This window comes from Pezoporus flaviventris, unplaced genomic scaffold (genome assembly GCF_033815535.1).
Source record: "Pezoporus flaviventris isolate CSIRO_AGI_PZ_B2104156 unplaced genomic scaffold, CSIRO_AGI_Pfla_v1 ptg000018l, whole genome shotgun sequence".
Taxonomy (NCBI): domain Eukaryota; kingdom Metazoa; phylum Chordata; class Aves; order Psittaciformes; family Psittacidae; genus Pezoporus; species Pezoporus flaviventris.
In genome coordinates this window covers 103,968-176,056 of record NW_026892566.1, presented here as the reverse complement: position 1 = coordinate 176,056, position 72,089 = coordinate 103,968, and the positions used below count along the sequence as shown (strand labels likewise).

Below are 72,089 nucleotides of genomic sequence, written 5' to 3'. Positions count from 1 at the left end.
TACTGGCCACCAAGGAAAAGGAGAAAAAAAAAAAAAAAAAAGGAAAAAAGAGGCATTTCTTTCTGAAACTCTTAGAGTACAAATTGGGAAAACAAATAGGAATGCATAAAAATTTTATGCATGCTAAATTCTCCGAAATCTTTATTAGGGCAAGAAGCAACATTTAAAGAAGGCAAAATGGAGTTAAAAATCAATTAATTGCAGTTTTGAGTTTATCTTTAATTCAACAGAAAAGCGAACAAGAGGACCTCCCTGAAATAGAAGAAATCCTCAATCCAGGTATATCTGGGAGTATGGGCATCTGAAGTTCCAGGCAAGGCAAAAAATACTTTGCCTGTTAAAGTAGAAAGAAAAAGGGGGGGAGGCTGCCCAATTAGAATAAAACAACATCCCCTAAAATTGCAGGTAAAAGAATTAAAAAAATCATTGATAAATTTTAAAATATAAATTCTTAATTTAATGTGAATTGGAATACAATACTCCTACCTTGCCAGTAAAGAAAAGTTGCAGATTAGTTCAAGATCTCAGGAATCAACAAATTTGTAGAGGATATTCAGTAATAGCTAATCCGTATACCTTATGGACTAAATTGAATCAGAAATGGTTTGCCATCTTGGATTTAAAGGACTCTTTCTTTTGCTTACCATTGGCCAAAGAACCAGAATTTACTTGCTTTCGAATGGGAACATCCTGACACAGTAAAGAAAACTCTATGAACTTGGACAGTATTACCTAAGGGGTTAAAAACAGTCCAATAATTTTTCGAAATCAGTTGGCACTGGAACTAGAATCATGGAAACCACCCACTCAGACGGGGACTCTTACAATATGTGGATGACCTATTAATTGCCAGAGAAACAAAGGAAGAATGTGTCCAGTGAATGGTGGGATTATTGAATTTTCTGGGACTGAATGGTTATTGGGTAACCAGACAAAAGGCCCAACTAATCCAAACCCGAGTTTCCTACCTAGGATATGAAATAACAGGGCAGAGAAAACTTGGAACTGCTATTTGGAAGCCATTTGTCAAACTCCACGACTGTCGACCATCAAGGAGCTCCAGACGTTCCTGGGAATGACTGGATGAGGCAGACTTTGGATGCATGATTATGGTGTTCTGGTAAGACCCCTATATGAACTGTTAAAAGAAACCCCTCTCTCTTTGGAATGGACTGATTCAGCAGAGGAGGGCTTTAGAAATTTAAAAGCAGAGCTAATGAGAGCTGCAGCTCTGACTTCTGGATGTGACTAAATCCTTTTGGCTATATTCCTATGAAAAACAGGGAATAGCTTTGGTGGTCCTTACTCAGAAACTAGGACCCTATAAAAGAGCAGTGGTATATTTTTCAAAACAGCTGAATGAAGTGAGCAAAGGATGGCCCGGATACTTACGGGTTGTGGCAGCAGTTGTCATGTATATTGAAGAGGCTCGCTTATTTACCTTGGGACAAAAATTACTGTACTAGTGTCCCATGTTGTATCAGCATTCCTGGAACAGAAAGAAGCCGACTGGTTATCTCCTTCATGTTTTTTAAAATACCAGGCCACCCTTGTGCAACATGACGATACAGAAATTGTGGTCACTAATGTTGCCAATCCAGCATCCAGCAGGAACAACCAACAGACTATTAACACACGACTGCTTGGCCACTATATGAAACTGTATATTCAAATCAACCAGATTTGAAAGAAACCTCTGGAACGTGCCCTGGAATTGGCTAAAGACAAAAGGATAAATATTTGGACTGATTCTAAATATGCATTTGGTGTGGTCCATGCGCATGGTGCCATCTGGAAAGAGCAAGGACCACTGAACACACAGGAGAAACAGATTAAACATGCTACAGAAATTCTATGACTACTGAAAGCTTAATCCCTGATGGCAAACTAACAATTGAGAAATCTAAACCTAGATATTCAAAGGAGGATAGAAAATTGATTGGAGCTCTCAAAGGAGAGAAGAACAAAGAAGATTGGGTTCAGATACCTGATGGGCAAATTGTAATCCCCTATAACCAACTCTGGAAGCTAGTTCAGGAGAAACATGACAACTCATTGGGATAGCAACTCTTTGTATAAATACTTAGATGAACAAATTAAAGGAAGTTATCTGGGACAACACTGGCAAATAAATTTTTCTGAATTACTGAGACCAGTATTTGTTGGTGTTAATGAATACTTTTTCAGGGTGGCCAGAAGCATTCCCTTGTAGAATAAATAATGCAAGACAAGTAATTGGAACATTGTTAAACAGTGTAATACCTTGTTTTGGAGTACCAGAGGCAATTTCTTCCGACCAAGGCTCCCCCTTTAGTGCAAAATAGTTACAAGAAATTAGCAAAAATTAGAAATTGATTGGCAACTACATGTTCCTTACAGGCCTCAGGCCAGTGGGCAAGTAGAAAAGATGATCAAAAAAACAGATTAGTAAAATATGTCAAGATATTGATACCAAGCTTTACCACTGGCTCTATTGAGAATTTGAACTAAACCTCGGTCGAAAGAAGAGTCTATCCCATGCAAAATTTTATACAGAAGACCATATCAGACCCAGTTTAAAGGAGAAAGTCTTCTGGAAGTGGGAGAAGGTTATCACCTAGAGTTTCTGATCAACCTGGGAAAGCAATTAGAAGAAATAAGAGAATACTGGGGACAAGAGCGAGAGGCATGGATTATCCGACTCACCCTTTTAGATCCAGAGACTGGGTTTATATTAAGAATTTTTCAGGAGATCATCTACAGGAGAAGTGGAGCGGACTGTACCAGGTAATATTGAACACCTTTACAGCAGTGAAGATAAAGGATCAACCTTTCTTCAAAAATGAAGAAAGCACCAGAACCAGAGAAGACATGGAGGATCTATCTTCAGGACCTTCACATATGAAATTGTATCAATCATAATTTGGATTTATGTGATAACTGACATACCAGCTTGGGACCAATACTTCCTGAAATTAATGCAGAATGTTACTAAGGTTGTTAATTGTAGTGACTGTTGGGTGTGTGCACAGTTGCCTAAATCAGGAAAAGATCAGGGCCTTCCATTAATTGCCGTTCCAATTTCCAACACTATCTCATGGGCAAATTTAAGATTTGGAATAGTTAAAGCTAATAGAAGTAAAGAATATTATACTTGTGTACGAAGATGTATTACACCAGGAACCAGAGTATGAGGTTTAAATGCCACAGGTGTAAGTCACTATTCAAATTGCAATCACACTATTAATATAGATGGTATTGTGGTTCAGTGGTGGCCCGTTCCTGAAGGGAAAGGATGGCTTTGGTTATGTGGAGAAAATGCTTATAAGACCCTACCCCCAACTGGAAGGAGGCATGCACCTTGGGTGCTGTGATACCTCACCTCGGAACCTGGGTTAGAAGTTTTGCTAATTTCATAGTTTTGTGAGATGGATAATTCCATCTTTGGGAGTAAGTGAATTAGAGAAGGCAATCATAAAATATCTCAGCAACCATAGAGGAAATAGAAACTAAAACCATTGATATAATCCAAGTGGAACAAGAATCAATGAAAGTTGCTGTTCCTGGAACAGATCTGGAGGAAATCTGGAAACAAACTAAGATATTTCAAGGATGATACCTCCTGGGGGTTTGAAGAAATATGGAAAAAGTTAACCTCATGGTTACCTAATCTCTCCTGGTTAAGGCAACTGGTTGCAGAAATATTGTTTCAATATTGATTACTTGTGGTAAAACAAAATTTTCTTTATGGAATTGTAAACGAACTATGATAAATTATGAAGATTGGAAAAAGAAATTTAACCAAGTAGAAACAGGAAACTATTTCAAAAAGACTAATGATAATGGTAGTATATAAAATGTTGCAAAAGAATTTGCAAAAGGACAGAAAAAGGGGGGATTTGAAACAAGGAGGCACAAAAGTACAAAATGTAACTGGTTCTAAGTATTGTTAAGGATCATCTAAGGATCATCTATTGTTAAGGATCATCTAAGGACGACCTGTATAGCAATTCGGGGACACACGTTAGGAGGAGCTATCCCCCGTGTCTCCCGGCGCCACAATAAAGAATACCTGCTTGTCAACTTGAAACTGCTGACAAGTTTGTTCCTGGAGTTTTCCTGGAGTTTTCTCCGAATCAAACGTCATCTGTATTGTGGTTTGGTTGTGTTTTCCTAAGATAGTGTTTGGGACCTTCCATATAAATAAAAGGAAAGACATCTAGTAAGGTACCTTGGAAACTATTTCACTTGGTATAAATGGCTGAAGTCCTGAATAAAAATTATAGGACACACTTTAAGCTGAATGAAAATAAGTTACCTGCAGAAAATGCGAAGCTGTCATGTGGGCTACATCTGTAAAGCATCATTTTTATTTGCTAAATATGTATAAGAGAGGAAGACAAATAAATTGAAAAAAAAAAAAAAAGCCATCACAGTAGTATTAACTCTGGCAAAAGGTTTGCAAATAATGTAAAATATCTGCCTATCTGAAATGAAATGGTAGCTTTACTTAAAGTTTGTCCAATATATGTACATATATACACTTATATATATCAAAGGTAGATTTTTGCTATGGGAATTGTCAGCAATTATTCTCCCTTTACACTCTGTATTATAATTAGCAATTCCTATTTCATCATGGGATGATGCAATGTAAACGCAGACTTTCTGCTTATCCACTTCTTCCCATTTGTAGCTTTATTCCTCCAGCTGAGCCTGTGCAGCAGATGCCAGTGTTCACTGTAATGAGGGACTGGAGAAGGACCTAAGCTTTACCAGCATTTGAATTGCTCTGAACTGCTCATCACCACTCTAATTCATACCCTTAGAGAGATGGCAACAGGGTGCATGTCTCCCTATGGAAGTGATTTGAAAGCTTGCCAAGAAAGATCCTCAGTCCTTTCCTCCTTATAGTCCTGGCACGTAAAACCACAGAAGAAAACAAAAAGCATTTGTGAGGAGTCATCCAGGAAGAAAGATTAACAATATAAACCATGGAAGAGAGAGAAAAGGCCCTTTCCTCATTGAAAGTGGGTCTGTGCTTATTCTAATGGAACTTTTAGAGACCCTGAATGTCCTCTATGCTGAACGTAATGCTCCTTGCTGTTTCTGCTGCTTCTTTGTTCGACATCCTGCCTGTTCTGCTTGTGGTAGGGCGAGGGGAGGGGAAGCACAGTCACTGGCCAGCTTTGTCTTTGTGTGAGGAACAAATGTTGTTGTCATCCTCAAGGTTGTGGAGCATGTCTGCTCTGCAGAACAAAGGGCTAGGCAGGGCCTTGTTTGTCCACCTTGTTCTCAGTGCACCCTGGACCTGTTGTGAAAAACTAGAAAGGTTTTTTATTTTTTCTTTTCCTGAAACACATCAAAGGCTGTGAGTGGAGCAGGGAGATGCTTCCCCTGCTTCTTATAACCTCACCCTCCCCCCTCCTTCCCCCGGCCATCTTTTTTTGGTTCAGAAAATTCTGTGGCTTTAACCTTGCTGATCTAATATTGTGTGACCTTGAGTTTGTGTGGGTTGGAAGGATTTCAGAGTTGGTTTTATCAGGATTAGCTTTTTATCTGCACAGAAGTATCCAAGGAAGTAAGTCATCTCATCTCCTTTCACCTTAGACTCCTAGCTTTCTCCTCTAGTTCTTAGAACAGTGAAGAGAAAATAGACTGAATTATTATGATGGGTATGGTGATATCAGATTCACTGCAAGGCAAGAAAGATGAAGCCATCAGTCGGTGCTGGGCTCAGGCTCAGTGAGGTAGATTGCATGCAGCTGCCTCGAGCAGGAGTTCAGAGCTCTTCTGACACCATGTACTTCTTTTCATGTGCTCTCTGCACAGGCACCATTGCAGCCTGTGCTTGGAGAAGAGCAGAGGACGGTTGTGAAAACCAAGTATAGAGGATTTATACCCCTACATGTCTGCTTCTCGCAACACAAACTGACTTTGAAAGATTAGTGTAGAAAATGAAAACCTAGGACGTTGTTCTCTGTTACTTTGCTGTGAAATTACTTTCTTGAATGAAAATATTGAATTCCTTTGAAAGCTAGTGCATAACATCTATGGAAATGAAAATCCTGTGGAAATCACAAAGGAAAAAAAGACTGAGAGATATAAAAGCTTTATATCTAAATGTTAGTCAGGCTGAGCTTCTTTTACTTTCTTTTTGTATGTGTTTGTGTGACAACAATCATAAATGCTCTTTCTTATGTTGATTTAGTGAGTGCTGGAATTTCCTTAGTACTTATGTTAGATTTATGTTTTATCTTCAATAAACAGCCAATAATATGACTTTAATTGGAGAGCTTATGAACACTCAGATAATACTGTCCAGTTGTTTAGCAATCCCAACCTGTGGGTTTCATCATACCTTGTGGAAATTACTGACTTTCATAGAAGACTGCCTTATCATTATGAGACAGCATATGAAAGTTACTTACAGTGAGCCAGCTCCTCAATCCCTTAGCCTTGGTGAGTAACACCTGATTCCTCACATGTTCTCATGGTTTCCATGCAACTTCCATCAGAGTAAGGTACTATTCCATATGGGAGATCTGGCAGGGTGTATAAACCTCAGTGAAGACTGATGAAGTATATTGGACAGATTTTTGGATGTAAACTGGGACCTTCCTCCTTATACGTTCCTACTGCATCACCAGGCATTAAGGGATGATGTTGTTGCCCATGATAAAAGTATACAGCCAGAGTCCTAGAAAGCAATAGCAATTTGAGCATCCAAGAGGACACAGGACTGTGGACCTTTGTGACTCTGGCCACCAGCTGTCTCTTCAGTGTTGGACTGAAACCAAGTAGTCTGTTGTTGGAGGCAGCCACACACCTCTTTGTTTGATGCAGTCTCCCTTCCTCACCTTTTCCCCCTCCCCTCAAAGTCTGTATGTGCAATATACAGAGAGCTATGATGTGCTTTACATCAAAATGTCCAAACAACTTCTGGGTATTCTTTAATGGAGTCTCAGAGGGTTTATTTCATGGGAAAGGGAAGTCAAGGGATGCTGTAAGGGAGTGAGGGGTCATGCAAATTTTAATCTAATTTTCTTTACTAAAATACTACCATACTCCAAGAAGTAACAGAAATCCATGTGGAAAAGGGGTTTTTAAGTCTGACTCCCAAACAAACTTTTTGTAAATTTTCAGAGGAAGGTAAGCAGGTTCCACTGTGGAGGGTATGGATTTATTACTTCTGTAATGCATTCTTATTTTACTACTCATTCATATAACTATGTTGGCCTTGCTCATGCTCCTAATTTACATCAGTGACACTAAGAAGAACAAGATACTGATATGTCTTGTTACCACTTTTCCTCCCCACTATCCTCATTCACATTGAGCAAGATTCTGAAAATGTAGAATCTGCCATAACTGTATTTGATGAAATCAGCAGAAGATTCACTAGGTAGAATTAAATCAACATAAAGTAACTTGGAAGTTCTTTCTTTTAGACTTGTAATTCAATGCTCTTTTTAACTGTAGACTGGGAACCTAATTTATGTCCAATTACATATGTTTCTGGCCATTGTCAGAAGCAGGATATTGATGGTCTACCTCATATGGCTGATATTCTTAGATAGGCACATATACCACACATACATGTGGAATGAAGAACTGGTGCTTTCACTTTCCTTGTTGGCTAGCTCTTTTGTGCAGACTGAACTTGCTTGCTATCTCTGTTATGCTGATGACAAAGAGATCAATATTGCTACCCAGACCGACCTATCTTCTTCCTTCTGATCTAGAAACTAAGATTCTTTCTGAAATCCCTGTATCTAGTCCTCAGACCAAGAGTCCTAGATCCCAAGTATCTAGTCATTAGAACAAGGTCTGCATATTCAGAATGGAGTTCTTAAATGTGCATCCACTGCTTTTGCAATGACCTCTTTAGCTGATCACAATGGCGAGTCACCTGTCACACTAGGCACAAAGTGGGCACACAAAGTCTTCAGCTTTTTTCATAAACTTATATTCAGGTTATGACTTAATCTTGCTTATTCTTGTCACATCACATATTGCATGATTTTGTCTTCTCCACCTACATCATCTACAGCTGGTCAGGCTCTCACACTTTCTGCTGTAACACAAACATTCTGGTCTTTGGCAGAGACTACAGTCACCTTGTCTCACTCTTATAAATGTTTCCAACTTGTCATTTTGAATGCAGCTTCCTTCAATTATTATGTCTCCACTTATTTTTCCTCCCTCGATGTTTGGGATATAACCCACTCACCTTCATTTACAAGACCATTCACACCTGTTGTATGTATCACCTCTCATTCACAGGAAGATGCTTCATTAAGATAACATCTCCCTGGGCTGATTAGCACTATCTGCCAGCTTCCACCTTTTGTGTAAATCTCCAAAAGGGAACATTTATGTTTTCCAAGTGCTGCTGCATAAACCTGAAATGAGGTCTCCATTAGCATCAGCCTCATCTCTGCCACAAATCCTTTCTCAAACCCCTTTATCACAGTATCTATGGTCCCTGCTATGAGTTGTCTATGGTCCCTGCTATGAGTTGTTGGTATGTGTGGATAGCTTCCCCTCACAGTGGCAAATGACAGCTCTGCTGTTTCCTTCTCCGCCATCAAAGCTTTCTATCCTGTCTTTGTCCTTCTTCACTGTGGCTGTCTTAATCTGTTTCCTTTCTAAAGCTTTCATATATTTTTATCCTGAGTTTGGACAGAATTTACCACAGTGAATTCTTAGTCTGGACTCTGAAAACTCATCTAGGCTACTGGAATACAAGTAAAGAATATGCATTAAGAGATCATATGTTAGTTTTGGGTCTTGCAATTAGAAAAGATAATACTGTCATAAAGACTTTGAGCAGAAACTCAAGGGGTCTGTACTCAATTTTTAGATGCCACAGCCCTCTTGTATGGCCATTAGAGAGTCACTTAATCTCACTGTTTTTCAACATTCCCCTCAAGACTGATAAACATTCTCTAATATTTAGTTATGTTTTGAAGTTGTAAATTATTGAACTAAGGCTGTAACAGGATTTAGAGAAAAATGTAAGGAAAATTCTTGATTATCTGGATATGCAGTGGAGAAAAAAACTTGTTACAGGTAACAGTATGTCCTTGTAGAATGGTGATCATAGTAAAAAATGTCTTTCCAGTGTCTCAGCAATATTTTCTTTGCATCAAGAAATTAAAGTTGAACTACAAGTATTTTTCTTGCTTTGTGGATGAATATTTCCTCCAAGGTCCCCTGAAATCTGAGATGTGTAATGGCTCGGACATTCCTTTTCCCACAGAAATTATTTTGGTAAGCAAGAAATAAAATTAAACACAGGCATAGTGTATTTTAAAAGGCGAAGGCAGTAGCCTTGAATTATCCATGTTGATTTGACAAAGCCAGGGATGCTGCAGACATAATACGCAGCACTCTTGTCACATCACCAAGTGATATCTTTTTATCCAAAGCGAAAATGAAATGTGAAAGTGAAGAAGTTCTGCAAGTCTTATAGTGCTATTTGCAAGACATGCAAAACTCACTTTTGTGCAGCAGCGTAGGTGTTTGTCAGAACCTTGCTTTAAATTAGAGGTTGTTTGGGTAGCAATGTCTGGTTAAAATTGTCTAGCATTCTTCTTACCTAGGACTTCCCTGTCAGTTGCTTTTAAGCAACCCTTTCCAAGCATCACTTGTTTGGCTTGGAATTTTCAATACTTCATATATTTTCTTCATGTTTTATTTCAAATGAAGTTGTTTGTTTTTTTTTTCATTTAAATTATTTTTAAGAAGTTTGCAAGGGTTTCTGGGAACGTTAGCAGAAGGAATACATCCATAATGTTTTATAATTGCTTTCATGGTATGCCTCATTGTTTTGGAGAGGTCCTTCTCATTGCCAGAGTTGCTTTCCCGTAGTGGGAAGCTGTTGCTACCCATATGACTTCCTCCAAAGTCCAGGCTGCAATGCTTTTCAGTTTCTATGTGCTCAACAGAAACTCTTGACTTAGGATCAGCCTTCTGTGAGATTTTGGCTGCACTGAGATGGCTGCCATTAATGGGGGTGTGTGCAAGCTATTGTCAAGGAGAGGCAAGGTCCAGTCAACATCATTGCTATGCTTTGGTGATCACTACCATAAGCCTCTGAAACTGAAATGGAAAAAACCTAACCAACCAATCAAAACCCCAACAAACTAGATAAAACAGAAAGTTGCCCTTAACTGAGCCAACTTTACAGGAAGAAATGCTGGGGACTCCCTGGTCAAGATGCAGAAAGATGGGACATGTAGAAGAAAATAGGGTTTGATTGTTAAGCTTGATTGTTAATCATAATGGGTGCTCAACAGCTACTAAGATGCTATGTTTTTTGTAAGAGTTGTTTTTTAAGTTGTCTTAACTCTTGTGGGTTTGACCTTGCAATCTTAAACACTTCTATCAACCCAGCTCTTGAAATGGTCACAGAAATCAGCATGTGCAACTTGCAGAAAAAAAATCAGTTTGGTGTTTGTTCTGTTGAGCTTCTATAAACTTGTAGGCTAGCTACACTAAAAAGGAAGACTGAAATATTTCCTAGGCCCATATAACTTCATCAGCATGAGAGAAAAGCACATATATATGTAATATAAATATATTTAAATACATCTATTTTGCCTCTCTATTTCTCACCAGCTTTTCAAAAGCTAAACTGTACGAAGTCATAGTCAGAACATAGTTAGAAAGAAAGACCAGTTAAGAGCAGATTTATGAGGTAGAAAATGTTTGATTGACACCAACGAGTACTTTGGTTTCTTCACTTGTTCTTTTGAAAATCTGCATCTGTTAATTTGCCTGTAACTCTTACAGGAAGAGGGCACAGGATATAAAAGATTTTAGCTTGTTTTCTGCACTTTGTATCAGACAGTTCCTACATGAATGATGTGATCATTCTGCTTGCATTGTTTTTAAGGTCCATCCTGGCATTGTTGTTGCTTCTATTACAGAACTGCCTGAAGTCCAAATGTGTTGCAGGTCATATAAGAGGAGAATATAGTCAATTGCAATTTAGAGGTAAGGAACTGAGATACTGGGACGAGAAAGTGGCTTATCTCAGCTTACATAGCATTCTGCAGTCAAGAGGAGAGTAGAAAGCAATCAGGCAGCTGGTAGTTTCCAAGACAGAGACTTCATTAGGTTGCCTCTGCTTAACATCTTAACTGTTAGCTGTACAAGTGTGTGCTACTGTTTACTGCAGCAAACTGTTCCTGAGCAAGGTAACCTTCTCTAAGAAGGGTGTTGAATATTAAATCCAAGATCCAAAATTCTTACTTAATATTTTCTCGAAGTGTGATTGTCCGAGCTTATTTTATTAAAAATAAATCTTGCCTTAACAAAGCTCATTCTCTTCTTTGTGAAGTCCAATTTACTCCAGCTGCAAGATACAGATGAATCTTATTAGAAATATTGGATTACAGTAGTCATGGCAGATTAAAACAATTGCAGGAAAAAAATGGATGTGCTTACACACCAGAATGTACAAGACTGTATCATGACCAAACCAGCATTACTTCAAGATCATTAACAGAGTGATTGCTGTTAAGAAAAAAAGTCAACATTTAACATATGGTGATATTTGACATCTTTTTTTTTCTGTAAGTTTTGGAGAATAAATTGTGATATTGAGCAACAAGATATACTGAAATGCAAATCTTTTAATAACATAGGATAATACAGATTTTAGAAATTAAGTTCTTTAACTCTTCAGAGACAGAAAAAACCTGCATATGACATACACACAGTACAGCTGTATTAAATTCATTGATCATCAGATAATCAACATCTTATTAAAACCTGGTAAAGTCTGTATCTCTCCTACTGGGTAGGAATTCTAATTAAATATGTTGTAGTCTTCATGATGGCCATAGTAGTTTAAGGTGATAGCAGTAGTTTGGTTTTAACAACAATTTATGATTTTTTTCTGAACCCGTAATAGACACTAATAAGCTTGCCATTTTGCTCATCCTTTCATAACATGTCTTAACAGATGCAACAAAATGTCACACATCTTTGGCCAATTTTTAAAAATATGGTTGCCTCAAAGAAGGAGGTTTAGGAACCAAAATCTTTTTCTGTTCTGAGAAATCTTTCTCTTGCATAAACAAAAATACAAAAATATACTCCACTCATTAACTGAAAGACTCTTTAAGCCACTTCAGCAAGCATTGTTAATACGTGCTTTTAAAGAACCTCTAAGTTTCTGTTTCAGTCAGACTTTGTAAAGTAAACTTCAAAATTGTTTTAGGTAATATTCAAGAAGCACTAAAAAGACAGTGACTGATTACCTGTTTACTTCATTTGAGCTGTATCTGTCTGCTTGCTTTTTACCTGTATCACCTCACATAGACTTGTTTTTGGATGATGAAATAAATAAAATGAAGCAGTGATACAATGTCTGAAAAACTCATTTGTTTGAATGGACATAGTCACGAGCATCTCATACGTCTAGAGGTGCAGAATTGTACTTAGGAGTACTGCAACAAGACAAGATACTGATCAAGGCATATCCAATAAGGTGTTACAAGATTTGTCCATTGTTTCCCGTTCTACTTGGGTGTCTTTCTCCAGGAATCCACCATCTGATAAATAGTGTATTGATGTAGGCATGTCTGTGTTATGCATAAGCAGATATGCAGATATGCATATTCCACCAATAGCTTGACTAACTTTGGTGAATATTCCATTCCATTCCACCAAGTCTAGACTGAACTTTGTGAAACCACCTGTGAGATGAGTTGCTGACAGACATTGATAACAGTATCAGAAGCTGTATCTATAGAATGTGTGATGGAGGCATTTCAACAATGATTACTGCCAGATCCAGCCATTCCGTGTGGAGACCTCTCTCTTTGTGAACACGTCTCTAGGAGAAGATCAGGTAAGATGTTGTGTGGTTGGTCACTGAAATGTGATTTCACCCATTCCTTTGGGCACAATTCAGAGCACAAGTCATTCAACAACTGTGATTAACAGCCTGGGCATAGGTGCTGAGTGTGAACACCTCCATGCTTTGGCAAGGATGGTCTTAGACCTGGCAGTCAGATTTCAGTCTGCATCTTTGGCTGCTCTGTCACTGTGGTTTTAAAATATGGAGTTTGTATTCTAACCTGTCTTTGTCAGTTCTGGGGGACAGACATAGTTGCACAAAAAGAGCCTAATCTGCTAAAGGACATTTATGTTGCCCGCTATGGAGGCTGCAGCCCTTGCAGTTCACCCAGCTCATCATCCCCAGAAAGAAAGCTCATGTTCATTCTCTAGTTTCAATCTGTCACATGGCTGAGTTTAGAGACAGTTTTAAAATCCTGTCTGGCATGTAAAGTTGTTTCCTGTTGTTGGAGGTGGATGGGAAATAAAACTCTCTGGACTCACTAGAATCAGTAAAAACATCATAAGATGGTCACTGAACATTTGAAATATGTGGAAACTCCTGCTGAGACTGAGGAATTGTTGCCACAAAAAACAGCCAGCACTTTTAAAAGTTGATGTACCATGGTATCAGCATCAGGCAGTGTCTCCCCTATTCAGAAAGAGAAACTTTGGGGTTTCCTGTTTACCCCCGGTAACTGCTGGGTACCAGGGGGTCTCTCAGGTCGTGTGTGCTGTCTATAGGGCTGTAGTTTTCAATTGATTCTCTTCCCAAGGCTGGATTAGGGAGGAGAACGCTTCATTGTTCACTTGTTCGCTGTCTGAGATGAGATAATGGGGGAAGGCAATGCTCCTCCCCTGCTATCTCCCCACAGGCTTTGAACAGGTAACTACCTGGAAAAGTCTTTGAATCTCTTAGAGAGAATTCATGGGTCTCCTTTGTCAAGCTGAAAGAAGTGCATTTGCTCTCGCCAATGCTGAATGGTATGACAGCGTGCTACTAAATCTGCTTTTAGCTGCTTCAGAGATACATGAAGCAAGGAAGAAAGCAAAGTACCAGTGGGTGAGCTTTTAATGGGGTGGGAGACAGACTGCTGCTCTTTTCTCCATCATTCTGGAGACCATCATGAAAAATGTTGCTATTTCCTTCTCTCTCCCGAGGTTTGGCACTGTTATTGTACCTTCACTCCAAACTGTCATTCTCCAGGTGTGCCACATTGAGTGATCCCTCAGGTGCCCGTGTGTCTTTGCAAGTAGATGCAATACTGCACCCTTTCATCTCCAGTTTGGTGAGAAAACAGCAAGTGCAGCACTTCAGCAGTCTACAGTAAGTCTGCTGTGTTTTCCACCCTTAGTAATTTTACAGCAGATTTAGAAATATGGTGAGAGGGGGAAAGTAAGAGTCACAAGACATAAATCTGTTGGTTGCAGTTTGGAACTTCTGCTTAAAACAAAGTCGTAATTCAGTCCCATGTTAATATTTGGTGTCCATCACTCCTTTAACATACAATATCTGAATGTGTTTGTCTGGGGCCTCTAAAATCCTGTGGAAGTAAAAAGTTGCCTTCTTTAGGGAGGCTAGTTTAATGTTTACCTGTCTTCTGTACCCAAGTGAGTATTTCAAATAAATCTGTTCAAAAATCCTTCTTGCTATGTGTGTCATGTTGATTATACCTGGTTTAATTTTCCACTGTTTTGGACAGTTCTTCAGTAGTAGTTCTTTCTTTATACTAGATTCCAAATTTTCTATTTTTGTTCTTAAAGAAAATTTTGTTTTTTAAAGTGGTGAAGATTGTACTCCAATTTCAAGACTTAATTTCTTTTGTGGTCGTTAAGACCGATTTATTTACAGCTAGATCACTGCAATATGAAAGAGAGTTGGGCTGTTAGCTTAGTGTTTACCTCTCCACTTTGCACAGACATTTGTGTGGTAGATTTGCAGTAATGGGGAATTGAAAACCGTTCCCCAGCTCTGGCACATTTAGCCTGGATATAAAACTGAGATCAGGGTAAAGTATTCTCCACTTTAGTGAATGGGATGGTGATAGATAAGGAAATGTGATAGCATGTACTGTACTACACAGCTATTTCTTGCCTATAGACATCACATTCCAGGTCAGGAATACACCACTGCTTTACTCTGCATTTTTCTTTAGTCCTCACCAGGACCTTATTTTTTTCCTTCAGTGACATCTTTGCTTTCCATTGGAACTGCTACTGAAAGCAATCCTATAACATAAGGTTTCTGCTAGAGATCATACTTTTGCTTCATTGTACAGCTCCTTGAAGATGCAGAATCTTTTTAGAAATGTTAGCTTGCTCCTCTTTTTAGGTCTTTATGTTCATCAGGCATTCAGTGGATAGAGCTTTGTGGAGTATGGTAGTCATGGAGACTCACAGAATCACAGAATCGTTAGGGTTGGATGGGACCTTTGGAGATCATCCAGTCCAACCCCCCTTCCAAGGCAGGGTCACCAAAAGCAGGTTACACAGGAAAGTGTCCGAGCGGGTTTTGAATACCTCCAGAGAAGGAGACCCTTCTCTCAAGAGAAGACGACCCTGGGCAGCATGTTCCAGTGCCCTGCCACCCTCAACGTAAGGAAGTTCTTCCTCAGGTTGAGGTGAAACTTCTTGTGTTTTAGTTTATTTATGGCCATTGCTCCTCATCCTGTCACTGGGCACCACTGCAAAGAGTCTGGCACCATCCTCCTGACACCTGCCTTTGAGGTGTTTATATGCATTAATGAGATCCTCTCTCAGTCTTATCTTCTCTAGAATAAACAAGTCCAGCTCTTGCAATCTCTCTTCATAAGAGAGGTGCTCCAGACCCCTGATGTTGGTTGTGGCTACCATCTAAACAAAGTAGAGGCTTGATAACTTGGTAGCACAAAATTGAACTGTAGCTTATACTGAATATAATGCATTTGATTTCAGTAAGGTTTCTGTCACAATAAGGATCTACTCAGCATGGTAGCGTCTGCTTTTCTGCCTCGTAAGCTTCCATTCTCACATACAGGCAGCAGCCCTTGCCAGCATAAGGATGAGGAAACAAATTGCTCAACAATCATTGCATTCATAATTGCAAAGAGTAACTTATAATAGAGCTCTGGCCAGACAATTCAATCCCAAGAACAGAAACTGAGTCTTTTGTAGTTTTCAAATCATATTCCAAATGTCTTTTGTACCAGTACTCTTCCTTTTCCATAATACGATGTGAAAGCAACATCAGAGGATGTGTATGTGAGGGTGGAATGTGATCCATGCTTTATAATCTCTTAAAGATTAATTGTTATGGATGGTCAAAAAGGAACTGAATATCACTTCCTCCACCAGTCCATTTTTAAAGAATACATTCTTTTTTTTTGGTCTTTTTTTAGCATTAGGAAAAGTAGACATCAAATACTTGTAAAAATGTGGACACACAGAGTAAGGTCTCCCCAAGAATTTAGGTTGCTGTCTTTCATGGGATGAAGACATGATTAATTCTAATCATCACTGTTATAGAAATACTTTTTTATTAAGAAAAAAGAAAATAAATTGATACAAATATCCATGTCCTTTTACTAATCCTACACTTAATCTGACTAAGCGCTGCTAATTTTGCATATGAGAGATGTCTTTGACAGGGAGTTTGAGAAAGTGACAATTCAACTGGCAATTCCCCTGTTGCTACAGAGATCAAAGGCACACCAAAACTGCTAACCTGGAATATGAAGTGTGCTAAGAAAGTGTGAAAAGAAGCAACAGATACTTAAGGAAAACAGCTACTTTACAGTACTGCTGCAAGAACTGAATTTGTTCACTTGTTTTTGGCGTAGCTCACTGTATCTGAGTCAGTGATACTTTGTTAGCTGCCCTTATGGTATTTTACATACTTGCTCCTAAGAACCAGTTTTGGTAATAATGGCCCAGTAATACCTAGTATTTGTCACATGATCTCTAGTTCTCCCATATTGTATGACTCAGTCATACTGCTTTGACAATGTAAATGGGCCCTAAAATACAGTGCTGGTGCAATATTCTACCTCCTTCAGCCCTCTGATAAAAAATTGGACCAAGTCCCTGAAACTTTACCTGTAATGGGCCACATGTCCTACTGATATAAATGGTACGGTTGCATGGACTTGTATCAATCAGACAATCTTGCCTTTAATTGAGCACTCTGAAAGTGTCTCTCTGTTGTAGAAGAAATATTTGCTCTTGGCTGGCAAGACAAAACTGTAGAAAGAGGAAATGAGTCTGTTCTCCTTATTTAAATGTTTCTCCTTTCTTGAAATCATTAGCTGGTTAGATTTTCATTTCATTATTCATCAGGCCTTGGCTGCATACATGAAGAGCAGCAAGCTAGTTGGGTTTTTCGGAACTGTGGTTTTACCTTGGCAATTCAGACCCATGGAAATGTTTTCACTGACCTAACTAAGGGCAGTCTTGAACCTTTCAGGCTTTGAAGTGTGCTTTGTTCTAGCAGTCAAATGCAGGGCAGCCTGTTTTGCACATGAGCTGAGTTCCATGTGGCTGCTGCTCTTTGCCCAGGACTCCCCCTGCCGCCACTGGATTTGGATTTGCCCAAGGAGGGAATTCAGGCTTTCCCTGCAAAACAAATAATAGAGGAGAAAACAAAACGGATGGGAAGTACAGAATATTCTTCCTTGTGTGAATGACTTCAGTTTTTATTGTGCTTTTTTCAAAGAGAAACTGACCCTGCTTTACAACGAATCAATGAAAGTTTGGTGATACGAACAAATGAACTTTGAATTGTGCTACTGAACCTATCAAACTACAGTATCAGGAACTGTATTGTCTGCATCTCTTTAAAAGTGCAATTTGTTCCTAAGCCACAAATACCTAAAACTTCAGCCATTCTGTGGAAATCAATGAGAATCATGCAGACATATTTCAGAGTATCATTTAAGCCATAAATCATGCAAATGATGAACCCTATCCCATGGTCACAGTAGATAACAGAAGACCACAGAAGTACAGCAACCTTGTTTCTTTTATTTCCATTCCATATGCTACTTCCAGTGATGGTGAACTGGAGTGAAACATCATCTATAAACCTCTTGCCTCTGGAAGACAGGCAACATTCTTAGTGATGTAGTTGAAAAAATGCTTTCAGAGGAATTGTATACAGCATATAATTCAGCATATAATCTACCTTTCAAACACTGTGTCAATTTTTCCATTGAGACAACTCCTTAGGTTTTCCGAAGCTATTCTCTCCTGTGAGGTCTGTTCTCAACAGAGGTCTATAATGCTTCTTGCAGCTGTAAGGAGGTGATTAATCAGTTTAACCTGACAGTTCTTAAGACAAGTCAGCAAACTGGTGACCTCACAAAAAATCCAGCTGACTCCCAATAATCTCTCGATATAATCTTAGTTATCTGGAGTCTAATCTCCCAGTCTAATCTGCACGTCATCCTTGAACAAGAGAATTGCATGATACGGTCCCACACAAGGTAATTAAAACCAAAATCAATTCTATATCTGAACAAGACCAAAACTTGTGCATAAATTCATTTTCAGATGAAGAGGGAAAGAATAAAATTCTTATTATTTTACCTTTGAAAAGGATCAGAGGACACTGGATTAAGCCCCGTGACCTTTTTTTCTTTTTCTTAATTGTTTCATAAAAATTCTTTTACCAGTGTTTTCCTTTCTATTTGAGCCAATTTTAGTGGATTTGTTACTGCCTTACTCTTAAATCCTTCCATATAATGAATGTGCTTCCCTCTGTGTGACCGGTTGTGCTATATATGCTTGTCCATCACCTGATATGGGGCTTCCAGATGGTAGTGATGATTGTTTATGTACAGTGCTCAGTTATAAGATGTCCAATCCTTCTCTGTGCTCATCCTTTCATTTGATATATAGTTCTCATATGACTGGAGGCCTGTATTTTGGTCATGTTATTTTGCAAATCAAGACACATAGCAAAAAGATAATGTCCTCCCTTTGCAGAAGCCTATGAGACCTGTGTGGCCTGGCTCAACACCTATCAATGCAGATGAGACTAGAAAGCTGTGAGAGCACAGTCACCTCCTTTCCTTGTTATGGAGACAAACACAAGTCGTGAGCTTGGGTCGATGAATAAGCTCAGCTATCCCCTGCATTTTTCTGTCATTGTAGTAGCTGATCAGGAAGTAGATGGAAACATGAGTACCAACATCCTGAAGTACAAAACCCAATCAGGCAGATTTGCTGCCGGAAAAAGTGGTAACTTACTGATGAATTCAGGTGAGTGATGTCCTCAAGGAGAAAATAGAAGTTTATCTGAAGCATAGTGTGTTTATGAATGCAGCAGCTTGGAGAAGAAAACTCTTGACAGATTTCCTCCAGAGCAAGAGACCTGGACAGGGTAGTGCTCTTGGCTTGTTGTGTTCATGCCTACTTAGCAAGATCAGCAAGAGACACTGAATGCAAACAACTACACAAAGATGTAGATGAAAGCATTTAAAATAAAAAGAAGAAAGATAAAAATGACCTTACATCAGAGATTTTTCTTCAAAATCTGTCACTGCTTTTCATACTGGAACAAAAAAGAATGGAGTATTTCAAGCATCTTCTTGACAAGTCCTGTAGATAATGTTCACCACACTTTTCTCTCCAAAGAGTAAGAGGCCATAAAAATACAGAGGAAAACATACCCATAACAAATTTTCACAGTCAGCCGCTAACATAGGAAGCATTACTGAAAAAAATGCATCTTACACATATATAAATGAGGTCAGTTTCTTCCTCAGTACTTTTTGATCTTGAATACATATTTGTCATTTTTGCATAAAACCTGTGTAACTGTTGCTGTGACCAGTTGGTTCTTCATTTGAGTTATCCCCTCCCAATACTCAAAACAGATGGTGGCTGTTCTTAATGAAAAGGGCTATTGTTGCACCCTTTTTTGATAGTAATTGTGGTTTTGATGACTTGGGGGAAAATATCAACTTTTGTTTATTAAAAAAGTTTTCAGTTCTCAATTTTCTGCTTTTAACAACAACACAAAAATTACTCACAATTTCAGTTTACCAAAACCTCAGGATTATATTGAAGTTTTGAAAATCTATTTTGGTGTTTTCCAGTGGTTTTCAATGATAACATGTAAAGAGAAAGAAAAATATTTGCTTGTTTGTTTTTAAGCCTTCATTCTAAAGCTTTCTGATGTGAAACCAGCTTTAAACCCCTTTGTAGAAAATACTTTCCATCTTCAACCAGCCCCAGTGTACATTAATGCACAGAAAAGCATATGCTGATATGTAAGTTATGAAACCAGAGTGAGCTAAACTCACGTTGTGTGGTTGCAACTCTGACACACTAATTTTCTTTTTTAGTATTTTGCTTGAATGCCTGCTGAGTTTTACAAAACATCCTCTTACTGCTCCTGAACACTGCTAGGAATAGATTATAACTCTTGGGGAGTCTCCATCACTAGAAGGTCTTATAAAAAGGATTTAATGAGCCACTGACAGGAATAGTTTTGGTTTTCCTGACCCAGTTTTAGGGTAGTGGGGTAGGATAGATAATGGCTTAGTATCCCTGACAGCGCTGTTTTCAAAAAGGATGGTCTTACTGATCATTTGTAGAAGTCAGTAGGCTCCAATAATTAAGGAGCTACGAAACTCCTGAAGCTCAGATGAGGCTGCAAAACAGGCACAACATTCTGGTTAAGCACTTAGAAAGCTAACCCATTCTGACCTTGGAGCTGCTCTGATATGTATAGGTATAAGTATCCCAGCTAGTTACTTTGAAGAGGTTATTGCTTCCTGGATTACCTGGAAGTATAAAGGTTTCTCTGCAAGATGAAGGTATTCTGAACAAAGAAAAGATACAAAGTCAAGATGCAATAGCTTAATACAGAAACAGGTTAGCAGACTAGTCCTCAACGAGCCCACGACAAGAGGAATTAGATGTGTACACATCTATGGGGGTATGATATAACTGGCATCACAGAAACGTGGGATGGCTCCTATGACTGGAGTGTGGAATAGAAGATTACAGGCTCTTTGGAAAAGACAGGCCTGGCAGATGGGGAGGGGGAGTTGCCCTTTATGTTAGGGATAGGCTGCAGAGTATGGAACTCTGTCTGAGGACAGGTGAGCAATCCACAGAGAGTTTGTGGGTCAGGGTTAAAGGGAGAACAGCGATGGGAGACATTACTGTGGGGATCTGTTACAGACCACCTGATCAGGAGGACTCTGTGGATGAAGGACTCCATAGAAAGATAGGAACAGCCTCACATTCACAGGCCCTTGTCCTCATGGGGGACTTCAACCACCCTGACATCTGTTGGAAAGACGGTATGGCCTGGCACAAGCAATCCAGGAGGTTTCTCAGTTGTGTGGAAGACAGGGAAGGGCTGGTTGGAAATGTGACGCGACAGGGCAGCCTTGGCTGTAGCAAACATGAAATAGTGGAATTTGAGATCCTCAGGACAGTGAGAAGAGCGTGCAGCAAGCTCACTGCCCTGGACTTCAAAAGAGCAGACTTCAGGAACCTGCTTAGTAAGGTTCCATGGGAAATAGCCCTGGAGGGAAGGGGAGCCGAAGACTGTTGGTTGATATTCAAGTATTGCCTTCTACAATCTCAAAAGTGCTGTGTACCAGCAGGAAGTGCAGCAGGAGGGCCAGGAGACGTCCTTGGATGAATAAGGAGCTCCTGAGGAAAATTCAACTGAAAAAAGAGGCTTATAAAAGGTGGAAGCAAGGACAGGTGGCATGGGAAGAGTGCAGGGATGTTGTCCGGGAGGCTAGGGACCAGGTTAGGAAAGCTAAGGCTCAGTTAGAATTAAACTTGGCTAGGGATGTGAAAGCTAAGGGATTCTATAGGTATGTAGCAAATGAAAAAAGACTAGGGACAACATGAGCCCTCTCCAGATGCTATCAGGAGAACTGGCTACCCTGGATTTGGAGAAGGCTGAGGTTCTGAATGACTTCTTTGCCTCAGTCTTCACTGGCAAAGGCTCTGAACACACCAACTAAGTCTTGGAATGCAGACACAGGGACTGTGAGAATGAAGACCCTAGTCTCGCTGTAGGAGAGTATCTGGTTCAAGACCACCTTAAGAACCTGAACGTACACAAGTCCATGGGTCCTGATGAAATCCATCTGCAGGTCCTGAAGGAGCTGGCAAATGAAGTTGCTAAGACCCTGGCCATCATATTTGAAAAATCATGGCAGTGCGGTGAAGTTCCTGACGACTGGAAAAAGGGAAATATAACCCCCATTTTCAAGAAGGGGAAAATGGATGACCCAGGGAATTACAGACCAGTCAGTCTCACCTCTGTGCCTGGCAAAATCTTGGAGCAGATTCTCCTGGAAGGCATGCTAAGGCACATGAAAATCAACAAGGTGCTTGGTGACAGCCAGCATGGCTTCACTAAGGGGAAATCCTGCCTGACCAATTTGGTGGCCTTCTATGATGGGGCTACAGAACTGATGGACAGGGGTAGAGCAGTTGATGTCATCTACCTGGACTTGTGCAAAGCGTTCGACACTGTCCCACAAAACATCCTTGTCTCTAAATTGGAGAGACATCAATTTGGGTGGACCACTCGGTGGATAAAGAACTGTCTGGATGGCCGCACACAAAGAGTTGTAATCAATGGCTCAATGTCCGGCTGGAGACCAGTAACGACTGGTGTCCCTCAGGGATCGGTGTTGGGACTGATCTTGTTCAACATCTTTGTCGCTGACATGGACAGTGGGATTGAGTGCGCCCTCAGCAAGTTTGCCGATGACACCAAGCTGTGTGGTTCGGTTGATACGCTGGAGGGAAGGAATGGCATCCAGAGGGACCTTGACACGCTTGTGAGGTGGGCTGATGCCAACCTCATGAGGTTTAACCATGAGAAGTGCAAGGTCCTACACCTGGATTGGAGCAATCCCAGGCACAGCTACAGGTTGGGCAGAGAAGAGATTCAGAGCAGCCCTGTGGAGAAGGACTTGGGGGTGCTGGTCGATCAGAAACTGAACATGAGCCAGCTTCAATGTGCACTCGCAGCCCAGAAAGCCAACCGTATCCTGGGCTGCATCAAAAGGAGTGTGACCAGCAGGTCAAAGGAGGTGATCCTGCCCCTCTACTCTGCTCTTGTGAGACCTCACTTGAAGTATTGTGTGCAGTTCTGGTGTCCTCAACATAAAAAGGACATGGAACTGTTGGAACAAGTCCAGAGGAGGGCCATGAGGATGATCAGGGGACTGGAGCACCTCCTGTATGAAGACAGGCTGAGAAAGTTGGGGCTGTTCAGCCTGGAGAAGAGAAGGCTGTGTGGAGACCTCATAGCAGCCTTCCAGTATCTGAGGGGGGCCTATAGGGATGCTGGGGATGGACTCTTCATTAGAGACTGTAGTGATAGGACAAGGGGTAATGGGTTAAAACTTCAGCAGGGGAGATTTAGATTGGATATAAGGACGAAGTTCTTTCCTGTTAGGGTGGTGAGGCACTGGATTGTGTTGCCCAGGGAGACTGTGAATGCTCCATCCCTGGCAGTGTTCAAGGCCAGGTTGGACAGAGCCTTGGTTCACATGGTTTAGTGCGAGATGTCCCTGCCCATGGCAGGGGGGTGGAACTAGATGATCTTAAGGTCCTTTCCAACCCTAACTATTCTACGAGTCTATGACTCTAAATTCATTACAATCCAACCTTAGGCAATTACAGATTACACTGTGTTCTCCAACTAACAAGCTGTTTTTTCTGAATTTAAATATTGAGATGGAAATACTTGGTACACTTTCCCATAACACACCGAAACTTGGTGTTTGTCACAATCAATCAACCCTACTGAGTCCTTTTAGCCTTTCAAACACAGATTTTAGGCTTTTTGTGTTTATCTGCTGTTGATATATTGACCAGTTCCTTTGGTTTTTTACTTTGATTATTAAATGTTTACTATAAAAACAGAGTTCTGCACAGCAAAATTGAAGTACAAATGCAAAAATCTCTCAATTTCTACTAATTTCTATCAATGCGTGGCAACTTATTTATAGTCCCAAAGAAAAGAAATTGATCAGTAAGCACAGATTTCTTCATTGGCTACTGGGAGAGGAAGAAAATTAAGTCTACTTACATGAGGAAGGCTTGAGAAGTCCAGATGTGCATGTATAGGACAGAGTGATGCTACTTCAGAAATGCATCTTGTTGGGTAGCCATGTCCCCTGCAGATTGAAATATTTGGGGATAAATAATAGCATAGGGTTTCTTGGTGAAGTGTCATCACCTTTTATATACAGCTTTCAACTAAATATCAAGCAGATCATTCTGACCCTAAAACCTTGTAGGACTGCTTTTTTAGCTAGTTCATAAACTACTACTTAGACTAGAAACCACTGAAATGGTATTTTAAATCAGGAATGAGTTGGCTTACTGTTTTAAAAATTCACTTAAGTCAAAATCTAAGGTAGGCAGTTCATTCTTGTATATGCATGGTGGACTATTTCTCAGCAAATGTTTTGGGAGGTACAAACACTTAAAGAGGTACAGCTCAACATTTCTGAAATCATAATAATTTTTCGTTATTTTCATGGCCTGAGCTATAATTTAAAAAGATTCAAAGACCAACCATGATTAATAGTCACCATGTCGAATGTGTTCAGCTCTACAGTTTTGAGCCAAGAATGAGTGGTATGTGCATACCAGAGCAAATGGAGAAAAAGGTCTGTGAGTATTAATTGAAATTCAAAAGACAGTTTTAACACAGTGATGTTCATGGAATGTTCCCATTCACTTCCTACAATCAGATTTTGAGCATTTCTGTAAGAAATCAAGAAGTGGCACAATTTTGCCCTGGGCTTTCTTTGTAAGTTAATTTTAAGCATGGTATTAATAATAATTTCAAGCTGGGTTTGGTTGGTTAGATGATCTCATGATACTCTGCCAGCTCCCTCTTTGATGCTTTTTATGCATGACCAAGTGTCTGCAGATCAAACTAAACAGACAGATCCCCCTACTACATTTTACTCCTGATTTCATGCAATACCCAATGTATAGTAATACAGTAGTAGAGTCTTAGGGCTGGGACACCAAAAGTATGCTAAGGAAACTAGGTAGCCTTAAATTTAAAGAAGTCAGGAATCAAAAGAGTGTATTTGTTCCTAATTTTTTTTTTGCACTGGTTTGATTCAGTAATGATGTCCTTGATATCAGTGGAGTGGCACAGGACTGGGCAAGCAGAGTGTGATTCAGTCTGTCTGCATACATGTACAGGATGCTCCCACGGCATAAAATTCAGATTATTCTATGTCTGAAATGCTTTTTTTTTGTTTGCTTGTTTGTTTTTTTTTAAATATTGCCTCAGCAGAGCCAGGATTTTGCCTTTACCGTTGGCAAACAGGTAAGTGTGGAGCTACCGTGGTGGAAGGAATTGCTGAATTCGTAAGTCACAGTAGTACTTACTGAGCCACAAAAACCCATATAGACCCTATATATCTGTCAAGAACCAAAAGAAGGATGAAGAGAGCTTGGTAGGTGATAATATATGTGACAAATGTTCTTTGGGAGAGAAAAAAATGCTCTATTAAAGAAAAAAGATATCATTTCATAAGGAACAGTGAAGAAATTAATTTTTCAAGGTGTTCATTTAAAGTTTTTGACATGTGAAGGGCTTAGCAGCTCCACGAAACAGCGTAATCTTTTGGTTATACTGCTACTGTCCATGTCAGTCTATTTATATATTTGCCTAGGGTTATGATCAAGGGCATTTTTCAAAAACCTCTTTTAATTCCTGGATTGCAATTCAAGTGAAAATCAAAGATATATAAGAACATTTTGTGACTTGAAAAGTTTTCCCTTCTTGATGTTAAAAATGCGGTTGGAGGTCTCTCTTCCTTATGTTATGGTCAGTGCTACCCAGTGTGATCTGGATTACTCAGTTCTCACTAAGATTTTTTGGTAAAGAAGATCCGTGTTTTTTTTTTTTTTTAATTATATATGAAATTTCAGATGCTTTATTTAATATATTTCTCCTAAGCCTAAGCTCCACTAATGAATTGTAGAGGACAGAGAAATTTAATCATTTGTTTTTTTTTAAAAACAGAAATGCAGAGTAATGAGGTTCAATGACTGAAGTTGCAATTGCTGAGAAGAATACCACTGACAGAACAAATTAAAGAGTCATGAGTATCACATGAGAATTTTACCTACTATAGTCTTTCAGGGTATTCCTCAAGGAATGATCATTTATAACCCTGTGGCATATGGTAAGAATGAAGACTGTGGTTTCTGTGATTGTGTGGCTGTGAGAACAGGGTCTTTCTGCATGTGTAGGAAATATGCATGTGAACATGTGTGCACACTCCCATTCTGCTCCCTGTATAATGGTCTGCTGAAATGTCACCAGCTGATTGCATTTTTTTAGAAGGATATTAAAGCATATTGTACAGCACTATTCTCTGTTAGAGGAGTTATTTGCACATCTTAAAGTTAGATGTGAAATGCATCCTGGAGTCAGTGCATTAAAAAATCCTTTCACTGGAAAAATCTGGGGGAGATCCCTAATGATGATTACAAAAGCTTTCAGTGAGAAAACTGGGCACTTCTTCTCAGCTGTCATCTCAGTTTCTTCTGAGTTGGGAAACTGACTTCACTGTGGTTTTCATATGGTGCACACATGGAAGACATTCCAGGCCCCACAAAAGCTTTGTTGCAATATAGAGAAACAGTGGCAAATATAACAGCAGCTTTAATGGAGGATCCAAACCATAGTTTTATATTAATCCATGACAGTAGACTCATGAAGTCATTCAAACCATGCAAGGCTGCACAAGACTAGGCTAGAAAGCCAAGAGCTGTCTGATCTTTTAGGATTCAGGTGTGCTTAAGGCAACCAACCTGAAACACTCAGAAATATGTGCAAGCCAAACTGTGCCTCACATATCCCCCAGCCAGAGCCCTAATGCATGCCTGTTTGAGAATAGTTTGGCATTTGTACAATATGAAGCAATCAAGCAGGTTATTGGCCAGTCTGTTGGTCAAATTCTCGTCTCAATTCAGTGTCTGCAACCTGTGTCCTTAATGCTGCTGCACAGATATAAGGGAGTAAAGGATTTATCTTTGTGTGTGTTGCATTTTAAACAACAAATGCGTTGAAAACCTAGGAAAAGTTGGAGCTACTGTTTCACAGGAGGTACTAATCAAGTTATAAACTGATGATTTTACTTTATTAGGCTTCCTGATACAAGAGTAAGAAATGAAGGTAGGAATATTTCCACCATGCAGGATACCTACCTTCTGTACTCTTCAATTCTTTTACCTTAATTAATGATGAAGCAAAACCTAAATTTTTCTGCTGTACTTCATAGAAATGAAGTGTCTGTATTATGTAAAAGGATGCTTTAGAGGATGTGGCCTGGAAGGTGCTTCCCGTTTTCTCCACGTTGTTATGTGCTATATCGATGCATGTTGCTATAGATCATTGATTATGGCAACTTCAAATGTGACAGTAAGAGTAAACATTGCCTTCACATGCTCATGCTCAGATAGCTTTTGGTGGTGGCCTTTGTACCATAGGTATCTTCTACATCTAGAAAACATGGTTCGGCATTTCTGGTTCTGCCAGGCAGAGGTGTATCTGCAGACCTCCAGTCTGAACTTCACAGATAGCCCCTATATCCTATGCTGAAGGTCAGCACAATTCTTTTGTGCTTACCTGCTCATAGCAGTCACTTCTACAGATCTTACTTTTTTCCTAATTTTTAATAGCTTAAGTGCAGTTAGATGTATGTTTTTCAAGGAGATTATGCTTTCAGAAATAATATGGCTTTGGAAGCTTTTGATGGTGACACAGACTTTTGTGACACATTTTCTCTGGATCTGCTATTCCCCAACAGTGCCTTAGAAAAAATATCCTGAGCCAGGAGAGTGGGAACAGCTGCCCACTTCTCCCACATCTCTATTTAACCCATAGTAGTTTGGGATACGTAGGACTTGGTGCAGACAGGTACAGCAATAGGAATAGATAATAGGCATGGCTCTTTTGAGGTCAGTGTTCAGTTGGGTCAAAGATCTGTAAAGGTGATGGCATTCAAGTGAAGAAGGTAAATTTACAGGGAGATGTTCCTTATTTTAGCGATGTGTCCTCTTATTTTCCCAATCTCTGCTTCCTTTATAGCTTAATTAGGTCCAAATGCTCCTTGCTTTTTACTTCTCCTGCTCCTCAGGCCTTGAAATACAATGCTGTAAACTGGCAGTTTGTCCTCTCTGTGACCTTTGCACTTCCTGACTGCTGGTGGCTGCTGTTGACTACCTTCAAGTCACAAACAATTGCAACTGTCACATACTCTTGCATTTGACTTTGTCACTCCCTTCACATGTCTGGTGATTTGCTTGCCACATTTCCTGCTGCCCTAACCAGGTGGAAACTTGCTCACGCCTACCAGAGGAGCGATAGAGGAAAGCAGATGATGGCCTTGAGGTAGCAGCCAGTCTTCGTATTTTGGCTCTGGTTGCTCCTTGCTGTGACTGCTATGGGAAATCAGCTTATGTGGAGGTGAGCAAAGACATTGCATTTGCATGTGCAATTTAACACAGCATGGGACAGAAATAAGGGAAAACTTTCCTTTTGATTGGAAGATGGACATTCAGCTCCTGTTTATCTTTTAATGTTGAGAGTTGAACTGGGCAGAGCAACACAGCATCTAAAGGCTTGGCTTTTAGTGACTGGGACAAGGCATTTTAAATCAGCCCATATTGAAGGGTTGGCTTATTAACGTAGCTGCTGTAGGGGAAAGAGGAAGACAGAGGATGCATGGAGCTGTGAGTTAGCTTCACAAACGTTTGTTCAGAAGTTGCAAGCAGCACCTTTCTGGAGTATTTTGTGCTGATGATAGTGTAACCTCTGGGCAGATCCTGTGCCAGTGATTTAGAATTTCTTGAGGAAAAAATGTGTCAAAACAAAACATTTGACCACCTCTGATGCTTAGTTGGTACAATATGAGTGCATGTAGCACCTCTTGTGACATACCACAGAGCTATGCACCTCATTATGCCATTTCACTCTCTTGAATTTAAGATCTCTTAGCAGCCAAAGGAAGATGGTTGGTGTGTTTACCCGTATTATTTTAAGTCATAAACCTGACAGTAAAATAATTCCTCCTTTGCAATTACTATGTTCCCTTAGGAGAGACCATCTGTAATGTTCCTGTGAGCCATTCTGATTCCTGCATAAAAAAATGGGTTAGGAAGCCTGATACGTGGTGCTGTACAGAACATTAATAGAAGTAGTCCTGATGCCATTCCACAGTAACAAGGCCTTGCTCATAGGGTTTTTAAGCAGCTCTAAGGACGTGATACAGACTCTGGTTCTCATTCACATAGGTGTTGTTACCTAACAAGCCTACGCTAAGACCTAAACTAAGACTAAGAACAGCAATCTACCTTGGTTCTTTTAGTGTGATGAGGAAGTATATAACTGCATAATTGTGTGATAATTACGGCACAGCTATTTTCTACTTGCAGAGCACTTCCCTATGGCATTTTTCTGATATGACCATGCTGATGTTCTTGCAAGTAGCACAAAAACAAATGGAAGTTCTGCCTCTCTCTTTCTAGTTTTGATGTACATCTTGCTGTCTTATTCATTTTTGTTTGCATACGCTAATTATCTCTCACTTTTTAAGAGGGCCTTGGCAGAAAAAGATTTTCCTTCCTCCATAGTGTACAGTCTGGACTGCTTCGTATGACCACATAGAGCGTCTTCCTTGACAAATTCCTTATGTGTACATGTATCTAAAATAGTGGCAACATTCCTTTTTTGTCCTTATCTTTCCCTGTGCCAATCTGTAGGTTCTGGACATTTGGGTATTTTGGCTGCCATGGTTTGTTCTGTGATTCCTAGAGCATCCTGGAGCTGCTTTCTTGTAGCGCTTCTGATTAAACAGTGGCCCTTGGGCTGGACTCTCTGAGCTTTGTGGTGCCTTGCCAATTTCATACTCTGCTGATTCAAAAGAAAAATTAGAGCCCAGTGGTGCCCTTGGATACACACGTACATTTCCGCTTGGGTTCAGTGGCCTGCCGGTGTCATTTGCTCATTATGTTGCACTGCGCAGCTGCTCTTGAGTTCAGACAAGACCTATGTGTAAGATCCTTCAGCAGAAGTATTCAGCTTGGTTGAATTACAATTTCATGGTGTTATTTGGGATTTACATGAGTCACTGAGGTCAGAAAGTAACCTGTTGTAGACCCAGCTAAAAATACTAGCTTTTCCTAGTCAGCAGTGTTACTTCCCAGCTGTGTATGAAGAGGGTCTTTGGAGAAAACTTTTTCTCAGCTTGGCTTTTTGTTGAAAACAAGGCAGGCTTTCCAGTCACAACTATTGTTGGCAGGCTCCATCCAGGTGCACTCTCCATTTTTCTGGTTTTGTTTTATGACCCAATGCTAGTCAATGTCTACAAGACACATATATATACAGATACACCAAATTAATTTCAATTGTTCTATGGCTTGGATTCTGATGTGTAATAAAAAAAAATGCTGTCCTTTTAAGTTTATGAACAGCTACTCCCTGATAAGTAAATGCATGCTCTGTTTTAAATGCCTACCATAATGATGAAGCATTCTTTGGTTTGGGTTTGTTGTTTTTTTTTTGTCATAAGCCCACATCACATATTCTTCTTTTGGGCTAGTATCAACACTCAATATAATCATAGCATATAGGTTAAAAGATAACTAGAATTTTATCTGAAGTTGACAATGAAGAAGTGTGTTTCACTTTTGGAAATGACTGAGCTGTTTTGCATTCAGTAAAGAATAAAAATCAAATAAGGCAGATAATCATCAGAGAAAATTATGGAATAAGTTTGGCAAAGTTATAAACAAGAAGATTTAATAACACAAGTCTAATGGTATAGTGTTCTACTAATCATGTCTATTGCCTGTCCACACACACTGCTGAATCATAGAATCATAGAATCGTTACAGTTGGAAAAGAACTTAAGATTATCTAGTTCCAGCCCCCCTGCCATGGGCAGGGACACCTTACGCTAAATCATATCACCCAAGGCCTCGTCCAACCTGGTCTTGAACACTGCCAGGGATGGAGCATTCTCAACCTCCCTGGGCAACCCATTCCAGTGCCTCACCACCCTAACAGGAAAGAATTTCCTCCTTATATCCAACCTAAACTTCCCCTGGTTAAGTTTTAACCCGTTACCCCTTGTCCTGTCACTACAGTCTCTAATGAAGAGTCCCTGTCCAGCACCCCTATAGGCCCCCTTCAGATACTGGAAGGCTGCTATGAGGTCTCCACGCAGCCTTCTCTTCTCCAGGCTGAACAGCCCCAACTTTCTCAGCCTGTCTTCATACAGGAGGTGCTCCAGTCCCCTGCTCATCCTCGTGGCTCTTCTCTGGACTTGTTCCAACAGTTCCATGTCCTTTTTATGTTGAGGACACCAGAACTGCACACAATACTCCAAGTGAGGTCTCACGAGAGCAGAGTAGAGGGGCAGGATCACCTCCTTTGACCTGCTGGTCACGCTTCTTTTGATGTAGTCCAGGATACAGTTGGCTTTCTGAGCTGCAAGCGCACACTGAAGCCAGCACATGTTCATTTTCTCGTCAACCAACACCCCCAAGTCCTTCTCCACAGGGCTGCTCCCAATCTCTTTTCTGCCCAACCCGCAGCTGTGCCTGGGATTGCTCCAATCCAGGTGTAGGACCTTGCACTTCTCATGGTTAAACCTCATGAAGTTGGCATCAGCCCACCTCACAAGCGTGTCAAGGTCCCTCTGGATGCCATTCCTTCCCTCCAGCGTATCAACCGAACCACACAGCTTGGTGTCATCAGCAAACTTGCTGAGGGCGCACTCAATCCCACTGTCCATGTCACCAACAAAGATGTTGAACAAGATCGGTCCCAACACTGATCCTTGAGGGACACCACTCGTTACTGGTCTCCAGCCGGACATTGAGCCATTGACCACAACTCTTTTTGTGCAGCCATCCAGCCAGTTCTTTATCCACCGAGTGGTCCATCCATCAAATTGATGTCTCTCCAATTTAGAGAGAAGGATGTTTTGTGGGACAGTGTCGAACGCTTTGCACAAGTCCAGGTAGATGACATCAACTGCTCTACCCCTGTCCATCAGTTCTGTAGCCCCATCACAGAAGGCCAGCAAATTGGTCAGGCAGGATTTCCCCTTAGTGAAGCCATGCTGGCTGTCACCAAGCACCTTGTTGATTTTCATGTGCCTTAGCATGCCTTCCAGGAGAATCTGCTCCAAGATTTTGCCAGGCACAGAATGGGTATATTGAATGGTATATAAAATATTATATAAAAAGATACTATTTGCACACATGTTAAAAGACATAATAAGTATTTGCTTCATCGGCATTTTCCAGTTGTAAGGAGACATTTGTAGTAGTCTAGAGTTTTTAGGGACCATCTTTATGGAAATAATCTGGTAATCTGGTACAAATAACATTATGTTCTTATGCCAAAAGATCCCCTGTGAGCAAGGATATTTGTATTTTGCAAAGCAGTAATGGGGATTCAAGTCTGATTTTCCTTCTTCAAAACTCTTATTGCTCTCTCCTGCTCCTGTGACTGCTTTGGGCTGACTCCAAACCACTGACTCTTCTTTCAAATGTACTGTTAATATGCTATTATGTTAAACAGGCTGGTAGAGTAAAATGGAAATGAACATGTGCAAAAGTCATTTAGGTCAAATGAAGTAACATGCTTTCAAAATATTAGCCAAAATTTTTGCATAAAACTTTGATGAGGCTGAGAAATCCTCTATTGAGTGGGAACATGGAATTAGCCCTTGTACGGACCGTGTTTAGAACCTTATGATACTGTTTAATTCTATGGTTCCCCAAGGGCTACTTATAACTGAATTAAAGGGCGTCTTGTGCATGTTCTGGACACTGATTACGGGACCACAGACTGAAGCTGAAGACAGCTCTACAGCCACTAAGTATGCAAGTAGAGACACCCCTTAATTCAATTATATGTACCCTCTGGGATCTTGGTAATTATAATAAGAAGACATTTTGCAATTTATTCAAAGCCAGATTTAGAGCTGGTTGGTGGTTTTTTTTTGTGTGTGTGTGAAGAAGGCATTTTCTCAGCCTCAGAAGATTCAGCAACTCACCTGTGTCTGCTTTGCCTTGAGATATTCATGGAATTGCGGTTGCCCTGCAGAAATGCCTCCAAATGCCTGTGGTTGCTGGAGTGCTATACTGAGAGCATTCATCAGCTCAGGTCTTCATTTGGTCTGGTTTAAGAGAATATGTATCTGGGATTGCAGCTGTGCTGCACAGACCTATCATTTAAAGTGTGTTGTAGGTTGTCAGCAAGTCTTTGCCAGCCTGGAGATCTTGGCATGCATCAGCTGAAATGGCATTCTAGTAGCCTGAATGTCCCCAAATGGTCTGTCAAACAATAAACACTACAGTGTGTAGGGTATATAGGGAAAGGAGACTTCAGTCGTATTTCTCTACAGCAGATTATGCGCTTTGTGAGTATAAATCACTACAACTCTGTTGACTTTGGCAGAAATCTGCCAGTGAACGCCATCTGAAGATTTGTCCCAGTCAGTAAATCAGTTTTTTGAAACAAGTATGTACATTTTAGTGCAGTGCCTGGGCATAGTGATGCATTGTTTTCCCAAAGATGAAATAGCAGATGTTCCTTTAGATGATTATCACTGCTCCTAGGACCAGAGACACTGTCATGCATTTTCAATGGTTACATCTAGTAGATCATTGTGTAAACCAATGTTTACACTCTTTTCCTTGTCAGTTAAGGGCATATATTGGTATATATATTCAGTGTTCAGCTGAAGCTAGGTACAAGTAATCCACTTTGCACCCCATAATGTTTATGCAGATTTCACTGGTTTCAAGCCAGTAGGATAAACTTTTTCCCCCCCCCAATGTTACTAAGGCTGCCTTGTTTCCAAATGAATCAAGAATAGAAGCTTCCAGAGTAAGCTAAAAATTACTTTCCCTTTATATTCCCCAGTCTGTTCTAATAGAAGTGGAAACTCCTATTTCACTGTTACTTGCAATTGGTTTATGCCTGCTGAGGATCTGTTTCTACTGGGTTTGGCCTCAGCTGTAGGATCAGAACCAGCAGATTTTGTGCCCTCTTACTGCTATCTCCATTTCCCGCGAACTCACCTTGCTGAGACAGTGGGCAGTGTACAGGGCAGAGAAAACTGATCAAATACATGAGGGTAACAACTATAAGCAGTTTACAAAAGAGTGGCACTGGGTGACATTGCAAAATACATCTTGAGCACATTTTGATGGGAGACAATAACCTAATTGTACTGTTCAGCCACTGGGTCCAAGTGCTGCACACTAGTGCTTCTTGAGTGCTCCTACCTCGAATTCCCTGTGTGCATTAAAGGTGGAAGTGCAAAGGGCTAAGTAGTAGACTGGGAGAGAATGATCTGAAATCAGACTCCATTGTTTCCAAGACTGGTATGAGAAGCTGAGATGGAAATCCACCTATCTTTTGTCTCAGAGATGGGTAGGAGGAGTTGAGATAAGACTCTTCCACTGTCCATTGCCTGAGGGATGAGTAGGAAAGAGTTGAGGTAAGACCTCAACTGACCTTTCAGATCAGTCCCTCACACCACCCATTTCAGGATCACAAACTGAAACAGAGTCCGACACTGGGGTTTTGTCCAATTGAACTCGGACAGAGACAAATTGTGAGGGCACAGGAGGGCTCCAGAGACTTGTTTCTGTCATCCCTGATCTCAGGGTGATTACACAACAGAAAGGAACCACTCACCCTAAATAAAACTGGCCACGGGTTAAGCGCTGTGCAAAAGTCTGACTACTTACACTGTAGAGGCTAGTGCCTAAGAAGCTCTGTAGTCTACAGTGCTCTGCAGCAAGCAACAGAAATTAGAACAATAATAAAAACAAGCATGCTGCTTACCAGTATTAAAGTTTCTAAACAACTCTGTTTTCTCTAGTTCTCCTCAGAGTGCAATATGTGATTTGTGTCATGCTTTGGGAAACGATAGACTTCCAGTGTTGTCAGAGTTAATGACAGCCCACAAGGGTAGGACAAGTCCTCAACAGAAGAGGAACCTGGAGCTGTTGGAGCAAGTCCAGAGGAGGGTCATAAAGATGATTAGGTGAGGCATCCCTGTTCATGGCAGGGGCTTGGAACTAGATGATCTTAAGGTCCCTTCCAATCCAAACCATTCTATGATTCTATGAAGTTAAATTACTGAGAGAACACCATGCAGAAAGACCAAAAAAAACGAACAGTTCAATAAAATCCAGAAAATGTCAAGGTTTTATGTAGACCAACTATTGCTAACTGAGAATTTGTCCCTTTGGCTGTTGAAGGCATTTTAGGCAAGCTTCTGTTTATAGATGATGGTTAACTAGCTAGGGTTTTCACCCAGGTCATTGGAGTTTGCTAAATGTGTGGACTTTCAGTGTTGTCCAATGTGAACATGCTGCTTGGGAGTATTAGATGTTGAGATGCAAATCCATTCCTCCCACATGAATAGATTTTCTTTGTTATGAAACATCTAGAATTTTCATCAGAGGTATCTGCCTAGGGACATATCTGAAGCTCCTGTATTTCCCCCTGCCCTGCCCTGGATCAAAATTTGTACTGCTGAAACATGTATTAGGCATAAACAGGGGTAGGTTGGTTGCTTGGGTTCATGAGCTGTTCGTCCTCCTCTGTGAGTATCCGTTTTGCATCCAGGAAAATCCAACTGTGCAATGCTACTGAAGCCCAAAGAAGCAGCTTTGTGCTGGACCTAGAAAGGTATAGTATGAGAAGTATCAATACATGCTGTCCTTGCTCTTTTCATCTTGCATTACGCAACTGCTACTTGTTCCTTTCATGGACACTACTGAGGTAGGGGAATTTGCAGTCTAATCTAGTACAGCTGTTCTTACACTGCCAGAAAACCTTTAAAAGTGGTCTTTTGAGTGGAACAAATCAAGATTTTTCTAAGAAAAATGTTGATGTGTTCAGATGGAAAACATTAAAGCTGTAGCCTGGAGAAATGAAAAGACCAATACAAAGAGCAGGTCCTACCAAAATGCTTTGCAAGCCCTCAGGCAGCTCATGGCATTTTCTGGCATTCAGTCCAAAAATGCATTTCATCCACTGGGAGTTTATTGTGCCATATGTTCCCCTTGGCACTTCTCTCTCTTGTTTCTCCGAACAAAATTAACTTCTGAAACTGGCAACCGATAAATTCTGGTGAACACTCCAGGCCTCCTCTCAGAACAGCCCACCTGGAAAACATCAGGTTGCCATCTTCAAACCCACAGATTTCCTGTTTGCTACTGTTAACCAAAGCAGTTTCTAACACCTCATGACCTACAGTGATCACAGGCATCCTTCCTCACATGGACGTGGAGGTTGACTAAGTAAGTACTCAGCATATAAAGGATACACTAATTTCATGGTCTTCCAGTAAAACCAAATCAATACTTACACCAAATGATCATCTTAGGACAGGATAACATTTCTTCAAGAGCCTATATATATATATTTAGTTGGACAAAAATGAAATTTAACCCAGACATGAGGGTTCTCCTGCAACAGTGATGTGTATTGCTTTGGCATGAAGGCAGAATGTGTTTCTTTGTACCGAGAGTTTCTTAGAAAAGAGAGGAAGCTCTCTTCTGGAAAGTCTACTAGAAAGGAGGTTTCTCTCAATGTTTCAGAGGCTGGTTATCCTACAGAGAGTGAAACAAGAGACACTATTGTAAATTCAAACATTTTGCTATCGGAGACATGACTGTTTCTGCCTGCAATAGAAAGAAAAAAAAAGTCTATTTCTAGTTCTAATGGTTGTAAATAACTTGAAAACTTGTCCTTTTCAGACCTTCATAATAGAAAGCAAATTAAAGATGAAAAAAATGTGCTTAAAATTATCCAGGTCTTTTTGTGGGCTTACTCATGAATTTTGAGAACCTCAAAGATGATGATTACATATTTCATTTTTTTTTTGTTCCCCACTGAGTAAGTATAACTCAGCTAAGTTTCAGGCTGATTACTTGGCAGTTTTCATAGTACTCAGTTTGACAACCAGTTAGCTGAGCAGAGACTAGTCACAAATGATAAAACAAGGTTTTCTCCATCAGGATGGGAATTACTTTGGCAGGATTTGTTGCAGCTAGGATATTTTTTCTTGCTGTGGACTGTATTGGTTTTCCTCTAGTGTGGACTAAATGCAAGTTTAGAGACATACCATAGCTCAGCAGATGAGAAATCTGCTGAAGCTTGGTAACTTGAGGGCATACCAGCATTTTTAGGCAAAATATGTGTCTCAGGTAACATTTTTTGCACTTGTATGGGAAGAAATAACAATGGAGATCATTTTTCATAGGGGTTGGGATGGAGAGAGACATAGAAAGGGGAGGAGAGGAAGGAAAAGGAGAGGGAAGAGTAGAAGGGAAGGAAAAGAAAGGTAGCATAGAAGGAAAGGAAGGGGAGAGGAGGAGAGGAAATGAAAAATCCCTGTTACTTTATTTTACAGAATTTGAAGGCAAACCCAGATTTTAAATAATTCAACTGTCTTTTTTTTTTTTTTTCTATGGCTTAGTAAGACTGTTTGGATTCCCTGTTGATTAGAGGTCATCCGTTTCAGCTTTCTTCTCAGTATAAACCCATAATATTGGTAGTACTACATCCACACTGTTACAGTGTAATCATAATAGTATGTTAATCCTTATAATTACCATGAGAAGCAATGCAGATTGGATCATAATTATCCATATCTCACATAATCATTGAAAATTCATGTTATTTTCATTCTACTGATTAATAGGTCATTTTGGCACTGGCTATGGACATTGTAACACTGTCTCTTGCTGCCTACCTAGAAGGCTTCAGATGAGATACCTCTACCTTGAATAGGAGTCCAGGTCCTCAGCTGACAAATGTCAACAACAGTGCACCTAACTTAGTGCAACTGCCAAATCATAGCTGGGTAGCATGTGTTTTTTCCTACTTCTTCCTGAAAACAGAAAGAATTGTCAAGAACCACAGAGAAGGATAGTTCAAGTGATTTGTGAAAAGCCTCATGAACAGATAGACTGTGTGAGACTGCAGGAGGTTGGATTTCTCCATTATGCATGTTTGATGATTTTGAGAGGAGAAAAGTATGTGGGTTTATCATTAAGAGAAGGCTGAACACCTGTGTGCACCCATGGCTCTGTTTGCTGCTGGAAGGTGGTACCAAGTAACTCTAAGCAAGAATCTCGCCAGGAGCGATCACCATGAATAAACCTGTATTTCCTAAGTAAGTCAGTGAGAATCATAGAACAGTTAGGGTTGGAAAGGACCTCAAGATCATGAAATTCCAAATCCCCTGCCATGGACAGGGACACCTCACACTAAACCATGTCACCCAAGGCCTCGTCCAACCTGGCCTTGAACACTGCCAGGGATGGAGCATTCACAACCTCCCTGGGCAACACAATCCAGTGCCTCACCACCCTAACAGGAAAGAATTTCCTCCTTATATCCAATCTAAACTTCCCCTGTTTAAGTTTTAACCCATTACTCCTTGTCCTATCACTACAGTCTCTAATGAAGAGTCCCTCCCCAGCATCCCTATAGGCCCCCCCCAGATACTGGAAGGCTGCTATGAGGTCTCCACTCCAGCCTTCTCTTCTCCAGGCTGAACAGCCCCAACTTTCTCAGCCTGTCTTCATACAGGAGGTGCTCCAGTCCCCTGATCATCCTCGTGGCCCTTCTCTAGACTTGTTCCAACAGTTCCATGTCCTTTTTATGTTGAGGACACCAGAACTGCACACAATACTCCAAGTGAGGTCTCACGAGAGCAGAGTAGAGGGGCAGGATCACCTCCTTTGACCTGCTGGTCACGCTTCTTTTGATGCAGCCCAGGATATGGTTGGCTTTCTGAGCTGCAAGCGCACACTGAAGCCAGCACATGTTCATTTTCTCATCAACCAACACCCCCAAGTCCTTCTCCACAGGGCTGCTCTGAATCTCTTCTCTGCCCATCCTGTAGCTGTGCCTGGGATTGCTTCAACCCAGGGGTAGGACCCTGCACTTGTCATGGTTAAACTTCATGAGGTTGGCATCAGCCCACCTCACAAGTGTGTCGAGGTCCCTCTGGATGGCATTCCTTCCCTCCAGCATATCAACGGAACCACACAGCTTGGTGTCATCAGCAAACTTGCTGAGGGTGCACTCAATCCCACTGTCCATGTCACCAACAAAGATGTTAAACAAGACCAGTCACAACATCCCATTTATGACAAAACTGCTCCTGTCCCTTTCAGAAGCACAATTAATCCTTGAAAGTCACTGGAGCAGAAAATTATGCAAATTAATTTTCAAGTTTGAAAATGGATTAGGAATGAAGAGGAGTAAAAGTAAAGGACTAAATCCTGGTGTTGCACACTATACTACACTTTCTTCTCTGTCTCAAACAGGTGACACTGGTTCGTGAAGATTACGTCTCTGTAAGGGATCTTTTTAGAAGAATCCCAGTCTTCTGTAGAACAGTAACAGTGGAAACTCACAGAGCTCATACTAGTTCTTTTTCTGGAACTACTCCTTCACACCATGGATTGCTGGGACTTCCCTAAATTACTTTGATAACTGAGATAGTTAGCATCTGGTTTACAAATGAGAGTGTCACAGTGGTGAAGCAATGATATTTCTACTCCCTCACTGAGTATCTTGGAAGTGGTGTCTGCTGCGACCATTTTCCCTATACTGCTAAGGCTAAAATCACAACATTAGAAATTAGTCCTGGGCAATCTCAGAGGCTTTCTGCTTGTGGAAAAATTCTTTTACTATGAATGTAAGTTATGTAAACAGTGGGTGGTGACATGTTATGCTGCTTTTTTTTTTTTCTTTTTTTCTTTTTCTTTGCATACCCACTGATGTTACACGCCATGGGCTTAAAGCATATATGTTTTTCTTTCTCCTTCATCTTTTGCCCTGGTCTAGCAGTTTCTGCTTGTCTTTGGATTTTAGGAACAAAACAGTACCTGTTTAATGTGTGGATTCCAAGGCTGTTCACTGATTGCTCGGCTCCCCTGCTTTGGCAGTCATCATGCCATGTATGTGCTGTTTTTTTTTTACAGTGCTGAACCTCACCTGTCACTTTCATCTGCTAACAAGGTTTCTATAACAAGTGATGGAGTGCTGTGGAAAACGCATATATTACTTCCTTTCACTATCATTCCTCCTCCTAACTGCTTGTATCACGTAGAGCACTCATGCCGGCTACTTACATCCTCCTCCTCACATCATTCTAAATTTTCATCTACTAAACTAGAGTACTTTCACCCACAGAACAGAAGCAGGAATTTGCACTGATGGGTGGGTAATGGGATTCATCTGCTTTCAGCAGATGTGGCTATACATCACTATGCTGATTCCAAACAGCCCTTTTGCCCTTTTAAGCCTTTAACATACTCAGTCAGATTCCCAAATATTATCATATATCTTTGAATGATTGGATAAAAATCATGAAGAAAAAGAAAAAAGAAAAAAAAAAACAACCCAAAAATAATTACGCATGGTTGAAGGCCAGCTTACTGCCCAGTATAACTTCTTTCCGTATTGATGTCAATCTGAAGTAATTAGCATTTCAACATTGACCAGTTTTTCTTCAGAGAATCCAGAAAGGCAGCCATCACACTGTTCATTATCTCTGACCGTGTTCCTAGAAGAAGCAGCCTTTCCTGAAGGTATCAGATATTCAGAAAGTTTGCTGTAGAATATCTACCACATGGGTCATTTCATCAAGAGGTTATCTCAGCTAACACCTACATTTGCACTAAGCTGAGATCTTCAGTGTCATTATTCATTTAGGCTGCTAAAAACATCAGAATTTTATGGTTTTGAAATCAGAAGTTGGTAAAAGTCACCTGCATTATTTTTTAATTTCATTAGGGTGTATAATTTTCTGTACCACTGGTAAATGAAAATTGTGTTCACTGGATAACTAAGAATGCCGAGCTGTGTATGAGTGCTTCATTTTGAGAAAGTGCACTATCAGGGAAGCAAAAAATAAATTAAAAATATGTTATTTTTGTGTTTATATTTCTCTTGTAATCTATTTGCAAAAACTTTTTACTAGGAGGGACATTATGCAAAAAACAGTTAAATGTAAGTGTTGCTGGGTAGCTTTTAAGTGAAGACATGCATCCAAGAGTCATCTTTATATTCATCTGCTTCTTACTTATCTATCATCTTTGCTGAAATTATAGGCTAAAAACTACTATAGCAAAATAGGATACCATGTTCTGCCAGGTCAACATAGTATATCTGAATCAGTATCGATACAGCAATAACATTTATTTGGGATACCATTGCCATACAGTGATCTAAATCAGAGATATTTCTGCTTTGTTATGCTTCTCTGAGTCCAAACCAATGACTTAAGTTTACTAGAACACATTTCTGCCCGCCTGTGAACAGGGGGCAAATTAGTGAGATAGAAGTGCCTCTTTCAGTTGGGGTAAACAGATGGTAAACCAAGCTAACAAAATCTATGCTTTGATGTCAAACAATGATTAAAAGACTTCAGCAAGTCTAATACTCATGTTAGTACCCTTGCATATCCAAAAGCTAGTCTGCATCAGTTGCACCAAGTTAGTACAGCTGGGCTGAGGTGTGCAAAGCATTCACTGACTTTGGAAGCTTTTAAAAAAGCTTAGGAGACAATTCATTGTAATTTTTATCTTGGTGAGGTTTGAAGTAATCTACACTGTTTTGAACATCAGCCATCTTGCTGCCTATGACTGGATTTCATATGCAAGATTTAATTAAGGGTGAAGGATTTGGTTGCAGGGTGAGAGCCAATGTTGCTCATTTTGGGAGTTTTTTCAATTTTGGGGTTAAAATCTAGAAAAACTAATCACTCTCCAAAGACACTTGGAGGGAAAGCACTCTTAAACACTTTGTTTGAATTCAGGAGACTGAGTAATTTTCTTTCTCCTAGCCTAGAAGATTTAACTAGAATAGATGTTTTTTTTTTCCTTTTCTCCCAAGTAGTTCCTCTGCTCAAAGCATGGGTTTGTTTTGTATTTCCTTACTGTTATAACTTTCACCATTTTAGTTTATTTGTTTTCAGCTGGTGGGTTCTTGCTCTGATTGGAAACAAAATACCTAGTCATGGCTTAAAAAGAGAAAGATTATAGAGTGCTTTCTAAGGATGGACTAAAGAAAGCCAGTCTGGACTTTCTCATCTTTATCACTCAGGAGGCAACGATTGTCTTTGCAGCTTATAGTTGTGATTCAGGTCACACACAGTTTGAATTTAGAGGTACTGACATTATGATTATTTAAGATGAATCTCTCCTCCCAAGTTAGGTTTTTGCCTGTTGTCAGCCTGTTTCTGGTTATAAGGTGTTCACTTGAATCAGGAAAATGATTCCTGGAAGCTTCCTTTCCATGTTCGTTTGAGAGACAGCATGAAAACAATCTTGGGTATCAGGAAGAAGAAAAGTGTTTTACAAGCAGGAGTCATTAAAACTGAGTTTACCTCTGAAAGGCTGGTAGCCATTCAAAGAATGTAAAATGAAGATGGCCGGTAATGTTCTTTGGAGTAATATCTATTTTCTGTTTCCCCTCTTCCATTCTTTACTACCTTTATTGTTTCAACTAGTTGAAAAAGTCTCCAGTTTTTTCCATTTCTCCCCATATCAACACTGATTGAGTTTTCTATTACTTCTTTTCTATTCACCTTTTGTCTCCTTAGATTGCCTTTGGCATTTTTAGCTGTCACTCTAGGTTGTCATTTACGTGATCAAGCACGCAAACACAGGTGCCTGTGCACAGAGACACACACACACGCACACAGATTCACACAGTCACTTGATCCCACTCTCACTGGTAGCAGTGAGAGTGGGAGGTCACCAATTCCTCTCTTGGCTCCTCCCTTATTACACAAGTGATTAACATGAAGTCTGGGAGCTTAATTTGACATCACTGTTCTTCATCTTGTCTTATTTAACTGTAATTGTGGCCTTGGAGGGATTTTGGTTCTTTTCTTGTTTTCTTCAGCCAAAGCTGATTTTTCCCTCATTTTTCTCTCTGGTTTTCTATTTGTTATTTCATTAAATTGCTTAAAATGAGAGACATTTTGATGGGCCATTAAAGAATGTAGATGGTGTAAAGGTGTAAAGGAACATTGTTGCTCTGAAATTGCAGGTCAGCACCTACTCTCTCATTCTCTTTTTTGATTGAGGGTGAGCAGGCAAGAGATGCAGAGTCATGAGCCTGCTCATTCACACTCTTTCTCTCGGAATATATAGCTTGCTATTATCTCTGTGCCACTGGAAAAAGAAGGGGGTAATATCTGTAAATTGCTAGAAGTGTGATTACTTCTAAATAACCACAACTGTGTCATACCTGATTGCTCAAATAATCCTGGTACTTGCGTTTCCACATTGCTTTGTAACTGTGGATACTATCTTGAATTAAGCCTTGAAGGAATATAAGCGTGCTCCACAGTCTACACAGGCTAATGCTTTCATAGAAAGAGTATATGTATACATGTATATACACACACTCACAGAGAGTGGTGAAACATTGCAACAGGTTGCCCAGAGAAGTTGTGGCTGCCCCATCCCTGGCAGTGTTTAAGGCCGGGTCGGACGGGGCTTTGAGCAACCTGGTCTAATGGAAGGTGTCCCTGCCTGTGGCAGCAGGGATGCAACTAGATAATCTTTAGGGTCCCTTCCAACCCAAACCATTCTATGATTATATACATCTGCTGAATCTTTTGGCAACCAGTTCAGTTCCGCAGCCCCTTACAGAGAGCTTGGCTTGAAGGCTGCCCCAAAAGCCTGAATTGCAGTGCTATCATTTCTCCAAGTTACACACTCACTGAGTGTTCTCCTGTTTCGACAAATGATTAAAAGCCTCTGCTTTAAACTGTTCCCCCCCCCCCCCCCCCCCCGCACCCCATGGCCCCTCTTCCAAAAGAAACTGTGCATTATTGTGCTTTCTGGCCGGGTGACTTCAGTAATAAAAGATCACCTTAGGAAATGGTTTAGATAGTACACTTGTGTGAAATTCTTATGCAAAAATGTGTAGGGCTGGCTGACCTGGTTCACTAGGCTGGTTCTGTTCCTGCACTGAAGGCAGGATGGAGAGGCCATATGTTTCCTTCTTACTTCAGTAAAGTGTATTTTATTGCTCTGTGTTATCTTCCTATTATGTGTTTATAAAAGTCTTTGGGTGACTAAGTAGTTTGCATAATGTGTTATATTTTTGGCAGTAATTCTTGCTGCAGGAGGAATGTGTACGATAGCATGCTTGCAGCTGCCAGGAGGTACTTTTCAATTTCAGAAGGAGAACGAATATGCTGGCCAGGTGAAAATTTTTACATCATTGCTCTTTCCTGGCAGTTATTCTTAATGTGGGTGAACTGCTAGAGGACTGCATGGCTTCTGTGCACTCCTGGAGCACACTGTGTCTGCAAGGTGTGCAGTGCTGAAGGAATACGGCCTCGGTATCCAAGGGCGTTAGCAAACAGTGTTCAAAGCAGCATAAATTCCTCAACAAATGAAGCAAAATCCCAACTCCTCCCTGAACCATAATGGCTGCTGGATCAGGAATCTTGTTAGGTTTGTAGCTTTTGGATTAACGAGGCCCTTTATTAACTGGGACCAAAAAAAACCTTCTCTGAATGGCTAAATCCTGAATTACTGAGCCTCATTCTTCTGGTCTCCAGGAAAGGTCACTGGTGTAGGCCTCCTTGCATCTTCAGTGTAAAAATGTGTCACTGTGGGTGGTCACTCTCAGCTACTGTGCACCGGCTTTGTGGAAGTCATGGCCTATTGACACTGAGAACATCTCTACCTTCCCTTTGTAGGAATCTGAGTTTAAGCCATGGGGTATTTGTATAGACAGTTAATGGTTTAACTAGTTATTCATCTTGTAGAATGAATCAAGTTTAAAATTAGAAGTTTGCAGGGAATGTCTTGAATTACTTCAACAAGATATGTGTGCTTAGTTAATAAGCATATATAAAATAATAGATCTAAACCCCAAACATTTTAATCATGATAATAGAACATTTTGATATATGTAGTGTGAAGGTGGCATGTGTAGATAGAGTAAAATATTTTCACAGGATTTTTAGATAAATCGAAGTGTTTAATCTCACAGATATTTTATAATTAACTTTGCAAGACAGGTAACTTTTAGCAATTTGTTTTGTGTGAGTGGGCACAATGCAATTCTTTTATACCTCAACAGGAAAAGTAGATAAGCATCAACAAGCAGATGTGAAGAGTCATAGAATTGCATATTTTAAAAATAATTAATCTCAGGTCTCATTCTGTCCTACTAACTTCAACTCTTCACTGAATTGTGCAGGGAGTATCTTTTTATTCGTCACCCCATAAATTTATGTTTTGTGTAAATATTGATGAATGCAAAATCGAGATTTTTAAAACAGACATGTTTGCATTTTTCCATTTTCATCTACCATTGGCAAGAGCAAACAATTTAGGGTATGTGGGATAAAGTAAACTTGGGGTGAATACAAGAGATTTAGATCAGCTTTGTTCCTGCAGCTGTACATGCCAGCCGTGTACTACATGTTACTACTTTCACACACAAGGCACAGAAGAGTCCTGTGTACTGCATAAATCTACCCAGGAATCACCGGTTGGAGCTTATGTGGTACACCTGAAAGATCATTAATAAAGTAAAGGAGTTGTGACCATCACAGTGTCACAGTATGCTAGAGATTGCAAAGGACCTCAAAAGATCATCTAGTCCAATCCCCCTGCCGGAGCAGGAACACCTAGATAAGGTTACACAGGAATGTGTCCAGGCGAGTTTTGAATGTCTCCAGGGAAGGAGACTCCACAACCTCCCTGGGCAGCCTGTTCCAGTGTTCCGTCACCCTCACTGAGAAGAAGTTTCTTCTCAAGTTTAAGTGGAACCTCTTGTGTTCCAGTTTGTACCCATTACCCCTTGTCCTATCATTGTTTGCCACTGAGTAGAGCCTGGCTCCATCCTTGTGACACTCCCCCAAGGTCATGACCCTGTTTAGACAGTGGCAGAAGAACTACAGCATCTCACTGACGTTCTGTAACTCCTCAATCATCAGAACCTGAAGCACTTTCATTTTATTGAGAAGAGTTGGATGCATCCAATTTATGCACAGGGCTGTGCTGTGAAGCACATTTCTGTTAGCTCTGCTCTCCCTGGTGAAGTATACGTCTCTTTTGAAACTTAAACTGATGAAGAGCAACTAAAGGTGTGCAGAGTCCCAGGAGGGTGGCAGACCTTGCAGGGGATCAGCAGACCATAGGAGATGGAAAACTGCAGTGTGACAGCCTGCTACGCGCTTTCCTGCATACACACTAACATTGGATCAAAACTGCCCTTCTGACACCACAGATTTATGCAAAAAATTGGAGATGATTTTTAACTTACTAGTCAAAGAGTTCAATGAGAAGGTTGGTTTGGGGAAACCGGGGCCTGAAGTGATACATTGCTGGTCACAGTAGTTACTTGTCTTGGTGAAGACAAAAGTCTGCAGGGAGCATGAATGGATTAGGGGATGCGATGTGCCAACAGGAAGAGTTGTCACTCTTGCTTATTATAGTAATGGTTGTCTGTTTCCTCCAAATATCACTCTCTTTCTTTGTCTTCTTCTGAAACTTCTGATCCTTCTTCATCCTGCTTCTTTCCTCTCTTTAAAGCTCAGTGTTACTTCCTTCTCTTACTCTTGCTCTTTGTGAATACATGCAAACACCCAGGGGCTTTGAGCAGATTCAAACTGGTAACTGTCTAGTTCTAGAACCAAGCTCAGTTTTGTGTACTCTCTCCCACTTTCTTCTGCTTTACTGTATCTCTTCCTTCTGCATTGCTTGGAATTGTGCACTGAGGAATTTCAAGTCTTTAATGATTTAGCAGAGCTGCTCTCTCAATTCACAATAAATTTCATTGAGCATCTGTTTGTGAGTTTGAATTTTTGTCTCACTCTGAATTCTTTCACTCACAGTGCACGGGTTTATAGCGCTCTAAGATTAATTTAATCTTGTGTAACACATGAATGATTCCACTCATTCTAAAGGGCACATGCTTGATTTGGTAATTACTATGGGACTGTCTTTGACTAGTTTGGTTTTGTTTCTTTGTTTCTTGCATGTTACTTAATTATTTAACGAGATCTTGAGGTATCTTATCTCTCATCTCCAGTCCATACTATTATTTACTGCTCTCTTTTAAACCAGAAGCCTGAATTCTGTTGAAGTAGTGATGCTTTAAATATATTTTATAAATGCTAACCCAAGTTTAGTTTGTCAGTTTTGATCCTTAAGATGACATCCAACACATTACTTATACCCTTTCACACGCGATGCCCTTGCTCTTCTAAGACTATCTTTAGGATCCAGTAGCTTGGTGATTTTGTAAGTCAAATGTCAAGGCAACGACCAGGTAGGTGCTAGACAAACTTATGAGAAAGCATTAACTTTACTGACTCCAATTCTTCACAAATCCTCTCTTCAAGCTCTCTCTCCTCTACAAACAAACAAACAAACAAAATCCCTTCCACTACCTTGCCGTTGCCTTCAAAATAATTGTACTGGTTTTGCAAGTGCATGTATGTGTGCATGTGTATGTGCAGAAATGTTAGGACGTTCCCTCTACAGCCATTTAGCAAGCCTACAGGCCTGAAACACAGGCCATCTCCAAGTGTCTTGAATTCCCTTCTGTATCCCAGCCCCTAGCAACAGAAAACGCTACACATTTCTGAAAAGTGATTCAGAAAGTATAGGCAGAGGCTGCCCTGGGATATGCACGTAGTTGGAATTGTAGCCTGCTGCAAAGGGCTCATTCACCATCATTTTCTCCCTTTCTCCTTTCCTTTTCTCCCTCCCTTTCTTTTCTCATTCCTTCCTTCCTGCCCTCATTCCCTCTCCTCATCCCCCCTCCTCTGTCCCTCCCTCCCTCCTCTGTCCCTCCCTCCTCCCTATCTCCCTCTCTCTTTCCCTCCCTCCCTCCCTCCCTTCTTCCCTTCCTCCCTTCCTTCCCTCCTTTCTTCCCTCCTTCCCTCCTCCCTGCTTCCCTGCCTCCCTCCCTCCCCCCTCCCTCCCTGCCTTCCTTCCTTTTTCCTTCCTTTCCTTTCCTTTTCCTTTCCTTCCTTTCCTTCCTTCCCTTCCTTCCTCCCTTCCTTCCCCTCTCTCCACTCTCTTTCTCCCCCCTCTTTGCTTTCAGATGAAACCTGAGAATTGCAAGTCCTCATGTTATGTCACAAGTCAATGCTTTCTATATGTGGCCATGAAAACAATAAATTTGTTGACTTGACAGTAGTGTATTGGTAGGAAGACAGATCAAATTTTGCAAGTTGACAAAGCCTGACCTAGCCAAGGTTGCAGAGATCATGAAATATTCCTGAAGAGTTCATTCTGATTCCTGCTCCACCTCTGAGGAGATGCTTCCCTGAATTCTGGGTTATTCTGCTTTGTGTGCCAAGGTGTGTGATGTTCAGGCAACTGAAGGAGACTATCATTTCTAAGAGACAAAGTCTGCAGTTGCAAAGTGAATGTTGCAGTCCTGAGCATGTAATTTTGTCTTGAGCAAAGTGATCTTTAAAATGTACAAGTGTAGCACCAACTACATGACAACTAGGACAAAAGGACCTTATTTTGGAAATGAAAAAGCTTTTCATCCAGAGACTACAAGATACTATGAAATTTGTGATATGATGATTCAGGTGTAAGTGAATAACTGGACCATCTTCTAACAAAGATCTGAATTTGGGATAGGTTAAATCTCCAAATTCAAGATCAGAAGAACACACATAGAAAACCTTGCCTGTCAAAATTTTTATCAAGCTGACAGCCTTTCATTTTGCTGAAAATAGCTAGTGTAATTTTCTGATACATTTAATTAAATGATTTGAATTAAAAAATACTTTTTGATTCAAAACCAAATAGATCTGCAAATAAAATAGTTAATTTTTGAGATTTTTTTTTTTTCCTCCTTTCTTCCACTCCCTCTTCTACCTACTTGACTGAGGAGATAAACAGGAAAAACCAAATTATGTTTATTTTAATTTCTTCTGATTTGGAAGGAAGTTAATATTGTTTCCAATTGGTGAGGAATACTTTTTAGCATGAATCATTTAATTGAAAAAACAGTACATTAAAATATTAATATATTTGCATATTTTCATATGCAGATTTTCTCCCAGTGAATATCTTTCAACATTTATAAGTTTTCTAGTGCCTTCAGCATTTTGGGAAGACTTGGGGGTACTGATACTCACACTGACCAACTGCATAGTCAAATGTTCTAAAGTTGAGATTGAGGTCTTTCTCTAACACTCAAATTTAAACGAAGTAAGTTTCCCAAATATGGATTTGGAAAGGCTCTTTAACTGCCAGGAGATAAAGCAGTTGCTCAAATCATTGCAAATCATTGAACTCCTGAGGTAGAGGAGCAGCTTGCCCTAGAGAAAAAGCAAACTCTACCAACCCTCATTTTTAAGCTGCACTGTCTTATGCCATTTTGCTAAGTTCTAAGGTTGGCCAATCCTGTAACCTCTTGTGATCTACCTGAAAATTGAACTCAGGATGATGGCTTGGCTGCTTGGTGGGCTGGGATATATATGAAGCATGACACTGAATAACATGCTGAGATAAACTTCTCTACCAAACTCTGCCAAGGCAAACTCTACCTAGGCGAACTCTGCCAAGGCTGCATTTGGGGATGCTGGTGGTGGCTTTAGCAAATCATCTGAAGCAGTATACATGCGCGTAAAAAGAGAAGCAGAGGAAAAGAGGTCCTTTACCAAGCTAGCTATCTTGTGATCATATTTTTCCACCTGTGATGATCTCGTTCTCTAGAGCAGTAATATCTCAGGATTACACTGTGTCCGGTGGTCTATATCTGAATTTGGGAAGTCCTTCAAGGACTTTCCTGGTTGTCTAGAAAGATTGCCAAGCTGCAGTTTCCAAGGCTTTTGTCAGTATCAACTTATAGATGGTCTGAGTGTTTTTTTCTTTTGCCCAAAGCAATGCACTACTAAAATAGCTTTTTATGCCTCCTAAGTATTTGTCTCCAGAAATAGCTACCAAGGAATTCTGAAATATCTCTCACCATGGCTTCAGAACTGTGGTAGGAGTTCCTAGGTTAGGCAGGAGAGCATGCAGGGGGCTGTATCTGGGATTCATCTTGTTCTTTTTATGTTTGCTTCAGTACTTTTATTTCCTTTTGCATGTGGCCAAATGGTCAGAACTAGAACAAAATCCCCATATTCTCTCTGCTCTCTGCTGTGTGTGGAAACTCCTGTAAGAGTATTTTCCCAAAGAAGCAGTCTGGCAGCCTGTGAGAAGAGAACAAGCCCTGCTCCCCCCTCTGCACTCTTACCTCACTTCAGGTCATGTGAGACACTTCCCTCCAGCAGTACATCATGTCCTTGGAGAAAACAAGTCCTCAGCTCCTCAAGGTCAACGGTATTGTTCTGTCTCTTGCACAGGCAGCTTGTTCTTGCAACCAGACTTCCTTGATGTCCTTCTCTCATTGAGGGAATCAAAGAACTCCGTTTGTGAAAGGCTGACAAGCCCTGGCATACTTGGAGAGACCAAACAAAGGTTAGTGTGGGTGGATATCATGACTCATTTCTATGACTAAGAGGCTGGTATAAACTACCCCTTCCTGGTAATCTAAATTTATTAAGGTCATGGGCCGCCTAATGAATCAGTGTGTCTAAATGAATCCAAGTGTGATACTCATGATGTTAAACATACACACACACACACACACACACACACACACACACACAAAATCAGGTGAAAGTAAAGATTTAGTGTTCTGTGATCTAATTAACGATGAGAAATTTACTCCTGCATGTGCTATCAAAATGTGGTTAGCTGATACTGCTGATGTGGTGCTTCTGTTTCCTGTTATTTCCTGTTATTGATGCTGGACTTCAAAGTCAGCATTTACTAGAAGCCACTAAAATGCCTTGTATGGTCTTTGAAAAGACTTTTCTGGCCCAAACAAGAATGGAGAAGATTCCTCCACTTTTGTGGTTCAAAAAAGCATGGACTTCCTAACTCCCAAACTACTCTTGAGCTATTTCTGGCCTTACTAGTAGAATTTTAATTAACAGCAGAGAACTTTAACTTTAAAGCAATTCATTAGTCGTGGGCAATGAAAGTTGTATCTGAACACAAAAGAAAGCTCCATACACAAAATATCAGCTGGTATCAAGCACTGGTGCTGTGGACACAGCTTGCATTTAGGAGATTGCAGGTTCTGGATCCTTAGAAGAGGCCAATTGCTGTTCTTAAGAGTTGATGACTTTGACAGTAACTGATGAAGCAAAGAGAGGGAACACTTACAAAGTATGTCCTGCCAGACCCTTCTCTGTGCTGTTGTCCAAGTCACAGCTCAGTCATGACCTCTGTCAGCCCTCTTAAAATGACAGCTCTAAATACACTCCCACCACAGAAATGCTGAGCTTGCTGCTTGGTTGCATCCAGGCTTTAAAGCACATTTTCCTCTTTCTTGCCACCTCACTCTCTCTTGCTGGCAACCAGGTGATGCAACATACGCTTCAGTCATGTGTGGTCACCAAATGAAGTCAACAGGTCATTTAGGGAGATGAAGTGGCTGCCTCTGAGTGGCAGCAGAGCCTACAGCAGCAGCCCATAACCTTCCAGTTATCAAGTAGAAATGGTGGAGCTGGCCTTTTGGAAGTCACCTGCAAGTCCTTGTGTAGAAGATGAAAAACATCTTGTTCTGAGTGTCTGGCATCCAGGAGAGGAAATGAACTTGGGTTTATGACATGGGTAGCAAAACAACAGGAGATCGGGTTATGGAAATGCCTTTTAATTGATGTTTGTTCTCTTGCAACTTTCAAAGCAGCTGCTAGATCTTTCTTTAGGAAGGACCCAGATGACTAACTAGGCAGAGGACCCCATAGTTTCTCACCTAGCTCCCACCACTACTGATGAGTAAGTCTTGGATGTCGGGCTGCAGACTTATCTTTTAAAAAGCAGGAAGTTTTGACTTCTTTTCAGAATCCAGCTCCAGACTCTCAGACCTGCCGATATTTTCAGATATATGAGAACTATGTATTCTTTGTAGAAGGAGTTTCATGTAAAGGGCTACCTGATAACCTTATCTATTGTGTTTATGATAAACTTTCCTTTCTCTGTATGTGCATGGTATCCTGCTATTCCTTGTGATCTTCAAGCTGAGTTCATGTTTATGCCAGTATGCTTTGATTAATGCCTTATTGTTAGTCTATAGAATGTAACCCTGAGTAGTCTATACACCCATTTTGCTTGGTACAGTTTTACTTATATACATTATGTGGCAAAATATTTTTGCTGGTTTGCTTACAATGATAAGTGCTCTTCTTTCTGGGATCACCCCGAATGCTTTTATATTCTGATAGCCTCAGTGTTGATGTTGGCACATTGTGACTTTATGTCCAAATCGTATGCCTTGTTAGGCATGCTGAAAGATGTTTCATTATTGCAATGGAAAAGAGTACACTCAAATTATCTCTAGTTGAAACAAAAAGGTGGTTTGAAGTGATTTTTTTCACATCAGCAGCTCTCCCTTTCTGCATATGTGTGTGTATGCATTTGTACATTTGAGTATATGTGCATCTAATACCCACATCAGCTACTTAGGAATTTTACACAGCTTTTGATATATAAAACTTCAATGGAAAACAGATCACCACAGAGATTTGCAGTTACAGGTGAGAAACTGAAGCATAGAAAGATTCAAAATCAGATTTTCTCCATTTTGAGACATAAATTCTGAACGAGGAACTGACACTTGGAGGCCTACTCTTTATAGGATATCTTGAACCTGGCATAGCAAGTGGTAAAAGGAATAGAGTTGAATCAAGCTGTCCTGTTTTATAGTACCCTGTTCCTGAGACATTTGTGATGTGTATTTGTATATTTGCAAGTGCCAGACTGCAAGACTGAAGAGGGCTAATTCTAACTGGGGATTCTGCCTGAAAAGGCTTGTTTCTAGTTTCTGTCCCACCATTTTCTTCTGACATCCTGAAAACCCTCCTTAACCTTCAGAGACTCAAAATATCCAGACTTCTAAGTTAGCTGCTTGTTGTTGTCTATCTGAGCATTGAAGTATCACTCTTGAAATCCTCATGAGCAGTGTTGGATACCAATATGCTACTCAGCTTGCGAGCTAAAATTGAGTGATGACTATATGTCAGACATGGAGATTGAAAGTGTTGCTAGTCCAGGGTATTTGGCTCTTTGATTTGAATTTGATAATTGGATCGCTCCTAAACTTGTAATGCGTACATATACAGAGTACAGTAAGAGGACTTCTGTGCCATCCCTTCCCATTTTTCATCCAAAAATCTAATCTGTATTCATGGAAGCAATTTTGTTGACCAAGCAACACAAACCCAGAAAAGAGGATGAAAAGACACTCCCAAGCAGCTATGCTCCAGCTGTTCTTTTACCTGATGGCGTGAGGCAGTATGAGTCAAACTTTCTCAGGAGTGACTTGATGGCTGCTGGGTGATAGTCTGACTTCACAGATAAGGGAGTGAAGTGACAGAATTACCAGTGATTTTTAGAAAGAACTCCAATTAGTAATCATCTATTATAGCAACTAACAGAACTTATCCTGCATACTGGATGCAGAGCAGACTGAAAGCAGAGAGAAGAGAAATAAAAATACTGTTGGGCAACACCAGAATGTTGACCACAAGGGTCTCTCCAGTGCAAAATGTTCTGGAATACTAATAAAAATAAATAAGTCCTTCCAGGGTGCCAATGTAAATATCCTGTGACATAAAGAATTTAGATTCACTATTTTTAAACACTGAAGAAAAAAATTATCACTTGTGCGATGTTGCTACAAGATTTCTCCCATAGCCCTTAACTCAGGCATATTTTATAGTGTGCATTAATACCTAAGCAATCACATATCATGGTTTATATTTCATAAGAAAACAGGAAAAGAAAATCATGTGCAAAATAAGAGAGGATTGAACTTTTTCTGGGCCACTGGATTTTAAAACCTTCTGTCTCCATGGTGGTTTGCCAGAATTACTCCTTGCTCTAGCAGCAGACAATGAACTAGATTGTGACTCCATGGAGCTGAATTCCTCCAAGCAAATAGTTGGGATGGATAACATGCCATCTCCTGAGCTCCCGGTGCAGTAGTTATTACTCAGAATTTGCTAGCTTGTAGACATGTCCTGTTTTGTGGCATTAAGCTCCTCAGGGATTTGAGGTAAAACTACACACTAGAGAGGTGCATTTATGTCAGAAAGGGCATGAAGAAAGAGGGACATCATTGCTCATTAAAGACCATTGAAACAGGAGAGAAATAGGCAACAGAAATTTCATTGCTGCATGTGCTGTCTGTCAAAGAGAATTGTTTGGAGGGAGCTATTCTCCATTACTGGGAAGAACAGGATGGCTAGAGACAGTCAGTGCTAGAGACCAGTTCATCTTCAGGTTTGGGGATGGAAGTACTGGCTAGTACCTCTGCTTAGGGGGCAGCAGCCCTACAGGTGCGTGGCAAAAGTCTGAGAGAAGACTGTCACAGCTGAGGCAGTCTCTGCCAAGAACAGGACATCTTAGTATCTGGTAAAAATTGTGTTTGTCTGATGAAAGCACTTGAAAGAGGTGAAAGAAGTAAACTGCCCTGCTGACGCATCACACAATCTGCTGGCTGTCATTTGAATACATCTTGTGCTGAGGAAACAGACTTGAGTTGTAATAGGAAGTACTAAGGCATTGAAAAATTGATGTCATAGCACTGGCAAGGTGGCCACAAAGAGCATTACCATGTATTGGGCTACTTCTCTTCCTGCTGTGTACACGATGTGCAGGGATGTTAAAAGTCATGCGTACCCTGCAGCTCTTCATTTGCCTGGGAGCCAGCAGAAATTTTCAATAACATGGAGGACTGACCACAGGCCTTCCATTGAAAAAAAAATTGTCATCTTCTGCAGACTCAAGATACAATTTCCTTTTTATTTTTGTGCAGTTATTTTCAGTGTAGCCATAGTATTTGATAATAATTTTCAGGGAATGGAAAGCAAATTGCTTGCAATAAGGAGCCAGTCAGAAAAGCAATAAATGATGAAAAGAATGAAATTTATCTTTATGGCTGGTGGTTAACTCTGTACTCATTTAAAAAAAAAATTTAGCATGTCCAAAGATTAGCCAGATACCCAATGCAGACTCTGACACCCATGCCAAGGACAGCTGCTGCTTGGTGTTTCAGTTGTGCTGAAGTCTTCCCATGGAGAAGTGGCACAGATGTTGCAGGTGCTGCTGGTACCTGATAAAGACACATACTTCGAGGTTTCATCTTTCTGTAGTCGCAGTTTATTAGGTCACCTTACATGGACTGGAGTAATGTGGCAAATAACCCTTTCTGTTGACAACCAAATCTGACATCTCTTACCAGAAGCTAACATTTTGAGTGCTTTGCTCTCAGAGTGGGCACTGAAGACACCTGAAAACCCAGCTGCTCCATGAAAGCTGATCTCATTTAAGACCTGTGTCCACATCCTTGTGTGGCTGTGACTGTATCGTGAATTGCAAGACTGAAAAGCTGGGTCATGGGGTCCAGCTCTCCCTCCTTTTGGGAGCACTGCTGTTGTCAGATGGTCTGTAGTCTGAAGCACCTCCACCACGCTCAGAAGGAGCTGCATGTAGGGTGGTACTTGGATGTGGTGTAGTCAGCTCCTTCCCCAGGCCTGGCCCCTTCAATTCACAGGGTGGTGTCCTTGAGGCTGTGTTTGAATAGCAAGCCAGGCACTGCTTTCTCCAGCAGCCTCCGAGCTCCAACTTTGGCTTGGCCCATGGCTCCCTGAAAACACCTTGGGCAGGATGTGAACCTGGGAAACAGAAAGAGCCCAGCTCTGTCTTAATGCATAGTTTGGGTCTTCACGGGGGATGATGGCCTTCAGCCATGAGTATTGCTCTTGTTTTCTCTAGCTGCTCTATCTGGGGTGAAAAGATTCAGTGAAAGACTGGGTTCCCTTACTTTCAGCACAGGGCTACTCAAGCTAAAACTTATGCTACAAGGGACATGTTTTGGTAAATTTTTGGATAGACATGGCAAAGCTGTGCTCCTGTTCTGATGTAAAGCAGGAAGGATGCCACTGCAGTGTAAATGTTGGGCCTGAAAAGTACTTACCTATACTTCAATACCTTAGGCTGAACCTGTGAGTTGAACTTGAAGCAGAAGTCTCTAGTTCTCAGAGAAAGTAGCTGCTGCTTTGGCTGGGCACTGAAGGTTGGCAGCCTCCAAAAACAATGCAAACCACAGAGGCAAGCCTGTGATGACTAGAGACCAAGCAAGGTTGCCAGACGGCTGTTCATTGCAGTAGGAGGTTCAGCCAACTGCCTTAGGATTAACCCAGTCCTGCTGGGATGAATGCGAGGTTGCCCGTTGATTCAGTGAGGGCTGAGTTGAGGAAGAGTCTGAGACAAAGGAAGCATTAATTAGGACAGGGATGTGTGAGAGAGGCTGCAGATTTCAGAGTGAATGAGAAAGGATGATGATTTCTACAAAGCACTTGGCAATAAACATGGGGTACGACAGATGGACCAAGCCTTGGCCTCCAAGCCTGTGCAGCTCCACAACCCATCCTACATGCCCACTGGAGATGTTGGGAATTGCAGGTGTCTGTGAGGAAGAATGTGCATGACTAGCATAGTCATGGTCAGCAGTCAGAGGCTGCTGGCAGGGGTGGGGTACAGTGATCTCCTGCTGGGCTTCTCCGTGCAACATCTGTCCTTAGCAGTACACACTCAGGTCCTAGCACGTGGTCAGTTCTTCAAGCATACCTGGCAGCACTATGTACACCAGCTCTCAGGAACTTGCAGCTTTCTGTCTACCTGGTGCTAGGATGAATCACTGGGGTAGGGTGTTGGGATAAGACTTTGGGCATGGCTTTCCTCTTGTTTGACGTTCCTTATTCAGAGACAAGGCCTGACCTCTGACTGTGTGCTATCCTCGAGCCTAGCAAGTAGACAGGACACAGGAGATGGAGCAAGTCAGAGGTTTTTCAATGTAAAAATTACTTTCTGACATTCTGTCAAACCCTAGGGTTTTATTTACGTCTTTTGCAATGAACCTACAGAGTTCGTGGTCTTACGTTAATTTCTGCAGCTACAAGAAGATGTTTAAAGGTTAGATACTTAGTTGATTAAACCTGTCCATTGAATTCCATGTGTGCGGCTGATTTCCAATAGCTGTCCATATAGTTCAGATGTCTGCTACACGAAGAAGGCTGGAGTATACCTATAAGAGCTGTACTCAGCGCAGTCTGAATTGAGCTCCAAAAATTACGTAGACATATATTTGAAAATGTAGCTGTTGTCAGACAAGGCAGACTCACTTTTCTGAAATACCAAATAGTGAAGTGAAGTTTATGAGAAAAAAAATAAAATAGAAATTTAGGGAAAATTGCATTTAATTAGCATCAGTATCAGTGAGGAAAACTTCCTGAAGTGAAATGGAACTTATATTAAAAAAAAACAACCAGCAACCAAACCACAAACCCCTGAACATATAAAGCAAATGAACTTTGCAATACAGCTTTGTACTAGGTTCACCACTGAGATTTATGCCTAGATGATGAAATCTACAGGTATCATCCTGGCAACAGATCTTATTTTTCCTGCCACATGTGTCATAGGATGTTAGAGAGTTTTGGCTCAAATGGTCAGTTTCCAGCCAGTTTTTACTTTCATGGTTGGAGCACGATTCTGCATATCTTTGTTGAGAAAGAGAACTTCATGCTAAATCATAGAATCATAGAAGCACAGAATCATAGAATACTTAGGGTTGGAAAAGATCTCAAGATCATCTAGTTCCAACACCACTGCTATGGGCAAGGACCCCTCACACTAAACCATGTCACCCAAGGCTCTGTCCAACCTGGCCTTGAACACCGCCAGGGATGGAGCATTCCCAGCTTCTTTGGGTGCCTCACCACCCTTACAGTAAAGAATTTCGTCCTTATATCCAATCTAAATCTGCCCTGATTAAGTTTTAACCCTTTACCCGTTGTCCTATCACTACAGTCTCTAATGAAGAGTCCATCCCCCTTCAGATACTGGAAGGCTGCTATGAGGTCTCCACACAGCCTTCTCTTCTCCAGGCTGAAAAGCCCCAACTTTCTCAGCCTATCTTCATACGGGAGGTGCTCCAGTCACCTGCTCATCCTCGTGGCCCTTCTCTGGACTTGTTCCAACAGTTCCATGTCCTTTTTATGTTGAGGACACCAGAACTGCACACAATACTTCAAGTGAGGTCTCACGAGAGCAGAGTAGAGGGGCAGGATCATCTTCTTCGACCTGCTGGTCACGCTCCTTTTGATGCAGCCCAGGATACGGTTGGCTTTCTGGGCTGCGAGTACACACTGAAGCCAGCACATGTTGAGTTTCTCATCAACCAACACCCCCAAGTCCTTCTCTGCAGGGCTGCTCTGAATCTGTTCTCTGCCCAACCTGTAGCTGTGCCTGGAGTTGCTCTGACCCAGGTGTAGGACCTTGCACTTGTCATGGTTAAACTTCATGAGGTTGGCATCAGCCCACCTCACAAGCGTGTCAAGGTCCCTCTGGATGCCATTCCTTCCCTCCAGGGTATCAACCGAACCACACAGCTTGGTGTCATTGTCAAACTTGCTGAGGGCGCACTCAATCCCACTGTCCATGTCACCAACAAAGATGTTAAACAAGACCGGTCCCAACACCGATCCCTGAGGGACACCACTCGTTACTGGTCTCCAGCCGGACATTGAGCCACTGACCACAACTCTTTGTGTGCAGCCATCCAGCCAGTTCTTTATCCACCGAGTGGTCCATCCATCAAATTGATGTCTCTCCAATTTAGAGACAAGGATGTCGTGTGGGACAGTGTCAGATGCTTTGCACAAGTCCAGGTAGATGACATCAATTGCTCTGCCCCTGTCCATCAGTTCTGCAGCCCTACCATAGAAGGCCACCAAATTGGTGAGGGAGGATTTCCCCTTAGTGAAGCCATGCTGGCTGTCACCAAGCACCTTGTTGTTTTTCATGTGCCTTAGCATGCATTCCAGGAGAATCTGCCAGGATAAGTGCCAGGAACTAGAAAAACTCTTTAATTGCTCTCCACAGAATCTGCCAAGAGAGCAGATTAGAGAGACCTCTTGCTCTCTTTAAGCAGTCCTGTTTGTGCTGAAGGATCAAAATCACTCACAAAGAAAACACAACCATCTTATCTCTGCTTACCCCCATGATGTTTCCAATTATCCTATATTGCCTCTGTCATTGATTAATAGGTCATCCAGAAGCTAGGACATATTATGGAAATAGCCTGTTAGCCTCTTCCCTAGAGTGACTCAAAGAACTTAGACTCCACACTTGGGGACTAAAAAGTAGATACCAGGGGCTTACTGTACACATAGTAGAGAAATGCTATTCCTGCCACTCCTGAGGCCATATTCCCTGTCAGCTGGAAACTGTCAAAATCCCAGCAGGAGAATGAGAAATGCCTTTCCCCAAAAGAGGAGGTAGGCTAGAGATTCTCCATGTGTGCTTCACAGGAGACCATAGGTCCCACTTCAAAGCCAGTGGGAAGCTTGTTATATTCCTTATGGATGAGGGATGAGATCCTTGACTTGTATGAAGAACTCATCTATCTCCTAATACATCAGAAATCAGCTGAAGATCAAAGATAAAGAGTTGCAACCTAACATTCATTGAAGTCCCTGTGGCTGCATCAAACCCAAAAAAAGCTCTGGGACTTACTCTGGTAGCACACAGCAACTGAGTGTTTTATCACAGATTAAAATCAGACCTCTCCCTCTAACCATAAGGCTTCACCACATCCTCTTATTGGCCACTGTTTAGCTGCACACTGATGGCCACTGAAAGGAAACAGTGAAAAGAGACATGGTTATGCCACACTTGGCAGACGTCTTCAGGAGCAGAAACCTCTTCAGATGCTGTACATACTGATGAATGTCCCTGAATGCACCATGATTCTGTTTGTGTTCATGTCTGGAAAGTCACATACCCTTTCCAGGGCACATTACTTTGTGTGTTTTAATGATACGCCATTATGAAAAAAATGCTACTCAAGTGCTTGTAAAAACCCAGAGTCCTTCAGAACAAACAAATTACTCCAACTCATAATTTCACCAAAAACACTGTAAAAACAGCCATACCATTCATATCCCAAGGAGGAAAACGTGATGGAGATTTATGCTTTTCCTTGAACACACAGATTTATAACAGTGTGTAATGTACATTCATTTCATCCATATTTATAACTGCATCGATGCAGAGTCTGGTATCCATTACTTTAATCAATGTAACTTGATCATCAGAAATTTAAACCAGAACTTTTAACACATATTACCAAGAATTTCAGTTGGATTCAAAAAAGAATATATCAAAGTCCCAGCTGCAATTTGTTATTAAAACTGAACTTCTTTGCTTAAATACATCTGTTTGTTCATAGACTCCGTTCCATTCTGCTGTGTGCTGGGTATTTTACTTCAGGTTAATCCTACAACAACTCACTACAAAATACCTTGAGGGTAGAAGGAAAAAAAATGCAGTTAAGGATCATATTTGGGAGAACTCTTGTAAATAAATCTTTTACATCTTGGCAAAGTGAAATCAGAAATTGAAGAGTCAGTGACAGCAGTAGCCTCTAGTCACTTAGAGTGAAGTGGAAAGAATAATTCCAGGCCAAGATCAAAGGCTACAATTGACAGACAGCAGAAATTAAACCCAGATACCATTTTATAAACATGGAGCGATTGACTCTCACCACATGGTTATTGTCCAGCACTGGAAAATAAAACATCTATACTCCTAGAAGTCCTGAATGGATGACCCAAAATTGAAATTACTCAGTTGCCTGATACAAAGAAGGTGTTCTGTTGCTTTTCTTCTCTTATTTTGATTTTATTAAGTCAGCAGCATGAAAAGGTGAAATACATGGATTGTTAGAAAATAGTGGATTAAAATGAACATTCATTCATTTTATAATAGAAAATTACCTTATTTTTTTTCATCTTTAGGCCTGTGTTTTACTATTTGTACTGCAGGTGAATGCCAGTAACTACAAATTTCAGTGAGTTTAGTTTGGATATATGATATTGTAGGAGCATTGTTTAAGCAGATGCATTTCATGCTTTCTAAGGTACGTAAATGACATATTTCAGAATAATTTTTCACAGCTTCTTTTTGTTCCTCTGCCTTCCTCATTGTTTTTCTTCTTTCAATACTATTAACTTGTACAAATAAAAACAATGGAAATGAGGAGACCATATGGGAGCTTGGTGAAACCTTTGTATTATTGGGAGCAAGGTTATATTTTTTAGGGAAAGCTGCAAAATATGAGAATGAACACTGAAAAGGACAAATCATTTGCCATTTAGAAAGAATTTTTGATTGAAAAACTTTGATTAGCTCTGTCTTACTGTTCTCAGTCCTCACCCAGTTGAGTTATCACTTGAATAAGGCCTACAAAATTTGCCTGCTGTGCTGCCTGTTAAATTTTCCTTAGGTAAGAAGTAGAAGGAGAAATACAAAATACTTACAACATGTGACACCAAGAACTCCAAAAAAAGGAGAGTGTCCTGCTGCAAAATCTTATTTTTGTTTGAATAACAGTATTTCTTTCTTTACATTAACCTTTAAGTTTAGGTATGGTAGATGCAGAAATAGCTTATTAAATCAGAGGCATGGGAACATCTTCTTTAGAATATTTAAGTTTGCTGCTGTAAGAGAAAGATACTGACCACCAAAACAAGAGTGTGTTCCACGGCCACGCTAGCCCTATTACATGAGGGCTAAACTCCTGGATCACTGAAGGGACATTGAAAATTAGAAGTAAAGAAAAAAATTGGTTCTTCTTTACTTAAACTTCAAAGACTTTCCTACACAGTTCATTAAATGTAACGACTGGCTTGATTCAGAGCTATAGATGTTCAAAATAAGGTTTTACGAAAGTCATGTTGTTCTGTTTCAGATTTGTCTTCACCTGCAATGCAGTTGCCCTCCTCAGCTGCAGATACAGAATAAAACACCAGCAGGGAAGAAAAAGACGTTTCTCTTAACTTTTAGAAATGTGGGAGGTATTCTGGGTCTCAAAAAACTTGCTATTTTCTGTTTGATTTGGAGAAGCTCCAAGAAATTCAGCTACTCACCAGAAACCCATCTAAAATGTTAACCACATTTAGCAGAACATCTTGAAAGCACCTTGTCATCCATGAACTTCCTCCTTTGTTTCTGTTGGAAAGATCATGAAAATGGTCTCTTTTCCAAAGCTAGACAAATGGTTTCACCAACGATGAAAACTCCAGACACTTGCTTCCTTTATCTTCCAGTTTTCCTTTCTTCTATCAGCCCAGCTTCTAGAGAGCCCAAAATACCTTCTCTCTTAAGCTACCTTCTGTTGTATCCTATTGCTATAGTACTGTAGCAGCCCACACAAATTAGATGTAGCAGGGGAACAAAGAAATCACTTGCACATTTCAATACCTACAGATACTTTATTTTAGACATTCTTCTAGGAGTGGGCAGAGGTCCACATATTCATCATGATGTGAGCCAATTCAGCCCTCCCTAGCCAGCACACTTCATGACTTGTTACTGTAACAGCCAATGTTGTCCATGTTGAACAACTCCTACCACTGAAAACATGTAAAATGATAGTATTGCGCCTCTATTGTGCTGTGTTTGCTGAAGGAGCCATTTGCTGTATTGGCTGCACCTATGTGGTGAAGTTAGGATACAGCTGCTGGGTTTTTAAAGACATCTAAATTTTTCTGTTGGTGAGAGGAACAGCAATTTTCTGTCAGTCATCAAGTTTCCCACAGCTGCTATCGCACCACTTGAAAACAGACCCCAGATGACCTGAATCCCAGATCCCCTCAGCCTAGGCAATATGTGAGCTGCCATATGTCGCTATGGGTAATAGCTGACGCTGAACAGGTGTATGTCATCACAGTAGACCATCTGGAGGGCAAAAGATAAAAAAAAATGAAGGTACATTTCCACTATACAAAGCATTTTGATTACTTTTTCAAGCAAACCCAGGCATCTCATGGCTGCCTTTTTTGTTTTCTTTCATTCAAGTACCTTTCAATGACACTACCTAAAATGAAAGAAGCAATTACACATGTATTACTGGACCTGATTCTGCTTTTGTTATCAGTGGTCTACCTCGTAACATGATTGGATGAAATGTGTCCAATAACCATACTGAAAAATGCAAAGATTACATTAGGGTTTATTGCTTTATGTTTGTTTCATTACCATTAGCAGTGGACTGAATGTAATAGAAGAGTGCACAAAACTAGCAGTTGTATATAAAGCGATAGTTGAGCAAGTAGTAGCCATGCCGAAGAGACTTACTGAAACATCTCCCACCACTCATATTTAACTTTGCTTAGTGAAATAGACTGAGAAAGTTGTTGAAAATATTCTGATCATCCCACTTAGCTCTGTGAGCTGAATCAAAGCAAAGCAATGAGAACAAATGTTCTCTGATAAGAAGTTTTGTATGGTTCTTGAGTGATATATCATAAATGTTCATCTAGATGCTCAAAATTATATAAGGCGGGGTTTTGTTTTTTTGTTTGTTTTTTCCTGGGTTTCTTCCCTCCTCTAGGCAGAAATCTAATATCAGTAGAGGTGGGACGTAGAATACACTCTCTCTATAATATCTCTCAAGTGAATTAGAAAGTAAGTCCTCTCTCAGTGTGGTATATAATGTAAAAGGAGAACTGGTGGTGACAGGCTTTGAGTTGACAACAAAACCCCTAACCGAAACCTAGAATTTGTAGGATTCATTGCTTTTAACAGCTGAAGGTGTTGCGTCATAAAGCTATGCTACCTCCAAAGCCTGGGACATTTGAATTTAACATCCTGGCTGAGGCTGTACTGCAAAGTTTGATTGTATCTAGAAAGTTCTCAAACAGTATTTTCATCTGATTTTAATTTAGACTCCATATACAGTAGCACTGTAGTCCATTAAGAATAGGTAACTTGTACAAATAAAATCTGGGTAGCATCATTTATGTACGTTTTCAAACTTCAGTATAACTGACACGTTTTTATTACCTGAGTAATCCAATTGTTACTTACCAGGTTTGAACTACTTGGGATTTTTTGGGGGCGTTGGGCTTTAATTTAACATCTTGTTTTAAAAATATCCCTAAGAAAATCTACTCAGTGCCTTCAGTCTCATTTGATTGTCTCTTTTGCAACAGTTTACACTGTTATTGTATTTTATGTTCAAATTATTAAACTTTTTTAATTATTTATCCAAAGTTTGCAAGAGTCAGTGAAAACCAGTCCATTGTCTTTATGGAGCTTTTTTATTCTTTTAGAGTTTTATAAATCAATATTATTTTCTAAGTTAATATTTTATGTTTTTAAAACAGTAATAGACTGATGTGTAATATTTAAGGTAGCCTTTTGTTTTAAACAAAAGAGAACATAATACCTCTGATACTCAGACTGAAGTGATTACACTCTTTCTTATTACCATGGTTTCCAGATGAATGAGACATGCGAAGTGTGGTTTCAGATCTTATGAGCAAAACAATGAATTCCTGGTGTAACTCCACCAAATATAACAGAGTTTACATCAGGGAGTAATTTTGCCCAGCAGGATTTGACGAGTCATTTACATAAAATTGGTACTGTACGTCATGTGTCGAGTTGATGAATTTGCTGAGAGATTGACTTTATAACAGTGGGTTCGCATCACACGTTATAATTATTTGTATCATCCTCAGCTTCCAATTGGGGTGTGTGTTACACATCCCAAAGGAGTCTGATAAAAGACATGGAATGCAACAACATGCCACTGAAAATGCAGCAGCTGGAGAAACAACACATAGACTTTCTCTTTGGAGATTTCAAATACATCTAGAAGTTTTATTTTTACAAGAGAGGAAATTAGGTGGAGTGAATGGCTTGACTGAAAAGCACACTTCACCTCTGTCCTCATGGGTTTTGTTGCTAGACATTTTTTATGCAATTTAAATTAATTGGATATTTGGCAGTATAGGGCACCTTGAACCCTAAGTCAAGTCATGCTTTCTTATTGCTCAGAACCTTAAATACAACTAATGTTATTTTTACAATTGGCTGTTTTATCTGATCTTATCACAGATCCTTAAGTTGGTCCAGAAATGGAAAGAAGAAAAAAAACTGAAATGTGAAAATAATGCCAGCTGATATGAAAAAATACCTGTAGAAAATACCACTTACCTTCTGTGCACCCACAGCAGAGTCTCAGAAGGCAGTGATTGGCCTGTAGAGAAAATGAGCTTGGATAAATGTGCACCTGAAAAGAATAGATCCCATTGTCTGGAAGAGCAAACCTGTCCAGTCTGCTCTTTCTGTGTTATTAATAGGACTTTAAACAGCATTAGAAGGAGCTTGATGAGTAAAACCTGGAGCACTATGTGCAGGTGGGAAGAGAATGCACAAATAAAAGGAAAGAAGCAAAGAAGACATCAGGGAGATTTGAAGAGAAAGGAGGGACAAAGCTTGGTTCATCAAATAATTGAGGAGATCTAATAGGTCTCTGTCACCAACTTGAATGACTCTATTCATGGAGAAGTTTCCAGCCTTTTCTTCCTCACTGACCTCAGAAACATTGTAGTTAGAGCTTTTTTTTTTTTTTGTCCAAAACATATCAGTATTAGTTCACACGCACAGCTCTGCTCAAAAGGCATCAAGTTTCATCATAAATCTCCAGAGTCATTTGGTCCTAAACTCTGATGAGACAACTCATGAGCTGAACATCTGCCTCAGATGCTGTAGTAGAGTTGTTACGGCTTTAAAATTGCACAGCTGAAATTGCCCCCTATTTTTGGGGCATCATTTTGACCAAAAAGAAACTTCCCTGCCAGAAAGAATCCCCCCCGGGAGTCCTGAGGGTGGCCACCACCTTGATGTACAAGCTACATGAACATCCTTCCGCTGCCAGAGCTCCCATATGCTGGGATGAGAGAGCATCTAGCTTCCAGCCACCTGGGGACTGCTACTGCCACAGTGCATTGCCCCCCACCACAGGCCATGCACAGACCATGTTACCACAGCTGGGCAACTCCTGGAGCAAAAAGAGTTAACTTTTGCATCTTCCCATATGCCTGTTGGTTTGACACGTGAAGCTTCCATGAACATATTCCCATATAAGACTTTGTGCCAATCTGGGATGTTACCCTTGATGATTTGATGCTTCCAACCCAAAATAAGTAAATATATGTATGCATATGTATAGGTGGTGCAGCCTATTTACCATCCAGCCTGTTTCCAGACTAACCTTCAAAAGCATAAGGCTTTTTGAGTGCTGAGCTTCCAAAGAAAAACACTGATTCCTGAACCTCAAGATTGCAACTGTAGCAACAATTCCAACAAAGAATAATCTATTTTGTTTCCACATTTGCAAAAGGTGGTATGAATGCTCCATTTTTGTGTAAAGCATGCTTGCTATTCAGTGCTTTGAAGCTATTCAGGGCAAGCAGGCACTTATGCACTGTGCCACTAATACTTCCAAAAATAGACTATAGATAGTGCAAGGTGACTGCTTTCTTTTGAAAAACACTACGACCTCAACATGATCGTAACATGTCCAAAAGTCATGCCAAGTCAGCTGCAGTTAGTATTCAAAGGGAAGTGCATCTGGACATATCACTATTATAATTGCAGGGAACAGTTCAGGGAGGGTAACTAGATAAATTACAAGTAATTATTTTTAGGCTCTGACTTTTCTGATTGTCTCTAAATCCAGAAGAGAAAAAGAGCTGCCTAAAGACAAGTGGGCTTTTTCTGTATCTGCATGTGCTGCATTGCCTTGTAGCTAATCAATGTAAGGCAACTTCAGAAGTACTGCAAAATAAATGTGCTTCAACTGAAAGAATAATGGTAGATGAGCTCAATAAATCTTCAGCAATGTGAATGGCCTTACATGAAGGCAAAATAAACATGTAGATGGAACAAAAACAATTGAAAAAGGAGCAATAGCAGACAGCACAACGTGAAGTCCCCTGAACATCTGTTGCATGGTCAATCTTACATTTTATTTCACCTGTAAAGATGTACATCCACCACCCTGAACACCCTCAAAGTACTGCTGAGGTTAACAAAAGCCAAGTGAACATGCGTACTTGCATATAGATCAATTTGTCAGGCTCAGAACAGCCATGGATTAAGCATTCTAATGTCAAAAAGACAGCCCCAGATTGTTTGAATGTTACTAGCATTGCTAGCACTGGAATAATTTTACTGACAGATGTGAATGCAGTCAATAGCCATGTTTATCTGAACTTGTTTGACTCATGGGTCATGAGAGGTTCCATTTTTTCTTCACAGGTGAGCCAGGCTGTAGGAATGTAGTGTTTTCTGTTAGAAATCTCCTTACAGCTGTGACAGAACCTAGCTCCAAGAAGACCGAAATGCACAAAAGTCCATTTCTGGTAAACTAGATGCAGAGTAGGCTCTCCTGAAGACATCTCAAAAAAGGGGTGATGGCTATCATGCAAGTCGGAATAGCTTTTGAACCTGTTGTGATGGCTGGAGATGAAGATTTGAAGTTGGCATGCTTCAGAAACCTTGATGGTCTGCCATAAGGACATACTCAAACGATTCATCAACTAGGATGAATTCAGAGTAGTCTGTATTTTACACGGTGGAACAACTGCTTGTATTCAGCATTCACCAAATTTATGGTAACATTTAATCATGTGGTAAAATGCATGAAATTATATACCCCGAACATTTGCTTCTCCTTTCCTTCTCATGTTCTCCATTTTAACACTGAGTCTTTGAGGCCTTTGCCAGTTTATGATATGTCTAATTTCCTTTTGTTAGATAATCAAGCCCGGAAAGAGTGAAATCAGTCTTTGGCAATCACAGTGAAACCCTTCATGCTGGCGTCTACCAAACTAAAAAATTAGGTAAGAAGTATAGTCTAGCTAACAGTCAGAATCACAGAGTCATAGCATGGTTGAATTTGAAGGCATCTTTGGACATTGTCTCGCAAACCCCTTCCTCAAAGCAGGGTCAGAGCCGAGTTCTCACGACATCTTCAGTCCAGTTTTGAATGTCTTCAGGGAAGAAGACTACGACCTCGACAAGCAACCTGCTCCAGTGTTTCACCACTCTTCCAGTAAGGAAGGTTTTTATGACATTTAAATGGAATTTCCTGTGTTTTAATTAGTGTCCAGTGCCTCTTGCCCTTTCATAAGGGGGCATAGAATAGGTGAACAGGAGAAGAGGTGGTTCTATCTTCTTTACAGCTTCTGGTCGTTTATTTATGCGTATTGATAAGATCCCCACTGAACCTTCTCTTCTTCAGGTAGAACAGTCCCAGCTCTCTCAGCCTCTTTCCACATGACAGATTCTCCAATCTTGCAATAATCTTCATGACCCTTTGCTGGACTCTCTTCAGTAGGTGCTTATATTTCCTGTTGTGTGGAGCCCATCACTAAATTTGGTTCACTCACTCCACATCTTTCTTGTACTGAGGAGCCCAGAGCTCCATATGTTTCTCCGCAGGGTTCAGTAGAGCAGAAAGACCACCTCCCTTGACCTTCTGGCAATGCTTCTTCTAAAGCAGCTAAGGATCCCACTGACCTTCTTTACCACAGAACCACATTCTGGCCCATGGTCAGCATGGCATCTACCAGATTCTTCAGATCCTTCTCTGATGAGCTGCTTTTCAGCCAGCTGGCTGGTAGCATAAAGGGAAATTATTCCTGCCCAGGTGGAGGACTTGTCTCTCCCCTTTGTTGAACAATGTACCCATTTCTCCAGCTTGTTAAGGTTCCTCAGAATGGCAGCACACCCATCTCATGTGTCATTCTCCCGTCCCAGTTTAGAATAATTTGTAAACATGCTGAGAGTGCCCTTTGCCGCATCATCCAGGTTATTAATTAAGATGTTATACAGTACTGGCTGCAGCATAAACCCCTGGGCTAGACTAGTGGTGGCTTGTCTCCAGATGGATTGTGTGCTGCTGATCACAGCCCTCTCAGCCCAGCAGCTCAGCCAGCATTAAATCCATCTCACTGGCCACTTATCTAGTTTGTACTTCATGAGTTTGCCCATGAAGTTATTATGGGAGGCAGTGCTGGAGGCATAGTAGAAGTCAAGATAAACAACGTCCGCTGATCTCCACCCACTGAGCCAGTCATTTCATTGCATGTTGGTTAGGCATGATTTCCCCTTTACAAATCTTTGCTACCTACTCATAATCTCCTTCTCATTAATGTGTCCGGAAACAGTTTCTAGGATTTGCTCCATTGCCTTTCCAGGGTTACAGCCAAGGCTGATTGACCTGCCATTCCACAGATCCTCCTTCTTGCCTTTCTTGACGACAGGAGTGACATTTGCTTTCTTCCAGTCCTTGGGAATTTTCCTCTATCTCCTTGACCTTTCAGAGATAATCATGGGTGGCCTCACAATGACACTGGTGTATTCCTTCAGCACTTGTGGGTACATCCCATCAGGTCCCATGGACTCACACACACTCCACCTGTTTAAATATTCTCCAACTTATCTTCCTGCCCTGAGGTTAAGTATTCCAGTGAACCAGAGGTTCCAGGACTGAAAAGGTCAGGTGTGGTGCTTAAAGTGGGCTTCCTTCAGCAAAGACATTACAAGTGAAAGGATGGAGTAGTTAACTTTTTTCCGCAGGAGTGGAAAGACTTCCTCCAACGTCTTGTATTAAGACACCTCTCTAGTGGTTTAGCACTTTCCAAACTTTAAAAGGAATAAAATGGTGAGAAGGTTGCAGTGACTATGTGTTATAGTCATACTTTTGGTCTGGTTTGGACTAAAAAATAGCTCTCCAAAAGAGTAGTATCTAAACCAGAATGAGGTTAAGTGGGCTTTGATGGAGATAGCTACTGATGGACAGAATTCCTGAAAATCACTCCAGCAGTATGCCCTTCACTTACAGTCCAAGAAGGTTAATGTTAACTTCCGTATGTTAGTCACTTTTTTCTTTCCAAGTTTGACTCTGTGAATCAACATCAGGCAAATACGGCATAAAAATAATTAGCTGAATATTGTACAAGTAACCCAGCAGTAAAATATGTGGTTATTTTACTATTATGAAATCTGTATGCCAAGCTGCATGACTGAAGCATGAAACAGAGACACTACATAGTAGTGATACAGGCTAGTGTTTTTTTATTCCCTTGATAATACTGGTTGATGTTTACTTGTTGAAGCTTTTTCTCTGTGGGTTGTCTTGCAAAAGGTTTTTCTGAATTAATCTTAATTCTGATTTGGGGATTGAGAAAGCTATGTCACCATTTCACTGACTGTTAGCCTGTGTAAAGAGTAAGAACTACATGGCTAACTTTTTCCTCACAAAGATGTTAGAGGCTGCTAGTGTGGTATAACCTTGTGAATAGTATAAAGAGAAATAACTTACCACTTGTGATTTGCTGTAGTACCTGTGAATTGTTCTGCATACTCCCGTGTCTTAAAGACTTGGACACAGCTAATATGATGTAACAGTAGAATTATGTTGTACACTCAATAACTGTGCAGTGAAGGAAACAACTTGATGCATCATCAGAAGCACCCTTGATGGGACGTCCTAGACATGTTACTTGTTAGATTGATTTATTGATAAAAGTTGTTGGTTTTGCAATTATAATGGAACCATTGCAAAGCCCAGGAATCTCACTAGGCTGATTGATCCTGAGGTGTACAGAACTGTTGGCACAAGCAACTTACTTGAATGCCTGAGCTTCAGAAAAGACTCCAGCCATTATCCTTGTGTCAAAATCCAAATGAGCCCACTGTCAGTCCCTTGGAGGAGGCATCATTTGTGTTTCCAAAGTCACAGCAACAACACTTTAAAAAGCGTAGCATCCTGGTTTTTGGAGTAAGCTGCCTGATCTACTGATATAGCAGACCCAGCCCAGGCAAGACACAGGACAAGACACAAGGGATCCTGATTTATATTTCATTCTCACATGTAATGGCCCACGTTGCCTCACCAACTTGCTTGAATTTTCTCAGGTTATTTTCAAGCACAATCTTTGGTTTCTTTCATACTCTGTATTGTGGTAAATGCTGGATCCTCTACTAAGCCCTGCTGAGCTTGAATCCCTCCTGGGACATACTGCATTTACAAGACTTCTCACTGCTTCTGGCTGTCCCAAAACCAGAATAAGCTTTCTCCAAGACAGCATAAACTGTGTCCCATCATTCTTTTGAAGTTGCTGATGATGGGAGTTCTTTCTTACTGATCCTTTTGTCATTTTGGATAGAGAGTACTGTGATGCAGCTGCATCCTGGAATCCATGTGTTAACAAAATAGTGTATTTTTCTTTACTAGCTTGGTGTGTTCTCACAATGTTGCTGAGACAGACAGTGATGGGGTAGGCTTGTTTGGCAGTGTTAAAGCTTCTGCTGAAGCAGGAATGCCATGCAAGAAGAAAAGAGTTCAGTTGTTCAGGTTAGGAAGAAAATGTTGGAGCAGATAAATGATGAGATGGCATCTGTGTGGAAGCAGCTGAAGATGGGAGAACCCAAGAGGATAATTAATGTGCTGAAACATGAGCCAGATGTCAATAGAGTCAGCTTTCCTGGTAATTTGAATGCTGATTCTGTGGTCTGTGTTGATGGGGAAGACTTGTCAAGCAGCATGTTTGTGAAGTTCAGTATTGCCCGTTTTAGTCATTTGTTAGGGGTACTTGACACTTCCCACTGCAGGTACTGTCAGCTGAAGAAAAAAAAAAGTTTGAGGAACTGGTTAGAAACAAGCCAAAGTTTCATTTTTTCCATGGAGAGCCCTTCTGCTGCACAGTATCCTATCTGAAGTGAAGCAATCTGCCAAAAACCTCTAGATCTCCTGTTTAAAAGCAAAGGGGCACAGCAAGAGTTATGTTTGGAGCTCTACTCCTTACTCATTTTGCCTGTGGCCCACAAAGGAAAGAAGGCAGGAAGGAATGAATGCAGGAAGGCTGTTGTCTGTGCTCATGTGGTTTTGTTTCAGAAAGGAACAGGAGTGTATGTGAGGATTTACTCACACACATGCCAGGTAGACAGGCAGTGTCAGAGCCCACCTGCCTTGCACACAGCTCAGTCCAGCCATTACTGCTGAAAAACCCTGTGTCCAGCTATCACACTTCCTCATGGGTAAACAATTGTCAGCTCCCCAGAAAGCCAGTGGGGGGACGGAAAGAGTGTTTGCTCTTTGCGACACTCAGGACCTCTCTCCTGTCCATGCAGGGTGGCAGCTCAACACCAAAGCAAAGGAAGCTTTGACAAGCAAGGTTCTTCTGTTTTAGAAAGCT

The 72,089-nt window shown here is 40.6% G+C and overlaps 1 long non-coding RNA gene across 1 annotated transcript; it reads right to left on the bottom strand.

Annotated features, from left to right (window-relative positions):
* Positions 1-34,944: 34,944 nt before the first annotated feature.
* Positions 34,945-50,367, bottom strand: LOC133270177 (uncharacterized). Its single transcript, XR_009743684.1, has 3 exons — positions 50,150-50,367; positions 37,667-37,775; positions 34,945-35,558 (listed from the first exon to the last, which is right to left on the bottom strand). It is a non-coding gene; the product is annotated as an uncharacterized LOC133270177 (long non-coding RNA).
* Positions 50,368-72,089: the final 21,722 nt, after the last annotated feature.